The 61,510-nt window shown below is 44.3% G+C and overlaps 5 protein-coding genes and 1 long non-coding RNA gene across 9 annotated transcripts in view; 3 read left to right on the forward strand and 3 right to left on the reverse strand.

The window, feature by feature from the left end:
- Positions 1-637, reverse strand: part of LOC106604376 (uncharacterized) — a 7,883-nt gene extending 7,246 nt beyond the window's left edge. The window contains exon 1 of the mRNA XM_014198937.2: positions 1-637. This exon is cut by the window's left edge and continues 281 nt beyond it. Within this exon, the coding sequence (XP_014054412.2) occupies positions 1-21 (21 nt within the window). The 5' untranslated portion in view covers positions 22-637.
- An 11,689-nt stretch (positions 638-12,326) lies between these two features.
- On the forward strand, positions 12,327-19,406 carry LOC123743083 (uncharacterized). Its single transcript, XR_006769834.1, has 2 exons — positions 12,327-15,922; positions 16,188-19,406. It is a non-coding gene; the product is annotated as an uncharacterized lncRNA (long non-coding RNA).
- A 1,529-nt stretch (positions 19,407-20,935) lies between these two features.
- On the forward strand, positions 20,936-40,101 carry LOC106604377 (N-terminal kinase-like protein). 4 transcript variants are annotated; one of them, XM_045717956.1, is made up of 19 exons: positions 20,936-21,351; positions 22,705-22,845; positions 22,988-22,993; positions 23,169-23,291; positions 23,876-24,096; positions 24,481-24,571; positions 24,732-24,887; positions 25,052-25,210; positions 29,318-29,425; positions 29,543-29,656; positions 29,811-29,966; positions 31,939-32,127; positions 33,463-33,538; positions 34,627-34,833; positions 35,043-35,188; positions 37,004-37,099; positions 37,432-37,731; positions 37,948-38,026; positions 38,169-40,101. In XM_045717956.1, the coding sequence occupies exons 1-19, from the start codon at positions 21,244-21,246 to the stop codon at positions 38,291-38,293; spliced, it is 2,601 nt and encodes an 866-aa protein (XP_045573912.1). In that variant the 5' UTR covers positions 20,936-21,243; the 3' UTR covers positions 38,294-40,101. The 4 variants fall into 4 exon arrangements, with proteins under 4 accessions (XP_045573912.1, XP_014054415.2, XP_014054417.2 ...); XM_014198940.2 differs by having other exon boundaries at positions 20,937-21,351; positions 38,166-40,101; XM_014198942.2 differs by lacking the exon at positions 22,988-22,993 and having other exon boundaries at positions 20,937-21,351.
- A 266-nt stretch (positions 40,102-40,367) lies between these two features.
- On the reverse strand, positions 40,368-44,609 carry LOC106604378 (phospholipase A and acyltransferase 4). The gene is made up of 6 exons (XM_014198943.2): positions 44,471-44,609; positions 44,062-44,136; positions 43,682-43,790; positions 43,405-43,541; positions 42,990-43,121; positions 40,368-42,777 (listed from the first exon to the last, which is right to left on the reverse strand). Exons 2-6 carry the CDS (start codon positions 44,074-44,076, stop codon positions 42,646-42,648), a joined length of 525 nt encoding a protein of 174 aa, XP_014054418.1. The 5' UTR covers positions 44,077-44,136; positions 44,471-44,609; the 3' UTR covers positions 40,368-42,645.
- A 6,543-nt stretch (positions 44,610-51,152) lies between these two features.
- Positions 51,153-55,411, reverse strand: LOC106604379 (phospholipase A and acyltransferase 3). Its single transcript, XM_014198944.2, has 6 exons — positions 55,267-55,411; positions 54,710-54,784; positions 54,330-54,438; positions 54,053-54,189; positions 53,638-53,769; positions 51,153-53,412 (listed from the first exon to the last, which is right to left on the reverse strand). Exons 2-6 carry the CDS (start codon positions 54,722-54,724, stop codon positions 53,287-53,289), a joined length of 519 nt encoding a protein of 172 aa, XP_014054419.2. The 5' UTR covers positions 54,725-54,784; positions 55,267-55,411; the 3' UTR covers positions 51,153-53,286.
- An 87-nt stretch (positions 55,412-55,498) lies between these two features.
- ints5 (integrator complex subunit 5) lies at positions 55,499-59,213 on the forward strand. The gene is made up of 2 exons (XM_014198945.2): positions 55,499-55,718; positions 55,962-59,213. Exons 1-2 carry the CDS (start codon positions 55,678-55,680, stop codon positions 58,927-58,929), a joined length of 3,009 nt encoding a protein of 1,002 aa, XP_014054420.1. The 5' UTR covers positions 55,499-55,677; the 3' UTR covers positions 58,930-59,213.
- Positions 59,214-61,510: the final 2,297 nt, after the last annotated feature.

Below are 61,510 nucleotides of genomic sequence, written 5' to 3' on the forward strand. Positions count from 1 at the left end.
TCTGTCAGCCTCAGAGATCATAGCTCCAGAAGATGAACAACCATCACTCTGTCAGCTGGTTACCGGTGTTAATTATGTTCTGTATGAATGACAAATTAATACGAAATCCTTCAAGATATGTGCACCACAAATGCCTATATGTCCAAAAAGGGTCTGGTTTAAAAGAAAATCTGAAATGTTTCCAATTAACTAACCCAACGCTGTTTCTGCTGAAAGGGGAAAGTAATTATCTCAATGAAGTATCCAGCTGTTAAGTTATTCTGGACAGTTTATCAGCCTCTCATCTTGTTGCTATCCCACTGTCTCCCTCACCCTCCAACTCTAGAATAGCTGCGTGACAGTGGAAGAAATATGCCACATCCCTGACCATACATCAGTCAAGCTGCATCGAATCCTGATGTAATGGTGTTTCATCGAACCAATTGAAAGCGCGAGACAGACAATTGTCCTTGTGAATGCAGAACAGGATCGAACCGACACAGCTGGAACAAGAACATTAGTGCAGTTCATTTAGCCTATTGCTCTGGATTATTGATAGAAATTTGGGGTTACCCTTGGCCTCTAGCGGCGCACTTACAGGCCTATTATCATTGATGATTATGGATTATATGTAGGCCTTGTCCCCCAGTTTCACTACAGTCAGTCTGAGAGTAAGGTAGGGCTTGTCAACCATGAAACACATGCAGCCTAGGGGCAATTTTGTAGCCTGCCATCTGGTTGAATGTGGGCCCAGACTTGTACTCCCAACTCCAGCTGCCTAATAGAAGTGAATTCACATGTAATGCTGTTGAGGCCGACCCTATACTGTGACAATAGGCTACTGTAAATAGAGGAATGTAAATCAACTTTTTGTTTGCCAATGTGTGGCCCTACAGACCATTATGGTTACAAAATGGCCCCTGAAATTACTTTGACACCCTTGATGTCAGACCTATCAATTTAAAACTCACGCATCATCAATGACCATTCAATGCAAATTTGCGGTAACAATTGTTTGTTTGTGTGACTCAGGGACTAGTCATTATCATGCCTAACAGGGACTAGTCATTATCATGCCTAACAGGGACTAGTCATTATCATGCCTAACAGGGACTAGTCATTATCTATATGCAAATAAGGTGGAAACTGAAACAGCTTATTTACCACATTTTACATTTACATTTTAGTCATTTAGCAGACGCTCTTATCCAGAGCGACTTACAGTAATGAATGCATACATTTCATTTCATTTGTTAACAAAGCCTAAACAAAAGCTTTAAAAGTAAAAAATATATCCTGTTTAAACCCCCACCAGACAAGACATGATTACATTGAATCGTTTGAGTTCATGATGAGATGCTTAAACTACCAACATCCAGAGGACAGAACTCCACTCCCTACTCTCACCGATCAATAGATTAGTTGCCTAAGAGAGCAGGCTGCCCAGTCCTCTAAAAATGAAAACACAATGACTGATAGTGTTTTTCGCCTGGAGCGACTGATAGATTGGTTCAGACACAACCCAGTCTGTTGTATTGTATTTGTATGTGTGTGTGTGTGTGTGTGTGTGTGTGTGTGTGTGTGTGTGTGTGTGTGTGTGTGTGTGTGTGTGTGTGTGTGTGTGTGTTGTGTGTATGTGCGAGCGTGCATGTGTGAAGAACTCTTTTTGTATTTGAGTGTACTAGATGGTGTGATGTATGTCTTGTTCGACATGTGCTATTATAGGCTAGGTCGTTGTTCTTTTCAATGTAGGCTACACTCTTAGAAAAAAAGGTTCCCAAAAGGATTCTTCGGCTATCCCCATAGGAGAAGAGAAGCCTTTTTGGTTCCATGCACAGTGCTTTCAGGAAGTATTCATACCCCTTGACCTACTCCACATATTTTTTACATTTTACATTTTAGTCATTTAGCAGACGCTCTTATCCAGAGCGACTTACAGTACTGAATGCATACATTTCATACATATTGTTGTGTTACAGCCTGAATTCAAAATTGATTAAATAGATTTTTCAATACCCCATAATGACAAAGTGAACACTTGTTTTTAGAAATGTTTGCAAATGTATTGAAAATTAAATACAGAAATACAGTTACATAAGTATTCACACCCATGAGTCAATACATGTTAGAATCACCTTTGGCAGCGATCACAGCTGTGAGTCTTTCTGGGTAAATCTCCAAGAGCTTTGCACATCTGGATTGTACAATATTTGCACAATACAATTTTTAAAATTCTTTAAGCTCTGTCAAGTTGTTTGTTGATCAGTGCTAGACAACCATTTAAGCTGATTTAAGTCAAAACTGTAACTAGGCCACTCAGGAACATTCAATGTTGTCTTGGTAAGCAACTCCAGTGTATATTTGGCCTTGTGTTTTAGGTTATTGTCCTGCTGAAAGGTGAATTTGTCTCCCAGTGTCTGTTGGTAAGCAGACTAACCTGATTTTCCTCTAGGATTTTGCCTGTGTTTAGTTCTATTCCATTTCTTCTTATCTCCCAAAAAACTCCCTAGTCCTTGCCGATGACAAGCATACCCATAACATGATGCAGCCACCACAATGCTTGAAAATATGAAGAGTGGTACTCAGTGATGTGTTGTGTTGGATTTGCTCCGAACATAATGCTTTGTATTCCGGACATAAAGTTAATTTCTTGCCACATTTTTTGCAGTTTTACTTTAGTGCCTTATTGCAAACAGGATACATGTTTTTGAATATTTTATTCTGTACAGGCTTCCTTCTTTTCACTCTGTCATTTAGGTTAGTATTGTGGAGTAACTACAATGTTGTTGAGCCATCCTCAATTTTCTTCTATCACTGCCATTAAACTCTGTAACTGTAACTGGCCTCATGGTGAAATCCCTGAGTGGTTTCCTACCTCTCTGGCAATTGAGTTAGGAAGGACGCTGTAGCGTGTGCGTAACTGGCTGCAGGGAAGTCAGGCGCAGGAGAGCAGAATTGGGTAGCAAACGGAGCAGTTTATTTCGGTGAACAAAACACACGGCAGGAACCGAGTTCGGTAGAAGTCGTGACAGTACCCCCCCCCCCCCCCGACACGCGGCTCCAGCAGCGCGCCAACACCGGCCTTGGGGACGACCCGGAGGGTGAGGACGGAGACGGTGGAACTCCCGCAGCATTGAATGGTCCAACACGTCCTCCACCGGAACCTAGCATCTCTCCTCCGGACCGTACCCCTCCCACTCCACGAGGTACTGATGGCCCCTCGCCCAACGCCTCGAATCCAGTATGGAGCGAATGGCGTACGCCGGGGCCCCCTCGATGTCCAGAGGGGTCGGAGGAACCTCCCACACCTCAGACTCCTGGAGCGGACCAGCCACCACCAGCCTGAGGAGAGACACATGGAACGAGGGGTTAATACGGTAATCGGGGGAAGCTGTAACCTGTAACACAGGACTTTAAACGGCCCCACAAACCGCGGACCCAGCTTCCGGCAGGGCAGGCAGAGGGGCAGGTATCGTGTCGAGAGCCAGACCCGCCTCACTGCGGTGATGGTCTGCGCTGGCTTTCTGGCGCAGCATGGCACGCTGAAGGTGAAAATGGGCGGCATCCCATGTCTCCTCCACGCGGCGGAACCAGTCGTCCACTGCAAGAGCCTTGGTCTGACTCTGATGCCAAGGCGCCAGAACCGGCTGATACCCCAGTACGCATTGGAAAGGGGAAAGGTTAGTGGAGGAGTGGCGAAGCAAGTTCTGGGCCATCTCTGCCCAGGGCACGAACGCCGCCCACTTCCCCGACCGGTCCTGGCAATAAGACCGCAGAAACCTACCCACATCCTAGTTAACTCTCTCCACCTGCCCGTTACTCTCGGGGTGAAAACCCGAGGTAAGGCTGATCGAGACCCCCAGACGCTCCATGAACGCTTTCCAGACCCTCGACGTGAACTGGGGATCCCGATCAGACACTATATCCTCAGGCACCCCGTAGTGCCAGAAGACGTATGTAAACAAGGCCTCCGCAGTCTGTAGGGCCGTAGGGAGACTGGGCAGAGGGAGGTGACTGCAGGACTTAGAAGAACGGTCCACAACGACCAGGATCGTGGTGTTACCTTGTGAGGGAGGAAGATCGGTAAGGAAATCCACCGACAGGAGCGACCAAGGCCGTTGGGTAAGGGGTGTAGCTTCCCTCTGGGCAGGTGCCTAGGAGCCTTACACTGGGCGCACACCGAGCATGAGGAAACATAAACCCTCACGTCCTTAGCCAAAGTGGGCCACCAGTACTTACCACTCAGACAGCACACCGTCCGACCAATGCCTGGATGACCAGAGGAGGGTGACGTGTGGGCCCAATAGATCAGCCGGTCACGGACAACAGACGGAACTTATAGATGCCCAGCAGGACACTTGAGGGGAGTGGGCTCTGCACGTAGCGCCTGCTCAATGTCCGCGTCCAGCTCCCACACTACCAGCGCCACCAGGCAGGAGGCCGGGAGTATGGGGGTGGGATCCATATGGGGGTGGGCTCCTCTGTGTCATACAGCCGGGACAGTGCGTCTGCCTTCACGTTCTGGGAACCTGGTCTGTAAGAAAGGGTGAAAACAACACGGGTGAAAAACATGGCCCACCTTGCCTGGCGAGGATTCAGTCTCCTCGCTGCCCGGATGTACTCCAGATTGCGGTGGTCAGTCCACATGAGAAAAGGGTGTTTAGCCCCCTCGAGCCAATGTCTCCACGCCTTCAAAGCCTTGATGACAGCCAACAGCTCCCGGTCCCCCACGTCATAGTTTCGCTCTGCCGGGCTGAGCTTCCTCGAGAAGAAGGCACAGGGCCGGAGCTTCGGTGGCGTACCCGAGCGCTGAGAGAGCACGGCTCCTAACCCAGCCTCGGACCCACCTCCACTATGAATGCCAAAGAAGGATCCGGATGGGCCAGCACCGGAGCAGAGGTAAACAGAGCCCTCAGGTTACCAAAAGCCCTGTCCCCCTCAGCCGACCACTGCAAACGTACCGGTTCCCCCTTTAGCAGTGAGGTAATGGGAGCCGCTACCTGACCAAAACCCCGGATAGACCTCTGGTAGTAATGGGCAAACCCTAGAAACCGCTGCACCTCCTTTACCGTGGTGGGAGTCGGCCAATTACGCACGGCTGAAATGAGGTCACTCTCCATCTCCACCCCTGAGATGGAAATGCGGTACCCTAGGAAGGAGACGGACTGTTGGAAGAACAGGCATTTCTCAGCCTTGATGTACAGGTCATGCTCCAACAGTCGACCAAGCACCCTGCGCACCAGGGACACATGCTCGGCGCGTGTAGCGGAGTATATCAGAATGTCATCAATATACACCACTACATCCTGCCCGTGCAGGTCCCTGAAAATCTTGTCTACAAAGGCTTGGAAGACTGATGGAGCATTCATCAACCCGTACGGCATGACGAGGTACTCATAATGCCCTGAGGTAGTACTGAACGCCGTCTTCCACTCGTCTCCCTCCCGGATACGCACCAGCTTGTAAGCGCTCCTGAGATCTAGTTTGGTGAAGAAGCGCGCCCCATGCATTGACTCAATCGCTGTGGCTATGAGAGGTAGCGGGTAACTGTACCTCACAGTGATCTGGTTTAGGCCTCGATAGTCAATACACGGGTGCAGACATCCCTCCTTCTTCTTCCCAAAAAAGAAACTTGAGGAGGCGGGTGAAGTGGAGGACCGAATGTACCCCTGACGCAGGGATTCGGAGACATATGTTTCCATAGCTGCCGTCTCTGCCTGTGACAGGGGATACACGTGACTCCTGGGAAGTGTGGCGTCTACCAGGAGATTTATCGCACAATCCCCCCGTCGATGGGGTGGTAATTGAGTCGCCTTCTTTTTGGAGAAGGCGAGAGCCAAATCGGCATATTCGGGGGGAATACGCACGGTGGAGACCTGGTCTGGACTTTCCACCGTAGTAGCGCCAACGGAAACCCCTAAACACCTCCCTGAGCACTCTCGCGACCACCCCGTGAGAGCCCTCCGTTGCCATGAAACAGTGGGGTCATGACAAGCTAACCAGGGTAGGCCTAGCACCACGGGAAACGCAGGAGAGTCAATGAGGAAGAGACTGATTCTCTCCTTGTGACCCCCCTGCGTCACCATGCCCAGGGGAGTGGTGGCCTCCCTAATCAACCCTGACCCTAATGGTTGACTGTCTAAGGCGTGAAATGGGAAGGGCTTAGCCACTGGAACAATGGGGATCCCTAAACTATGGGCGAATGACCTGTCTATAAAATTCTCAGCCGCACCTGAATCGACGAGAGCCTTATGCTGGGAATGCGGGGAAAACTCAGGAAAAGTAACATACAAAAACATGTGTGCAACAGAGGGCTCTGTGTGAGAATGGTGCCGGCTCACCTGGGTTGATGCCAGAGTGCCCTGCCTGCTGCCTCGACCCCCAGAGGAACCAACCCGGCACCAACCGGCAGTGTGACATGGTGCACGGGAAGGAACCTCCTCCGGTCTCCCTGATCGCAGCACCTCCCAGCTCCATGGGCATCGGAGCGGTGGTGCTGGGGGATGGAACCGACAGACCCCGCTCTGGACGTCCGCGGATAGCCAGCAGGTTATCCAGCCAAATGGACAGGTCCACCAGCTGGTCAAAGGTGAGGGTGGTGTCCCTGCAGGCCAACTCCCAACGGACGTCCTCGCGCAAACTGCAGCGATAGTGGTCGATCAGGGCCCTGTCGTTCCATCCCGCGCCGGCGGCCAGGGTTCGAAAGTCCATTGCAAAGTCCTGGGCGCTCCTCGTCCCCTGCCTCAGATGGAAGAGACATGAAATCCTCAAAATGGTCCAGCGCCGCATCTCCTTCTCACCACACGGTGTTGGCCCACTCCAGGGCTTTCCCCGAGAGGCACGAGATGAGGGCGGACACCCTCTCACGGCCCGAGGGAGCCGGGTGGACGGTCGCCAGATATAAATCCAGCTGCAGCAGGAAACCCTGGAAGCGTGCGGCGGTCACATCGTACTCCCTGGGAAGTGCGAGACGAATCCCACTGGAACCGGGTGTGGAGGGGGTGAGTAGTGGAGACCCCTGTGGTGCTGGTGGGGGCGCTGGAGGGACTCTCTGTCTCTCCCAGTGGTCCATCGTCTGGACGACGTGGTCCATGGCGGCGACGAGACAGTGAATAATTGCCGTGTGCTCCTGGACGCGCTCCTCGACTCCGCTAACATAGGTACCTGCTACTGCTGACTCCATACTTGGTTGTGGAATTCTGTAGCGTGTGCATAACTGGCTGCAAGGAAGTCAGGCGCAGGAGAGCAGAATTGGGTAGCAAACGGAGCAGTTTATTTCGGTGAACAAAACACACGGCACTTAGAACACTAAACAACTAAGGGTAGACATACCCCGGCGCAAACCAGTCAGACGTGCACATACACGAAACAACAAACAATTCCACACACAGACATGGGGGGAACAGAGGGTTATATACACGACAAGTAATGAGGGAAAGGTGTGTGGGAAAACAAGACAAAACAAATGCAAAATGAAAGGTGGATCGGCGATGGCTAGAAGACCGGTGACGTCGACCGCCAAACGCCGCCCGAACAAGGAGAGGAACCGACTTCAGCGGAAGTCGTGACAGATGCCTGTATCTTTGTAGTGACTGGGTGTATTGATACACCAAAGTGTACTTACACTGAACACAAATATATAAAATAAGCACAAAAAGGATATTTCTCTCACATTTTGTGCACAACTTTGTTTACATCCCTGTTAGTTAGCATTTCTCATTTGCCAAGATAATCCATCTACCTGACAGAATGATTACACAGATTAAACAGAATAATCATTACACAGGTGCACCTTGTGCTAGAGACAATTAATGGCCACTCTGAAGTTCAGTTTTGGCACACAACACAATGCCACAGATGTCTCAAGTTTTGAGGGAGCGTGCAATTGGCATGCTAACTGCAGGAATGTCCACCAGAACTGTTGCCAGACAATTTAATGCTCATTTCTCTACCATAAGCGTTGTTTTAGAGAATTTGGCAGTACATCCAACCGGCCTCACAACCGCAGACAACGTGTATGGCGTTGTGTGGGCAGCTTAACTAGGTCTTTCCTTGCAGCACTCGACCACACCACTGGACAATAATCAAGATAAGACAAAACTAGAGCCTTCAGGACTTGCTTTTTGGATCTGTTGGGTCAAAAAAGCAGAGCATCTTTTTATTACGGAGAGACCTCTCCCCATCTTTACAACCATTGAATCTATATGTTCTCGACCATGACAGTTTACAATCTAAGGTAACACCAAGTAATTTAGTCTCCTCAACTTGTTCAACAGCCACACCATTAATTACCAGATTCAGCTGAGGTCTAGAACTTAGGGAATGAGTGTTACCAAATAGAATGCTCTCATTTTTAGAGATGTTCAGGACCAGTTTATAACTGGCCACCCATTCCAAAACAGACTGCAACTCTTTGTTAATGGTTTCAGTAACCTCATTGGCTGTGGTTGCTGATGCGTATATGGTTGAATCATCAGCATACATGGACACACATGCTTTGTTTAATACCAGTGGCAGGTCATTGGTAGAAATAGAAAAGAATAAAGGACCTAGAGAGCTGCCCTGCGGTACACAATGCTTTACATTTGACATTAGAAAATCTTCCATTAAAGAAAACCCTCTGCGTTCTATTAGATAGATAGCTCTGAATCAACGATTTGGCAGAGGTTGAAAAGCCATAACACATACAGTACGTTTTATCAACAACAAGTTATGGTCAATAATGTCAAACAGCTGCACTGAAATGTAATAGTACAGCTCCCACAATCTTCTTATTATCAATTTCTTTCAACCAATCATCAGACATTCGTGTCAATGCAGTAGATGTTGAGTGCCCTTCTCTATAAGCATGCTGAAAATATGTTGTTAATTTGTTTACAGAGAAATAACATTGTATTTGGTCAAACACCATTTTTTCCAACAGTTTGCTAAGAGCTGGCAGCAAACTGATCGGTCTGCTGTTAGAACCAGTAAACGCTGCATTACCACTCTTGGGTAGCGGAATGACTTTGACTTCCCTTCAGGCCTGAGGACAAAGACTTTTCTCTAGGATCAGATTAAAGATATGACAGATAGGAGTGGCTATAGAGTTAGCTACCATCCTTAGTAGCTTTCCATCTAAGTTGTCAATGCCAGGAGGTTTGTCATTATTGATTGATAACAATATTTTTTCCACCTCTCCCACACAAACTTTACAAAATTCAAACTTGCAATACTTTTCTTTTTTATGCATGAGTACAATGGCTCACTGTTTGTTGTTGGCATTTCCTGCGTAAGTTTGCCCACTTTGCCAATGAAGTAATCATTAAAATAATTGGCAACATCAAATGATTTTGTGATTACTACGGCATCTGATTTGATGAAAGATGGAGTTGAATTTAATTTCTGCCCATAACTTAATTTAAAGTATTCCAACGTTTTTTTTCTCCATCATTCTTTATATCATTGATCTCGGCTTCATACTACTGTTTCTTCTTCTTTTTGTTGAGTTTAGTCACATCAGTTCTCAATTTGCAGTAGGTCAGCCAGTCAGATGAGCAGACAGATTTATTGCCACTCCTTTTGCCCCATCTCTTTCAACCATACAGTTTTTCAATTCCTCATCAATCCATGGAGCCTTAACAGTTCTAACAGTCAGTTTCTTAACAGGTGCATGTTTATCAATAATTGGAAGAAGCAATTTCATAAATTCATCAAGTTCAGCGCCTGGATGCTCCTTATTAATCACATCAGTTCCAACAAATATTTTTAACATAATCCACATAAGAGTCACAGCAAAATATTTTGTATGATCTCTTATACACTATTTTAGGCCCAGTTTTCGAAAATTAGGCTTTTCTGGATATAGCCACCATATTGAGATCACTGCATCCAGTGGGTACGGTTACAGCTTTAGAACAAAGTTCTACAGTATTAGTAAAAATGTGATCAATACATGTGGATGATCTTGTTCCTGTAGTGTTTGTAAACACCTTGGTAGGTTGATTAATAATTTGAACCAGATTACAGGCACTGGTTACAGTGAGATGCTTCCTCTTGAGTGGACAGCCTGATGAAAACCAGTCAATATTCAGATACCCAATAACTTCATCATGCTCAAAGGGATATTCAATGTCTGTTTGTTTTTTGGTTTTTTACTCATCTACCAATATCTGCCCTTCTTTGCGAGGCATTGGAAAATCTCCCTGATCTTTGTGGTTGAATCTGTGTTTGAAATTCACTGCTCGACTGAGGGACCTTACAAATAATCGTATGTGTGGGGAACAGAGATGAGGTAGTCATTCAAAAATCATGTTAAACACTATTATTATACACAGAGTGAGTCCATGCCCCTTATTATGTGACTTGTTAAGCACATTTTTACTGCTGAATTTATTTAGGCTTGCCATAACAAAGGGGTTGAATACTTATTGACTCAAGACATTTCAGCTTTTCATTTTTAATGAATTTGTAAAAATGTATAAGAAACAATTCCACTTTGACGTTGTGGGGTATTGTGTGTAGACCAGTAACACACAATCTCTATTTAATCAATTTTAAATTCACACTGTAACATAACAAAATGTGGAAAAAGTCAAGGGCTGTGAATACTTTCTGAAGGCACTGTAGAAACATATTTTGGAAAGGGTTCTACATGGAACTCAAAAAGGTTCTACCTGGAACCAAAAATGGTTATCCTATGGGGACAGCCGAAAAACCCTTTCAGGTTCTAGATAGCACCTTTTATTCTAAGACTGTACTCTCCTTCATCAACCTGCTAGACTAGTCTGGGCTTGTCCCTTATGATTTCATTGTGAAATAAAACAAATTATTTAACCTTTATTTAACTAGGCAAGCCAGTTAAGAACAAATTCTTATTTACAATGACTGCCTACACAGGCCAAACCCAGACGACCATGGGCCAATTGTGTGCCACCCTATGGGACTCCCAATCACAGCCGGTTGTGATACAACCTGGAATCGAACCAGAGTATCTGTAATGACACCTCAAGCACTGAGATGCAGTGCCTTAGACCTTTGCGCCACTCGGAAGCCCCATGTCAGTGTGATGGAGACTAAATAGCCTACTCAGATCCAATAATAGGCTCTGGGGCCTCCTGCATTGCTTTTAGAGACGATTAATTCCTAGTTTGATCGCCATCATGACATCTAACTAGCAGTAATGCAGGAATTCTGTGAAGTAGCTTTGTGCCATCTGGTGGTGAAGGCAAACTCATTCCTCTGCCCTCCAGAGTCCAGTCTGTACTTTTCCACACAGATTCACAATCACATACTGAGACTTTGTTAGATTCTCAAGATTCTTTTGTAGAATCTTCTAGATTTGAGAGGCTAAAAATGTCCTTGGTGAGCTGATATTGACAATTGGGTGTCTAAAAAGACAGATTGACCGATTTAATTCAAACATTTCCCCCCCTATTATTCCATCATCTTGTTGTGCCAAGATATGTAATGGAAAAGCTAATTATGAAACACAAACAAACCTGCTGATGAATAGATAGTGGTTTGGTTGCTGATGTAGGCTACATTAATTATCATCACTTTTCTTTTACAGCATATAGACCGTACAGGTTTGTTATGGGCTACTGTAGCCATCTTGAGTTTTTTTCTGATGTTATATTTGGAATGCCCATGATGAGTCATTTCACAGCTCCTCCGCTTATTTTTTTTAAGTAAAAGGAAACTGGTTTGCTCTCCCATAGTTAACAACTAGCTCTTCTACAAATGTCTAGTTGTTACAATGTTTAAAAACCGAGTGAGAATTATTGGTTGGTAGGCTACATAATGTTCGACATTAAGCAAATTCAAATTCAGCAATGCAGTATAAGGGAAGTAGACCCGGTAGAAAGAACCAGTGAATTCCAGTTTAATCCGGTTTGTATGGACTGTTCACATCTTGCACTGTATTTATCCGAGCACCAAATGCGTTGACGTCAGCTGTTGTTATTCGAAAAGTATGTCGAATGACTGACTCCCTCTTACAACAGCAGCCTTTGTAACTCGAGAAATGAGAACACGTCATAATACATAATGGCAATATTTACAGTACTGTATTATGATTGGCAAGTTTGATGCTGTTGTTAACAAATGTACATAGGTAGGTTGGTTCATGGTTGAGATGAAAGCAATGCAAGTAAGTACATTTTGATAGACTCCCACATTTACCAAAACCCTTTTTTCATGACCATACATTAAAATAAGTAGGTTTGTACGCTTGTGTTTCACGGTGAAGTAAAACAAAGTGTAAGTAAAAGTTCGCAGCCATTTCATAAATGCGCGACGAATGTGGCCCTATTTCGTGAATCACTAGGTCGGAGGTATTCTCATGGTGACGTTAGCCGCATCACAACTCGTGTATAACTACCACCCGCAACCCCCTTCCAACTCCAAACTCTTTATTGATGCCGTTTTACTGTGCTGCGTTGGTTAACGGTTCGGTTTCGTCAAAATTTATTTTTCCTGAATCTCTTATTAGGTTACTTTAATTTTAGAACTGACGAATGATAGCTAAGACTAATATGTAACAGGTCTCGTGTGACGAATGTAGTATGGAAGTAGTTTAAATTGATCAGATAAAGTAGCTATCTTACGTTACCTGCTAGCTTGTCTTTCGACGCCTACATGATTTGTTGCCTCAGCTTTTTTTTTTGCGATTGTTGCTTTTACTCGAGTACTGAATTGCTTACGATTCGTATGCAATAAGATTAACATTATAGCTATAAGAAACGATCAAGCTGACGTGTCCATTATGAAAGCCACAACAAGGTTATCGTTAGGTGGCAGGGTATTGTTATTATCATCGTCAGTTACGTAGTTTAACACAAAAGAATGCTTATTTCAGCTGAGTTGGCATCTCTACGCTAAGTAACAGCGAAAATGTCACATTTGTTAATAACTACGGTACCTAGTCAAGAAGGCTTTACCAAACAAAATGCGCGTGTTGTGGCGCAGTTGTAGGCCTGATAAAAAAAATCGCGGCGTGTCACGATGTAGTGGAGAAATGGCTGCCCGGGTGATTCAGTACTGGTGCAGCTATCTGAAGTTAAAAAAAAAATGAAGATCATGAAAGAATCAGGTTGTATAAGTGTCATTGAAAGAACCAAGTTACAAGACCAGAACCTTATGAAAGGAGTGAAGCCGTTCGAATAGCCAGCTAAATATTTGAATAGAAGTTGAGCGTAGGTCCCACACATCCGAGGCAGTATAGCTACTTCGATGCGTATAGTATTTTGTTAACCTAAAATGAAGACTAGTTTACAAGAGGAGAATTTTGAATCCTTGGGAATGGGCAGTAAAATATACCACTTACAAGACGAGCATCATATGAAGAAATGAGAATGGCTAGCTAAATATTTGAAGATCAAGTTGAACGTATGTCCCTTAAACTGCCTCGGATATATCTACTTCAATGCGTTAGAAGTGTTTATTTTAGTTGGTTGCGCATCAGGAAATACAATTTATAGTGGGTAAGGAACCAAGGAAAAATGACTTTGGTTTTATGTAAACTGAATAAGTGCTGGTAGTTTGTCTCATCAGTGTAGGCAACATGTGAAATAACCAAGTTACTGATCTTGAACCATATGAGAAGTTGTGAAGCCTCTTGAATAGCCAACTGCATATTGGAAGTTGGGCTGCAGTTGCTTTTGAGTAATTTTTATATATTTTTGTAGCCTGAAGTGAAGTACAATATGTGCTTAAGTTGTGAGACCTTACTTCAATAGCAAACTAAATATTGGAAGATAATTTAGGCCAACAGTGGCTGTTTGTCAGTCATTTAAGCTGCTTCAAGAAGTAAAAATGTTTTGAGCCTAAAATGAACAAGATGTGCTGCGGATTTCATTTCCAAGTACAGCAGTTGCTTTGATAGCACTAGCGGTAGTTCAAGGAGTTGCAGGCTAGTGACGTTGCTTTGTCACGCTTCAGATCTGATAAACTTTTTCTAAACACAATTGGCTCTAGTTGGTGAAGAAAAGAAGATTTTTCTGTAGAAGAATGGACTGAGTTTGAGTTTTTTTTTAAAGTGCTGTGGGGGCACTTAGCTAGTAGGCAGTTTGTGATCAGACGAGGAAGGACGACTTCAGGATCAGGCAAGGACCAGGCAGAGGGAATCTGGGCGGACCAGGCAGAGGGAATCTGGGCGGACCAGGCAGAGGGAATCTGGGCGGACCAGGCAGAGGGAATCTGGGAGGACCAGCGGGGAGCCAGGCAGGATCCAGGTGGATCGCGGGAGGAGCAGATGGGAACCAGTTGAGCGAGCGGAATGCAGCAGAGTTTTCATCAAAGGGAGCGAGCCAGGTGGCAGGGTAGCGAGCATCCCAGAGTGAGCTGAGAGCGGAGCAGTCCCAGGTCGAGTGTTGCCCTAAAGCAGCCAGTGGGTCCCAGCAGCAATGAGGTGACGAGTAAAAGGGCCAACTAGCTTCGCAAGTGACAAGTGTTTGTATGATGGGTAGCGGTATACAGTAATGTTTAACTAGGCCAAAAATCTTTGAAATTAGTCAATGTTAAATCTGTCAACACATTTGCTCGCGAAGTTTTCTTCCTCTTTCAGGCAATGGTAAAGTGTTAATTTTCCTGGTTGCGGCCCTTTCCTGTGTGATGTCTGCTGTGATGAGTCCCCCTTGGCCTACTTGGTAGAGTGCACTGGCGAGAGGACTGTCTTAAAGGATTTCACCCTCCTGCAGCGCAGATGTAGTACCCCCCCTGGGCGGAGGCGTTTCTTCTTCATTGAGTTCAATAGGTCTACCCCCGAGAAGTGGTCTACATGGGAGTGTTGAGAGTCGAAATTCTTCTGTACGTTCGTACCACAACGCAGCTTTGGTGCTGAGCAGCTACATCTGCTGGTTAAAGTGAGCAGTGAGTTTAAATGCATGAGATGATCTTGTGGGGAGTAACTATTCCCCTCAATAAATATTGATATCAAATTTCTATTTGCCTTTGTAATGGTAACTGAAAGGGATTATCCCTGCATTTAATTTGTAGTATTGGTTAAACTGTGGTGCATTTGTGGATGGTGGGGGGGAGACTTTTTCCGAGTTCTTCTTTTCACAGGCTCGCACCTTAAAGCAAACCTGACCATCCAAGGGAGTCCCTCTTTAGTACTGCCCGCCACATTAATCAAAACGGTTGAGCACGTCCCGTAACAGATAATTCTAAGGATGGATCAAGGGAAACCTCTGGTGTTAAAATCATGTAGGAAGGTATTTTGTGCTGGTTTTCTGTAGTGAGTTGATCATTTGCATATACTGTTTTTCTTCCAATATGTTGTAGGGATACACACTTGAGTTCTGGGAGGGTTGTGGGGGTGTTAATCAAATATTTTCCTAGAATTTCTTTTCACACAGCTTCGTGTAAAGCAGCGTTTTAAAGATCCAAATGGCTAGCGTTGAGGTTTGAGGAGCAAGGAATCAACCCGGTGGTCCACATCTTTCAGGTTTCCTTTTGCCTTGTGGTGTGGATATTCCTTGGTGTCTACAATGGTGTAGCAGGAGGCGGGCCACATTTTGGGATGTGAACTTGCGGTGTTCTCCCAGGGAGTGTGGTAACCCTTAACTTTTAGGCTGATGCATTTTATATCCTGGAGTTGAAATTTGCATTTGGTTTCTGGGGTCAGGGGAGAGCTTAACTGTGACTCTTCCAGATTATGACCCACCCCTCAATGAAAGAAACTGGAGATCTACATCTCCCTCGTCTTAAGGAGAACAGCTGATGCCTTGAGGCCAGTGGTATTTAACTGTTTCTTGTGGAAAGTTATTGATTTGGTGTTAGTGAATTTGTGTTAATTGTATTTTAGCAACTGTTAATACAATTTTGATAGTGGGTTGGTTACTGTCTGGGTTTGTATGGGTGGGAATGGTGGAAGTCTTGTTTTCCCTTTTGCGTTTTCCAGTGTGCTGTGTCCTACTGCGCTTTCAATACTGAAGATCAACAGGAACGCCCCTAACGCATTGTATGTAAAGGTTTACTATTGCTTCAAAACACCACGTTGGGTCTCAATGTTTTCACATTTTATATTTCATTAATGACATTTTGCAACTTGCCTTAATTGCTCTCCTTTGCAAATTAGTTAAATGTTTTGTATTGATGCAACTGAACTCTGTCAAGGAATGATAATTGGTAATAAATACATAGCTTGTTGTGATTGAAGACAGTTTTGGTATGCATTTGTTATTCTGGGGGACTCTTGTGTGGGGGCTTTTCTTGTGCTTTTTCAGGTATGACTTAGCTTGGTGCTTTTAGATCACGGAAGTGACCTGGGCCTGATGGCAGCTCTTACAAGGTGGAAAGTGAAGGTTTCAGATAAGTTCAATCCAGCTTGTATCATGTCCAAAAGTGGGAAAATTCATGACATGCCGCCTGGTTGTCTGAATGGGCCCCATTGCTGCCTCAGTTGATTGGTCTTCAATAGAGACGCATCTACTTAGCAATACGACTCTGCCACTACTTGTGGTATGTAGAAGTTGCACTGCTGTGCTTTCACTGAGTGCAAATCTCTTCTGGTGGAGACTTTTCAACTCAAAATGTTATGCTAATTATAAAGCATATTTTGTCTACGGGTAACAAATGTCAGTGCTGTGAGGGTGGGTATAGGGCTGTTTGTTTTTGATCTTTCAGAATTACAAAAGCCCAAATGAAGACTGCCTTCTACCCGTGACATGACCACAGGAATCGCCCCTCCTTTGAACTCCTCTACACAGGCAGGACAGTTTGAACACCTTCATTACATTAGACCATTTCTAGTTTGCTTTTGGCTCTCAGCTACCTGCACTTGTGCAACTGTGCAAGCAGTCTTGTATCGTAGTAGCCTTTCATTCCTCTTCAACTGTATAGCATATTTGGTTTTCCTTTGTAGCTGTCGTGCAACTGTGACAGCGTTCCCAAATTAAGGTAGCTGAGGAACACTGCGCAACTGTGCAGCTGTAATTTGGACTGCAATTGTTTTGCTTTTGGATTGGTAGATGAGGGTTGGGAGGAGAATTCTGCACTTTTTCTCTACAGAAATCTGAGTGCGTCTTGGTGAAGCACGAATGAAGTCTTCTAACCTGCCGCACGTAGTAAGGTGTTGGTGTACCTTTTCAGTCTTCATTTCATATCAAACTCCAGACCCCTGCCATGTTTTAGTTTGGTTCAATGGACATCTTCAACTGGCTTCCTGTTAACCTCCTATCGTTAATAACCATCATCAAGCCATGCTTTTACCAGCATATGCCCCTTTCTTTGGCTCAGAGCCCTACTGCTTTGCATCTTTAAAGTAAGTTGAGTAAAATGTATGTTGTGAGTACTGTGGTGGTTTGTGTAGAAACCTTTGTTTCAGATCATTATCTTGTATCACTGTCCGCTGACTGCGCCTCCATCTGAATGTAACGCCGTCGCAGGAAACTCGACAAATGAATGTGGCCCCTGAATGAAGTATCTACCCTCTGCGCTTGAGCTTAGTCAAACCTCTCCACTCGACGGTCTTCAGTCTCTTCTCTCTCTGTGCTGTCTGTGCTCCTTTCCTTTCCCCCTTTTGGTTTCTCAGGTGACAATTTCTCATCCGACGTAAAATTGTCATGAATTGGCATTCGTTATCTGCCTCTAACTGCGTGATGGAACACTGAGAACCCAGTCACTTTCAGATCAAGAGCCACAAGCTTGTCTTGCTGAAAATTGAGCATCACTTCAGTTTCTTGGTTACTAAGTTAAGTCATTTTGGTTCCCTTTTGCTTTTGAACACACCATGGCTATGTTTTAACACAACCTTTTGACTCTGCATGCATATCAGCTCTGCATAACATTTTGAATTTCAAAATGCGCAACATAACTTTCATATAGTTAATGTGTAAAATAGGCACATACCAGTAGGTGTTGGGAGGGTGGGGGCAACACTTTCTTCCTTCCTTTCAGGTATCTCTTGAGTGAACTTGTCGTTACTGGGTGCTTGCAGCTGCAGGGAGTCACGGGAAGTGTCTTGGTTTGATCCAGTTCTAGGAAGTTGAGAGCATCAGTGTAGAGAAACTGGTTGGTTGTGGTTTGTACTGTTTCTGTCAGTCACAGTAAATTACATCTTAAAATATTTTCTATTTCAGGGATATGTTTTGGGGGGGGGGTGTAATTGTTCCTCTTTTGTCTTTACAGCTTCAAATCTAAGAGCTCAATCCTTGCAAGTTTGACTGACCTCTGGACCAATGTCAGTGATAAGATCTACACTTACGTTGTGAATTTGTCTTACTGTTATCATGGATGAAATGTAGTAATGTGGAATTGCTCTAATGGCATTAAGTGTCTTCCTGGGGTTTGCTGGGGATGGGGGGAAACAAGTTGTCTTTTCCTCTAGTTTCAGGCTTGCGACGATGCTAAAGTCCTCAGGTTCGTGTAGAGCAGCAGGTGCTAAGGGTTTTTCTTTTCCTGGGGGAACAAACCCTCTGGTTTTTGTTCTTCCAGGTTTTGCTTTTTGTCCTTGCGCAAAAAAAGCAAAAGACTCCGGTGGTGGCACTCCTGATAGTCCTCAGGACGGGGTTCAATTCCCTGCGGCGTCTTTGCTTTTCTCAACCTGCTGCTTAGTTGGGTAAGCTAGTTAAAACAGGAACCTAGGTAGTTAAAATAATTTATAGGGTCATATTGCGATTTTTAAATGACGCGAGCAGAGCTCAGCTTCTTATTAGCTAGCTAACATTAGCTTTATTATATCTATATAGTGTTAGGTGTACTGTTTTGAAATAACATTCTTTATATTGATTTGATTGTATACATAGTCTTAGCAAGCTCTTTGGCAGCAAGCTAAGCATTTTTAGCTATAATATTTAGCTAGCTTGCTTTGCAAATGTTAGCCTAGTTAGCTAGCTAGCATCAAGTGTTGGTGATAGAAAAATGGCCGTAGAAGCAACTCGAGCTTAGTTTAGAAGACTTGACTTTTCAATTCATTTTGAGGCACCTGTAGAACAAGGAGCTAGTTAGCAAAGATTTTTTCTGTGCCCTTGGTGTACAACAAACTCCCTCACGACGCCAGGACAGCGGAGTCAATCATCACCTTCCAGAGACACCTGAAACCCCACCTCTTTAAGGAATACCTGGGATAGGTATATAGATGTACTATTGTAAAGTGGTTGTTCCACTGGATATCATAAGGTGAATGCACCAATTTGTAAGTCGCTCTGGATAAGAGCGTCTGCTAAATGACGTAAATGTACATCATTGAAGTGTATCGTCTTAAATTGACAGTTGCCATAGTTATTGAGGCTTTTTAGTATGCGCCCCTTGTGGGAACACAACCAAATATTAACTGTTCCAAAAATGTTTCTACTTAGGCTTGCTTGCCAACCCATAAATGTTAGTTAGAAGAAACTGGTTTCTAATGGAATTTATTTTGTTTAGTCTATTGGTTGAGACATGACTTGTAGTTCAGGAGATGAGTTTAATTTACTTTAAGTTATGAATAAAATCTATGAACTGTACAAAATTGTGTGCTGACTGTCATACCTCATTACAATGTTTTAAATGACTTAATTCCAAGGATTTATTTAGGTTATACGTTACAATTTTACTTGACATGTTTTAATGTGCTTTTCATATTTGACAAAGCCAATTTTAGTGACCTGAAGTATATTTTCATTACTGAGTAGAGTAAGCCTACATAACCAAGGAATGGGGGTGTATTTAATTATTTCACCTTTATTTAACCAGGTAGGCCAGTTGAGAACAAGTTCTCATTTACAACTGCGACTTGGCCAAGATGAAGCAAAGCAGTGCGACAGTTACAAATGTACAGTCACAATATATATATATATATATATACACAGTGTGCAAATGTAGGGAGGTGAGGCAAAATAATTACAATTATGCATTAACACTGGTGTGATAGATGTGCAAGTAGTGCTACTGGGGTGCAAGAGGATAAGTAACAATATGGGGCGAGGTAGTTGGGTGTGCTATTTACAGATTGGCTGTGTGCAGTGATCGGTAAGCTGCTCTGACAGGATTGATCAGCAAGTACCAGAAGCAATGGTGCATGTCAAGTACAATCACACTGCATTCAGTATGTCTCATTTACTGATTCCCCAATGTTTTACTAAATATACAAACCGGTTCTGTCTGGCTCAGTTGGTAGAGCATGGGGCTTGCAATGTCAGGTTTGTGGGTACAATTTCCATGGAGAACCAGTAAAATGTTAGCTTTGTACTCTACTGTATTCAGTGGCTACACTGACAAGTCAATCCAACAGTTGTACACAAAGTGGCATGGGGGGTTTGTCTAGCTCAGGGGTTTCTAAACTTTTTCACTGGGGGCCCCCCTTCCAGCGTTGGAACATCCTGCATGCATGGGCACAAGCACTGTTCATGATGGAAAGAATATTGCAGGTTTAAAGCTTATTTCCTGCAATACATGTTTTGTCATGTAAAGAACCTGTTTTAAAGCAAATTCTCTTAGAAATCTATACACTTTGCTATGTGTGTACTCTTGATATGAGTGACAACCAAGGGCCAGTTGATCTGGACTGATCTGAAAGTTATACATAGCTCTCGACGGTACACCATGACTAACATGACAAGAACTGATGCACTACCCAATTTTGAAATTGCACCTTGTGCATTCTATTACAACTTTCAAGAGTTTTTTTAGTTTTGGGGGGCCCACCCCACAATTTGGGAGCTAGTATACTTTCGTTGTATTGGTGCATACATATTGTAATTATTTTAATATTCTATGAATATTCAATAGGTTGCAGCGATGCTATGCTACCAGCCCATTTGATGAATATCCATAGCCATCTCGAGACAACTGATATAAAGTGTTTTTTTTCTCATAGTTGACGGAATGTCTCGTGTCCTACATATCGTTACACTCGTAACAACTTAACCATTACGAAACTTATATTCGATCAAATAAACCTCACGTAGCAAATAAGCCATTCATGTTTTGAGGTTAACCAAATTCGACACTGGCCTCCATACAAAAACCGTTGCCTGGTAGTCGAAACAACGCAACCTACTGGTTGGATACATATTTCCCACGAGTTGGGCCTCTCTTCCTCGCTGCTGTAAATCGCTCTAGAATGTAAAACGACAGGGTCAAAGGTCCCATGACCACAGAGGCAAATATAATTTATTTATCGGTATTAAAATATTAATTCTGGAAGAAAGAAGTCAACATTTGAGTCACCCACCGCTCACTCTGCTTTCCCCAAGGTGTGGAACGTAAGGGAAGGATCTGATTTCTCTAGAGTGGCCAGCTTGCAGGCTGTGGTTCGCCATAGTTGTTGTTTACATTGATGTGTACTGGAAGAAATCAGAGATGTGGTCCTTTTTCGCTAGGGATCCAGTCAAAGACTTTAATTATGACATTTTACCGGAAACTCAAGAAACGTCCGGAATATGGACACTACATCGGGGCAAACGAAAGGTAAATCAAATTGTGGGGGCAGAAATATATTTTAACAGAATGTCTTGTTGGCTAGGTAGCGGTTAGCTGATACAAGGCAAGGTCTCGCTAGCTAGTTATTTTTGGGATGAAATTGAATGTCATTTCCATACATGATTATCACGAGATATATATATATATATATATATATATATATATAACATTGTCAGGATATTTATCGCCTACAGAAGCTAAAACAGCACTGTTAGCTAACGTTACTGCTAGTATAGATAGCTACCTAACTAGTAGGTTTTGTTTATGCAGGGCCACGTATTCTCGCCACGTCAATCTCCGCTAACTATCTAACGTTGGCTAGCAAGTCACTGTTGTGAGCTAAGAACGTCAACTAGTTAACGTTAGTTACATGCGAAATGTATTTCGACCAACTCATTTCATGGAGTGGTGTAAAAAATCATTTCAAGTACTAGCATTACTTAAGTAGTTTTTTGTTTTTATATTTTTTACAACTTTAACATTTACTTCTACATTCCTAAAGAAAATATACTTTTTACTCCATACATTTTCCCTGACAGCCAAAGGTACTCGTTACATTTTGAATGCTTTAGCAGGACAGGAAAATGGTCCATTCACGTACATATCAAGAGAACATTCCTACTGCAACGGATCTGGAGGATTCATTAATTTAAACACGCTTCGTTTGTAAATTATGTCTGAGTGTGCCCCTGACTATCCATAAATAAATACAAAAACAAGAAAAGGGTGACGTCTGGTTTGCTTAATATAAGGAATTTGACATTATTTTTTCTTTTGATATTTACGTATATTTTAAAACCAAATACTTTTAGACTTTTACTCAAGTAATATTTTACTGGGTGATTTTCACTTTTACTTGAGTCATTTTCTATTAAATTATCTTTACTTTTACTCAAGTATGACAGTAGGGTACTCTTTCCACCACTGATATCATGACGAATAATTATGTTGTTCGCAGTGTCAGTCTTGTTTTGACTGGTAGCTAACTAACTAGATGCTAACGTTATCTAGTTCATTCGTCATCAAAGGTTGCATTGTTTCCTTTACTTATTGTTCAAAGCTATGGGAATGCAATGGTAGAACCTTTGATGACAGACTTGGCTAGCTGTCTTTCTGTGTTTCACCTGAAATAGCTACTAGACTGAGACAAATTGTGTGGTGACATGACAACAACACTTATTGCAAGGTACAGAACCGAACAACACCTGTCCTGTGAGTGTGGTTGAGGCATCTGGCCTCACCATGGAGACTGTAACTTCATCTCTCCTAACCACAATAACATCTCTCCTCATACCAATGATGAAACATGACATTGTCACATTTTGACATCTCTCTCTTCAGATAGGTGGGGAGCCAGTATCAGTGTTTGTGTACGAGGTGTCAACGGGGACAGAGGAACAGACCCAGCTAGCAAAGGCAGCGTTCAAACGCATGAAGACCCTTCGACATCCCAACATCCTGGCCTACGTAGATGGATTGGAGGTGTGTGTCTGTGTCGGGGTGTTTCACCCCAAATGCATATAGTGTAACATCACAATATAGTTGATATTTAAAAGGCAAACAACAGGATTCAGTATTTTATAACTCTTTTTCTGCATTCTTTTGTATCTGTTTTTATTTTCAGACTGTGGTGAGTATCGACTGAATCAGTTAGTTCCCCTGTCTACCAGTTCTATAGAGAAACAGTAGCTATTGTGCTAGTCGTTGATGTACTCACCATATAATAGAAAAATACTTAAGACTGTAATGCACATTTTTACCAAGTCATGAATGCATTAATGTTGTCTCTTTCTGGTGCCTTGCAGACAGAGAAGAGCCTGTACCTGGTCACAGAGCAGGTCACCCCCCTGGCAGCCCACCTGAAGGCCCAGTCAGACCGGGGGGGCTCTGGGGAGCTGGAGATATCCTGGGGCCTTCATCAGATTGTGGTCAGTAGACTGAAGGAGAGATGAGTGCTCTCATTTCCTCATGTTTTTCTGTATGTTGAGTTCTGCTTGTCCTTTATCAATCCTCTTCCACCTCTACTCCATTATCCTTCTCCCTTCCTTTGTGTCTCTCTTTCTCTCTATCGATCTCTTAATCAATGGAAAGGTGACTCTCCATCTTCTCTGAGAAGGCCCTTTTCTATGTTAATCAAACGGTACTGAATGTTCTCTAAACACCAGCCCGAAGGGCTCATAGGAAGTCACAACATTAGCTGCTACAGAATAACACAGTCTCACAGATACATTATCAGTGTGTCCCAGGCCCAGAATGGAGCCAAAATGTAACCATAACATTCAACACTGGCAGACAGTTGATACTGGCAGTTAAACAGGTCAAAGGTAGAAACATCAGTACTCCGTGACAACAGATGATTGTAGACTAACTTCCCCCAAGGGAATACATCTGTCTATGTCTTCCCATACCTAAAATCATGTTTATTACATAGCAATCCATATCAACAGTAAATCAAATACAGGAAAGTAATTAATCAAATAATTGCTCACACACGCTATTTCCCCCCTTGTAGAAAGCCCTTAGTTTCCTGGTGAATGACTGCCACCTCCTTCACAACAACCTGGGTATCTGGTCTGTGTTTGTGGACCGAGCCGGAGAATGGAAGCTTGGCGGTCTGGACCACATGACCCCAGAGAATGAGGACGCCTCCACATCACTACCCTCCGCTAAAGCTGTTCACCCAGACATGGACAAATACGACCCCCCTGAATCACTAAACGGTGGAGAGAAATGGTGAGACGGACAGACAATCAGTTAAGAATGAGGGTGTAAAATACTGATTTCATTGCAAATTGTATTGCTGGTATCTCACATACAAAGGTTTTAGTTCAATGCTTGATGTAGTCTGAAGATACTTAATATTTGTAGTATGAAGTATATCTCTTGGGCTCCCGAGTTGCGCAGCGGTCTAAGGCACTGCATCTCAGTGCAAGAGTGACACTACAGTCCTTGGTTCGAATCCAGGCTGAATCACATCCGGCCGTGATTGGGAGTCCCATATGGTGGCTCACAATTGGCCCAGTGTTGTCTGGGTTTGGCCGGGGTAGGCCGTCATTGTAAATAAGAATTTGTTCTTAACTGACTTGCCTAGTTAAATAAAATATCTCTGTGTTCCAGGGCTGGGGATGTGTGGCGGCTGGGCTGTCTGATCTGGGAAGTGTTCAATGGTCCACTGCCCCGAACCTCCTCCCTACGCTCCCTCGGAAAGGTACCCTCCTCCCCCACCCTTTACCTTCTAACATTTTACCAGAGCATCACACATTTTAAGGAAATCCTAAAGTGATTCTAATATCATCCTGTCAAAAATATCAAAGGTCATGAATTAATTGGAAGTGATTTGAAATGTATTATGGTATGTTGTCCCTCAGATCCCTAAAGCATTGGTGCCACACTACTGTGAGTTGGTAGGGGCCAATGCCAGGGCCCGGCCGAACCCAGCTCGCTTCCTCCAGAACTGCCGAGCTCGCAGAGGATTCCTTAGCAACAACTTTGTGGAGAGCAACCTTTTCCTTGAGGAGATCCAGGTGTGATTCCTGACCCCTATCCCCGCTATAGAAAAAGCTTGACACGATAGAGATGACACAGCTCTCATTGAAATGTGTTGGCTTATCGATAAAATGTTTTATTCTGTGAAGTGTGAAATATCTATGTATCTTATGTCTGTCTAACATATATCTATGTGATCCAGATCAAAGACCCAGCAGAGAAGCATCAGTTTTTTCAGGACCTGAGTGAGAACCTGGACTCATTCCCAGAGGATTTCTGTAAGCACAAGGTGCTGCCACAGCTACTCACCGCCTTTGAGTTTGGCAACGCTGGTGCTGTCGTCCTCACACCTCTGTTTAAGGTATGTGTGCTGTGGAGGCAGTGAGGAGGGATTCAGATAGGAGAAGGAATCACCGGCCTGGCATTGAATTGCTCCTCTGTTTTATGCAGAAGTGGGAAAACTATGTAATATCTATGTAAAGCATAATCATTGGAAGTGGTTTGAGTTAAAGCCATTTCTTCAGGGGGAAACATGCTTTTGGCAACTAATCATTTCCCACCCTTCCTCAATCAGTCAAATGTATTTTATTAAGCCCTTTTTACAAATCAAATCAAATGTAATTGGTCGCATACACATATTTAGTAGATGTTATTGTGGGTGTAGCGAAATGCTTGTGTTCCTAGCTCAAAGAGTGCAGTAATATCTAATAATTCACACGTCTAAAAAGTAAAAGAATGGAACTAAGAAATATTAGGACGAGCAATGTCAGAGTCCGTGTGTCTGTGTGTGTTGATAGATAGATATAGTACCGGTCAAAAGTTTGGACACACCTACAAATTGAAGGATTTTTCTTTATTTTTACATTGTAGAATAAAAGTGAAGACATCAAAACTATGAATTAACACACATGGAATCATGTGGTAACCAAAAACGTGTTAAACAAATCAAAATATTCTTTTGATTCTTCAAAGTAGCCACCCTCTACCTTGATGACAGCTTTGCACACCCTTGTCATTCTCACGATCAGCTTCAAAAATATATATGCAACATGCAACAATTTCCACGATTTACAGTTCATATTAGGAAGTCAGTCAATTGAAATAAATTCATTAGGCCCTAATCTATGGATTTCACATGACTGGGCAGGAGCGCAGCCATGGTTGGGCCTCGGAGGGCATGGGCCCACCCACTGGGGAGCCAGTCCCAGCCAATCAGAATGGGCTTTATTACAGACAGAAATACTCCTCAGTTTCATCAGCTGTCCAGGTGGCTGGTCTCAGAAGATCCCGCAGGTGAAGAAACGGAATGTGGAGGTCCTGGGCTGGCGTGGTTACACGTGGTTGTGAGGCCAGTTGGACGTACTGTCAAATTCTCTAAAACGATGGAGTTGGCTTATGGAAGATAAATGAACATTCAATCTCTGGCAACAGCTCTGGTGGACATACCTGCAGTCAGCATGCCAATTGCACACGCCCTCAAAACTTGACATCTGTGGCATTGTTTTGTGTGACAAAACTGCACATTTTAGAGTGGCCTTTTATTGTCCCCAGCACAAGGTGCAACTTTGTAATGTTCATGATGTTTAATCAGCTTCGTGGAAATGCCACACCTGTTAGGTGGATGGATTTTCTTGGGATAAATGTTCTCTAACAGGGATGTAAACAAATTTGTGCACCAAATTTGAGAGAAATAAGCTTTTTGTGCATATAGAAAGATATTGGGATCTTTTATTTCAGCTCATGAAACATGGGACCAACACTTTACATGTTGCATTTATATTTTTGTGCACATGATGGGATGTATAGACATGAACAGTAGATGGATAGAATATGTAGTATGTCTGAAGAACACATTGTGTGTATACATACATACATACATACATACATACAGTTGAAGTCGGAAGTTTACATACACCTTAGCCAAATACATTTAAACTGACATTTAATCCAAGTAAAAATTCCCTGTCTTAGGTCAGTTAGGATCACCACTTTATTTTAAGAATGTGAAATGTCAGAATAATAGTAGAGAGAGTGATTTATTTAAGCTTTTATTTCTTTCATCACATTTCCAGTGGGTCAGAAGTTTACATACACTCAATTAGTATTTGGTAGCATTGCCTTTAAATTGTTTAACTTGGGTCAAACGTTTCAGCTAGCCTTCCACAAGCTTCCCGCAATAAGTTGGGTGAATTTTGGGCCATTCCTCCTGACAGAGCTGGTGTAACTGAGTCAGGTTTGTAGGCCTCCTTGCTCGCACACGCATTTTCAGTTCTGCCCACAAATTTTCCATGAGATTGAGGTCAGGGCTTTGTGATGGCCAACCCAATACCTTGACTTTGTTGTCCTTAAGCCATTTTGACACAACTTTGGAAGTATGCTTGGGGCCATTGTCCATTGGAAGACCCATTTGCAACCAAGCTTTAACTTCCTGACTGATGTCTTGAGATGTTGCTTCAATATATCCACACAATTTTCCAGCCTCATGATGCCATCTATTTTGTGAAGTGCACCAGTCCCCCCTGCAGCAAAGCACCCCCACAACATGATGCTGCCACCACCGCGCTTTACGGTTGGGGTGGTGTTCTTCGGCTTGCAAGCCTCCCCCTTCTTCCTCCAAACATAACAATGGCCAAACAGTTCTATTTTTGTTTCATCAGACCAGAGGACATTTCTACAAAAAGTACGATCTTTGTCCCCATGTGCAGTTGCAAACCGTAGTCTGGCTTTTTTAATGACGGTTTTGGAGCAGTGGCTTCTTCCTTGCCGAGTGGCCTTTCAGGTTATGTCGATATAGGACTCATTTTACTGTGGATATAGATACTTTTGTACCTGTTTCCTCCAGCATCTTCACAAGGTCCTTTTGCTGTTGTTCTGGGATTGATTTGCACTTTTCGCACCAAAGTACGTTAATCTCTAGGAGACAGAACGCGTCTCCTTCCTGAGTGTTATGACGGCTGCATGGTCCTATGGTGATTATACTTGCATACTATTGTTTGTACAGATGAACGTGGTACCTTCAGGTGTTTGGAAATTGCTCCCAAGGATGAACCAGACTTGTGGAGGTCTACAATTGTTTTTCTGAGGTCTTGGCGGATTTCTTTTGATTTTCCCATGGTGTCAAGCAAAGAGGAACTGAGTTTTAAGGTAGGCCTTGAAATACATCCACAGGTACACCTCCAATTGACTCAATGATGTAAATTAGCCTTTCAGAAGCTTCTAAAGCCATGACATAATTTTCTGGAATTTTCGAAGCTGTTTAAAGGCAGAGTCAACTTAGTGTATGTAAACTTCTGACCCACTGGAATTGTGATACAGTCAATTATAAGTGAAATAATCTGTCTGTAAACAATTGTTGGAAAAATGACTTGTGTCATGCACAAAGTAGATGTCCTAACCGACTTGCCAAAACTATAGTTTGTTAACAAGACATTTGTGGAGTGGTTGAAACGAGTTTTATTGACTCCAACCTAAGTGTATGTAAACTTCCGACTTCAACTGTATACACACACACACACACACACTACCGTTCAAAAGTTTGGGGTCACTTTGGAATTTCCTTGTTTTTGAAAGAAAAGCACATTTTTTGTGCCATTAAAATAACATCAAATTGGTCAGAAATACAGTGTAGACATTAATGTTGTAATGCCTATTGTAGCTGGAAACGATTGATTTTGAATGGAATATCTACCTACATATGTGTACAGAGGCCCATTATCAGCCACCATCACTCCTGTGTTCCAGTGGCATGTTGTGTTCGCTAATCCAAGTTTATAATTTAAAGGCTAATTGATCATTAGAAACCCCTTTTGCAATTATGTTAGCACAGCTGAAAACTGTATTAAAAGCAATAAAACTGGCCTTCTTTAGACTAGTTGAGTATCTGGAGCATCAGCATTTGTGGGTTCGATTACAGGCTCAAAATGGCCAGAAACAAAGAACTTTCTTCTGAAACTCGTCAGTCTATTCTTGTTCTGAGAAATGAAGGCTATTCCATGCGAGAAATTGCCAAGAAACGGAAGATCTCATTCAACGCTGTGTACTACTCCCTTTGCAGGACAGCGCAAACTGGCTCTAACCAGAATAGAAAGAGGAGTGGGAGGCCCCGGTGCACAACTGAGCAAGAGGACAAGTACATTAGAGTATCTAGTTTGAGAAACAGATGCCTCACAGGTCCTCAACTGGCAGCTTCATTAAATAGTACCCGCAAAACACCAGTCTCAACGTCAACAGTGAAGAGGCGACTCCGGGATGCTGGCCTTCTAGGCAGAGTTGCAAAGAAAAAGCCATATCTCAGACTGGCCAATAAAATGAAAAGAATCAGATGGGCAAAAGAACACAGACACTGGACAGAGGAAGTCTGCATAGAAGGCCAGCATCCCGGAATCGCCTCTTCACTGTTGAAGTTCAGACTGGTGTTTAGCAGAAGGTTCCTTCTTCCATCTCTCCTTGTTCTTTCTGTTTCTGTCAGGTGGGTAAGTTCCTGTCTGCGGAGGAGTACCAGCAGAAGATCATTCCTGTCATTGTAAAGATGTTCTCCTCTACAGACCGGGCCATGAGGATACGACTGCTTCAACAGGTACAGTGTACCACACGTCAGAGTACAGAGGCGGCCATTACACCAGAATGAGTGTTTGCTGTAGATCTCTTGTTTTATTCCTCTTTCCAACCCCGTCCTCATCTCTCTTTCCTTCAGATGGAGCAGTTTATTCAGTATCTAAATGATGCAGCGGTGAACTCGCAGATCTTCCCTCATGTCGTTCACGGTTTCACAGACACAAACCCAGCCATCAGAGAGCAGACTGTCAAGGTATAACTGCCTCACCCAGTCTGTCAGACTGTGATTAACATACTCACACTCACTTCTTCATTCAAGTGGAACTGACAGGGTTCCTTCCCTGTGGTTAATGGTGTTCCCAACGCTCTGTTCTTGTTTTTTTTATGCCTTTCTCTCCATCTCCCAGTCCATGCTGCTGCTGGCCCCCAAGCTGAATGAGAGTAATGTGAATCAGGAGCTGATGAGGCACTTTGCACGACTGCAGGCGAGAGACGAGCAGGGACCGATCCGCTGCAACACCACCGTGTGCCTGGGAAAGATCGCCCCCTACCTCAATGCTGGGGTAACTCACTCTCTCTCTTTACCCATCTCCCCTTTTCTCTCCCTCTGCCTGCCCCTCTCTCCCTCCCTCTGCCTGCCCCTCTCTTCTCTCCCTCTCCCTGCCCCTTTCTTCTCTCCCTCTGCCTGCCCCTTTCTTCTCTCCCTCTGCCTGCCCCTCTCTTCTCTCCCTCTCCCTGCCCCTTTCTTCTCTCCCTCTCCCTGCCCCTTTCTTCTCTCCCCTCTGCCTGCCCCTTTCTTCTCTCCCTCTGCCTGCCCCTTTCTTCTCTCCCTCTGCCTGCCCCTTTCTTCTCTCCCTCTGCCTGCCCCTCTCTTCTCTCCCTCTGCCTGCCCCTTTCTTCTCTCCCTCTGCCTGCCCCTTTCTTCTCTCCCTCTGCCTGCCCCTTTCTTCTCTCCCTCTCCCTGCCCCTTTCTTCTCTCCCCTCTGCCTGCCCCTTTCTTCTCTCCCTCTGCCTGCCCCTTTCTTCTCTCCCTCTGCCTGCCCCTTTCTTCTCTCCCTCTGCCTGCCCCTTTCTTCTCTCCCTCTGCCTGCCCCTTTCTTCTCTCCCTCTGCCTGCCCCTTTCTTCTCTCCCTCTGCCTGCCCCTTTCTTCTCTCCCTCTGCCTGCCCCTTTCTTCTCTCCCTCTGCCTGCCCCTTTCTTCTCTCCCTCTGCCTGCCCCTTTCTTCTCTCCCTCTGCCTGCCCCTTTCTTCTCTCCCTCTGCCTGCCCCTTTCTTCTCTCCCTCTGCCTGCCCCTTTCTTCTCTCCCTCTGCCTGCCCCTCTCTTCTCTCCCTCTGCCTGCCCCTCTCTTCTCTCCCTCTGCCTGCCCCTTTCTTCTCTCCCTCTGCCTGCCCCTTCTCTCCCTCTGCCTGCCCCCTCTCTCCCTCTGCCTGCCCCTCTTCTCTCCCTCTGCCTGCCCCTTTCTTCTCTCCCTCTGCCTGCCCCTTTCTTCTCTCCCTCTGCCTGCCCCTTTCTTCTCTCCCTCTGCCTGCCCCTCTCTTCTCTCCCTCTGCCTGCCCCTTTCTTCTCTCCCACTGCCTGCCCCTTTCTTCTCTTCCCACTGCCTGCCCCTTTCTTCTCTTCCCACTGCCTGCCCCTTTCTTCTCTTCCCTCTGCCTGCCCCTTTCTTCTCTTCCCTCTGCCTGCCCCTTTCTTCTCTTCCCTCTGCCTGCCCCTTTCTTCTCTTCCCTCTGTCTGCCCCTTTCTTCTCTTCCCTCTGCCTGCCCCTTTCTTCTCTTCCCACTGCCTGCCCCTTTCTTCTCTTCCCACTGCCTGCCCCTTTCTTCTCTTCCCACTGTCTGCCCCTTTCTTCTCTTCCCTCTGTCTGCCCCTTTCTTCTCTTCCCTCTGTCTGCCCCTTTCTTCTCTTCCCACTGTCTGCCCCTTTCTTCTCTTCCCACTGCCTGCCCCTTTCTTCTCTTCCCACTGCCTGCCCCTTTCTTCTCTTCCCACTGTCTGCCCCTTTCTTCTCTTCCCTCTGTCTGCCCCTTTCTTCTCTTCCCACTGTCTGCCCCTTTCTTCTCTTCCCTCTGCCTGCCCCTTTCTTCTCTTCCCTCTGCCTGCCCCTTTCTTCTCTTCCCACTGTCTGCCCCTTTCTTCTCTTCCCTCTGCCTGCCCCTTTCTTCTCTTCCTGCCCCTTTCTTCTCTTCCTGCCCCTTTCTTCTCTCCCTCTGCCTGCCCCTTTCTTCTCTTCCCACTGCCTGCCCCTTTCTTCTCTTCCCTCTGCCTGCCCCTTTCTTCTCTCCCTCTGCCTGCCCCTTTCTTCTCTTCCCTCTGCCTGCCCCTTTCTTCTCTTCCCTCTGCCTGCCCCTTTCTTCTCTTCCCTCTGCCTGCCCCTTTCTTCTCTTCCCTCTGCCTGCCCCTTTCTTCTCTTCCCTCTGCCTGCCCCTTTCTTCTCTTCCCTCTGCCTGCCCCTTTCTTCTCTTCCCTCTTCCTGCCCCTTTCTTCTCTCCCTCTGCCTGCCCCTCTTATTCATGCCCCTCTCCTTTCCTCCACAGACGCGGCAGCGAGTGTTGATCTCTGCGTTCTCTCGGGCCACTAAGGACCCATTTCCCGCATCTCGGGCGGCTGGGGTTCTGGGCTTCGCAGCAACGCACAACTACTACAATGTGACGGAGAGCGCAGCACGGGTACTGCCAACGCTCTGTACCCTCACTGTTGACCCTGACAAGAACGTTAGAGATCAGGTGAGAAGCACTAAAAACACCTTACACCCCTCACACATTGAACCACAGGACTGGGACATTTAACATTCTGTTTAGAAATATTTCACTAAAGACAGGCTAAAGCTGCTTCTCCAATAGAAATCCCCGATCACACTTGTAGGCGATGTCATGGTGATGATGACGAGCTAACCTCATGCGTAGAAACACAGCATCAGCTCTAACAGTTGTCTTGCGCCTGTACAGGTCGTCAAATCAAAAGCACTCCTTTGGTATTGTTGTTTTTGACGAAAATGAAAACGTGTCACTCACGAGGTTAGAGTTGGGCCTTTAGATTTCGAGAAAATTAACAAAATTGACTTCCCAAACCTTGGCCTGATCTTTTTCACAAGCATTCCCGGAAGTCTCACAATGTTGCACCTCTGGATTTAGAAACTCTGTGATTTCACCCTGCAACATTCCATCTGCAATTGTGGGACAATCTATTTTTCCCTACACTCTCATTTCACATCGCAACATTCAATCTGTAATCAGGTTTCCATCCAACCTTTTTATGCGAGTAAAGTATGTCGGATAAAAGAAAACGGTTACGATAGGCCTGATGGAAACTGCAAATTTGGCGGCGAACTTTCCAAATGTCGACAAAAAAAGATATACTGGATACAGTGGGAGGTTTTTGTGTCTGTAAGATGTAATTATGCTAGAAATGTCAGTGGATGCGCTTTTATGTGCAAATATTGAAATAATAACCATCATATGGAAGTAAAGTTGGAGTCACGAGATGACATGTTGTATGCTCCTCCCACTACGACTCGGGAAAGCATGAAGTTTATTAGGTTACAGATGAAATAAGTTCTGATGAACTTCACAGGGTGGTGAAAGTGCACAGTGATGAGCTTGATGCTCCTTTCTGATAAATATCGTGGGTTGTATTCTGGTGACATGATCATCTATGCTTGGCTGCTGTTTGACAAATAAAAATAATCTCGTTCTGTAGTCCATAAGACTGTCATCATGTAGGCTATACCCGCACTGGATCTGCCAGCTGTTCGTTAGCGCACATACCAATACCAGAGTGGGTACATTCACTATATAATGCAACATTTCTGGTGACAAAACCATCAGTCGAGTTGAAAATGCGATGGAAACCCATTTAACTTGTATTTTTTATTCGGTACATGGTCATTTTTATGTGCACTACGTCATCACACACATACTTTTATCCACAAGTTAATTTGATGGAAACACATCTCTGGTGGGAAAATCTGCGTATTTTATTTATGCATATTTTAGAATATTTGCACGAAAATCTGTTGCCAATTGGATGAAACTTATTTTTTTCTGTTCTTCCTCCCTCAGGCATTTAAAGCCATCAAGAGTTTCCTGACAAAGCTGGAGACTGTTTCTGAAGATCCAACCAAGCTGGCTGAAATAGGTCTGTAAACAAGCACTGTTCTCACATTAAAGGGATACTGCGGGATTTTGGCAATGAAGTCCTTTATCTGCATCTGCATTTTTAGTAATTTTTTTGTGTTCAGTATTTTATTTTTATTTTATTTCACCTTTATTTAACCAGGTAAGCTAGTTGAGAACAAGTTCTCATTTACAACTGCGACCTGGCCAAGATAAAGCAAAGCAGTGCGACACAAACAACAACACAGAGTTACACATGGAATAAACAAACGTACAGTCAATAACACAATAGAAAAAGTCTATATACTGTGTGTGCAAATGAGGTAAGATTAGGGAGGTAAGGCAATAAATAGGCCGTGGTGGCAAAGTAATTACAATATAGCAAATAAACACTGGAGTGATAGATGTGCAGAAGATGAGTGTGCATGTAGAGATACTGGGGTGCAAAGGAGCAAAATAAATAACAGTATGGGGATGAGGTAGTTGGATGGGGTATTTACAGATGGGCTATGTACAGTGATCTGTGAGCTGCTCTGACAGCTGGTGCTTAAAGCTAGTGAGGGAGATATGAGTCTACAGCTTCAGTAATTTTTTTGCAGTTTGTTCCAGTCATTGGCAGCAGAGAACTGGAAGGAAAGGCGGCCGAAGGTGAAATATACCTGCTGGTGCGCGTGCTACGGGTGGGTGCTGCTATGGTGACCAGTGAGCTGAGATAAGGCGGGGCTTTACCTAGCAAAGACTTATAGATGACCTGGAGCCAGTGGGTTTGGCGACGAATATGAAGCGAGGGCCAGCCAACAAGAGCATATAGGTCGCAGTGGTGGGTGGTATATGGGGGCTTTGGTGACAAAACGGATGGCACTGTGATAGAATGCATCCAATTTGCTGAGTAGAGTGCTGGAGGCTATTTTGTAAATGACATCGCCAAAGTCAAGGATCGGTAGGATAGTCAGAATGGTAGGATAGTCAGTATGAAGGAAGTTAGATAGCATTCACTCATGAAACTAACTAGCGCTAGCTGTACCTGAAGACTTCCAGTCATTGCGCTATGCTCGTTAGGAATCTGAGTACAGCCTTTGAGTGTCTAATATTATCTCCCTTTCATCCTAGAAAAGGATGTGATGTCATCAGCCCAGCCGGCGGGGGCAGCAGCCAGTTGGGCAGGCTGGGCAGTGACGGGGGTGTCCTCTCTGACCTCCAAGCTCATCCGGACCGGCCCGGGGGCAGAGGTGGGCAGCCCGGCCAAAAACACCCCTGTTGCTGCTGGGACTGCCTCTCCTCGCACCGGGAACCCTGTGACAGATGGGGTACCCGTGGGTAAGGAACTGAGTTATGAACATGATACCTCTTAATCACTCAGATCTTAGATATGTTTCTGTTTAGGTCATTGTGTACATTAGGGTGGCATCCCCCACAGAAACATAGAAAGTGCTGGCAAAGCTGTACCCATCAGTCCACAACTTACATTCACCTTTCACCTCACCGTTCTCTTCATCCCTCCATCTCTCCATCTCTCCTTCCTCCAGGCTCTGAAGTTAAACCACCACCGGCCTCCATGAGTCTACCCTTTGCTTCTGGCCTTGCTATCCAATCAGATTCCCCTAAGGTCACAGAGAAGGACGAGGAGCCAATTGGAGACCGTTGGGATGACGAGGACTGGGGAAGTTTAGAGGTACAGTTGAAGTTGGAAGTTTACATACACTTAGGTTGGAGTCATTAAAACTCGTTTTTCAACCACTCCACACATTTTTTGTTAACAAACTATAGTTTGGCAAGTCGGTTAGGACATCTACTTTCTGCATGACACAAGTCATTTTTCCAACATTTGTTTACAGACAGATTATTTCACTTATAATTCACTGTATCACAATTCCAGTGGGTCAGAAGTTTACATACACTAAGCTGACTGTGCCTTTAAACAGCTTCGAAAATTCCAGAAAATGATGTCATGGCTTTAGAAGCTTCTGAAAGGCTAATTGACAACATTTGAGTCAATTGGAGGTGTACCTGTGGATGTATTTCAAGGCCTACCTTCAAACTCAGTGCCTCTTTGCTTGACATCATGGGAAAATCTAAAGAAATCAGCCAAAACCTCAGAGAAACAATTGTAGACCTCCACAAGTCTGGTTCATCCTTGGGAGCAATTTCCAAACGCCTGAAGGTACCACGTTCATCTGTACAAACAATAGTATGCAAGTATAAACACTATGGGACCATGCAGCCGCCATACCGCTCAGCCGCCATACCATGCAGCAGCCATACCGTCTCCTAGAGATTAACGTACTTTGGTGCAAAAAGTGCAAATCATTCCCAGAACAACAGCAAAGGACCTTGTGAAGATGCTGGAGGAAACAGGTGCAAAAGTATCTATATCCACAGTAAAACGAGTCCTATATCGACATAACCTGAAAGGCCGCTCAGCAAGGAAGAAGCCACTGCTCCAAAACCGTCATTAAAAAAGCCAGACTATGGTTTGCAACTGCACATGGGGACAAAGATCGTACTTTTTGTAGAAATGTCCTCTGGTCTGATGAAACAAAAATAGAACTGTTTGGTCATAATGACCATCGTTATGTTTGGAGGAAAAAGGGGGAGGCTTGCAAGCCGAAGAACACCATCCCAACCGTGAAGCACGGGTGTGGCAGCATCATGCTGTGGGGGTGCTTTGCTGCAGGAGGGTCTGGTGCACTTCACAAAATAGATGGCATCATGAGGAAGGGAAATGATGTAGATATATTGAAGCAACATCTCAAGACATCAGTCAGGAAGTTAAAGCTTGGTTGCAAACGGGTCTTCCAAATGGACAATGACCCCAAGCATACTTCCAAAGTTGTGGCAAAATGGCTTAAGGACAACAAAGTCAAAGGTATTGGAGTGGCCATCACAAATCCCTGACCTCAATCTCATGGAAAATTTGTGGGCAGAACTGAAAATGCGTGTGCGAGCAAGGCAGCCTACAAACCTGACTCAGTTACACCAGCTCTGTCAGGAGGAATGGGCCAAAATTCACCCAACTTATTGTGGGAAGCTTGTGGAAGGCTAGCTGAAAAGTTTGACCCAAGTTAAACAATTTAAAGGCAATGCTACCAACTACTAATTGAGAGTATGTAAACTTCTGACCCACTGGGAATGTGACGAAAGAAATAAAAGCTGAAATAAATCATTCTCTCTATTATTATTCTGACATTTCACATTCTTACAATAAAGTGGTGATCCTAACTGACCTAAGACAGGGAATTTTTACTTGGATTAAATGTCAGGAATTGTGAAACTGAGTTTAAATGTATTTGGCTAAGGTGTATGTAAACTCCCCACTTCAACTGTAATTGACATGGATGGGATTTGGGGTGGGATTTGACAGTTGGGACCGTGGGACATCAACTGTCACGGAACATGGGAAATACAGAAATAGTGTTCTGTTTGCTCAATTAAGTTATTAATCTCTGTCCTTCTCTCACTCTCTCGCTTTCTTTCTCCCCCCCTCCAGGACCCAGAGAAGGTACAGGCAGCAGACCCAGATGACTGGAACTCCTCTGATTGGTCCGGAATGTCATCAGTCAAAAAGAAGGCCAGTATAAGAGGAGTACGTATCTGGTTTTATTTAGACCTGAGGGTTATTCAGGGAGGCAGAGTGTTTGAAAAAGAGTCAAAGATAATGGCACTGTAAAGTAACTACCACTCACACTTTTTGAGGAAAATTTACTTACTGTGATGTGTGGTTGTCTCACCTAGCTATCTTAAGATGATTGCACAAACTGTATTCTCTCTTGCTAAGAGCGTCTGCTAAATGACAGGAATGTATTTACATATTCATCTGCAAAGTGCTGAAAGTTCCAACCTACTGAACAGAGGTCCATGATCTAAAACCGTTTGAGTGCTGAAACCTCATTCATTGCTGTCTCCGTCTCCATCCAGGTGTTTCTAGCCTCCTCTGAGGCAGTAAAAAAGCAGAGCTCTGATTGGAGCAGCTCGGGCTGGGATGCCGACGACAGCTGGTCCAATGAGAAGGAGGCTGACAGCCAGGGTCAGAGTTCACCGGGAGAGGATGGGTGGGGCAATGACTGGGAGGAGGAGGGTAGGACTGCGCCAGCCACTAAGAGTGCTGCTTTGCCGGAGGGGGTTCGGTTAGCCAGCGAGTATGACTGGGACATTAAGGGAGACGCGCAGACTGACTTTCTCGCCAATGTGTCTCAGAGAGCAACCCCCACTGCTACGGTGAGGAGAGGAGAGGAGGGGGGGCTTTATAAATAAAAGACTTTGACAGGAGTAGGCTTTGTGTTTTGAAGAACTGACAAGCAGGTTTGTCAAAATGTAGGTAAAAGTTTGGTGTTGATGCTAAGTGGGGAATGGTTTTGATGTGGAAATGGAGGGACATCACGGTGTGTGTTTTAATGCGTGTGCATTCTGTATGTGTTTTCTGGTTCATGCTAGGCTGGTGATGGCTGGAGTGCAGAGCCTGCTGGAGACTGGGGTGCCGAGGAGAGCTGGGAGTCTGTGGACGGAAGTCCAGGTGAGTCTCAACCTGCTCTAACGTCTCTACTCCATTATTTCTCTCAATCATCTGAAACCAGGGAGTCATTTAACAAGATGCTATTCATGTTATAAGCTTCAAGACAGACGATAACAGATGTCTGTCTCTATTTCCTAAGCAGGCCTAAGCAAGGCAGAGCTGGCCAAGAAGAAACGTGAGGAGAGGAGGAAAGAACTGGAGGCCAAACGGGCAGAGCGCAAGGCAGCTAAGGGTCCTCTCAAACTGGGCGCTCGGAAACTGGACTGACTGGAAGGAAAAGGAGGGCTGGCGGAAGACGGGAAGCAAAGCAGACCGTGTGCTGTGATAACTTTTCCCTGACTCCCACAGAGAGGGTGGAATGTATGGAAGGATCAACATTCCATTATCAAAAGAACAAGAGACTCTGTGAACTTGACGACAGTGCAAGCTGCTCATTGTTTAAGAAAGGGGTGAGAGGCTGAGACAGGACTCATCCAGATTATTCTGGGGTTTAAACATTACATCACATATTTACGTTGTAAAGAAGTGTATTTGTCTGAAAAGGACTGTGACAAAAAAATCTGAACATGTTTTTATAAATAAATGATATCAATGTTGTTAGGTTGTAATTTGTGGTACAATAATCCAGACATACTCTGAGAAAAACTCAAGTTAGATTTATTCCCCACAGTGGGTGTTGCAGCTGCACAGCACATCTAGAGGTCACACAAGGACATACTGTATATTTATACCTTCCAACTAGGCAAAGTCACTTTCTAGTATTTCTATGATAAATAATCAGTCTCTGTTGCTGGACAGGAACTGAGTCTGTTCCTCCTCTTGGTGTTCTCGTGTCCCAGCCTGAGTCCGGAACCTTCCTGCTCCTCCGTGCCTTAGTTATTGGGAGTACACACTCCTACAGTCGACTGCAGTCCACTAAATAATTACACTTCTCATGCACAAAGAGCTGAAACTTAACACTACTTTCATTCTCTAAGAATATCAAAGATGTATATATTCATACTAAGAGTATATAATGATATAAAACTAAGGATATTAGACAGTGCTCTAGAACAGTAATTAGGCTCCATCAGCTGTAACCCCAGACACATGGCTCCTATTCAACCCTCATGGAATCATTCTGCTACTCAGCCTTTGTACTTTACCTGTGCCCAAATACAATGCATATCGATCATTCCAACTGACCCATAACAGGATAATTACTACTGTTAGGCTAATTATACAATTCTAAACAGATTCAAACAGGCTCAAGTCAAATAGTCTCTTAAAAAATATATAAAGTGTGTGTATATGCTGAATGTTTATTTGACATATACGCATAAATGGGTTATGAATGTTTTATATGAGCTGTCACATTGCAGAAATAAGACTGATAGTCTTCATGCATGGGTCTGTATATGTGACTTACCTACCAAACAACATATGGTACTTCCCTGAAGGGTAATGCTGGGACACGTTCAGCGACGCACAACGTTGTGGAACAGATAGAAATATGTTATGTAGAACAAACATGCCTCTTGCATAGAATAAGGAATCATGTCAGGTCTATTCATGATATTTCTATCTTCAACGTTTGCCTACTGAACGTGGCCCTGGTCTCTGTTGATGAACTGCACTTCACTGTTTTCAGATGAATAATATAGACCCGGCTACATCCCCTCGGAGCCAATCAGTTCTTATTATTAGTGGTGGTGGGTTGACTGACTTGAAGCCAAACTATTGAACATGGACAGTGTTATCATGCAATTTTGCCTGTAGATTCCTCCAATATATTTATGGAGTCACTTAGCTATTTAATATCAAATCATAAAGTGCAAAATAATTCTGCCCATCAACTATCTTGTTAGAGTTGGGTGGGTCAAGGGAAGGTTCTGTTTGTGCCTTTGTTTGATGGCAGCACTATTTACTGGTGTTATATGGTCAGACGAGCTGTGCTGTGATTTTTAAATATGTTGTGGGTGTGAGGGAGGGAAGTCCATATGGGAGAGGAAGACAGTCAAATCAGATGCATTGTTTTATAAAGGCGGATTCTTGTGCACCATGTGAACAATTCCTAAATAAACCATGACAAAATACACCGTGTGTGTTTTATGTGAAAGGGTGTGCACTGTTTTACAAAGATATTCAGAACAATTTCTACTTTCTGCCAAGAGTCAACATCCAAATCCACTGAAGTTCCTTGTGGGACTTACAGTGGGCCAACAGAGGTGTTTCTTTTGTTTCCTAAGACAAGTATAAGTTAAGTAGACCCCAAACCTATTAGAGACCAAACAATGTTTATAAAAACATGTACAAACTGTTAGCTTCTAATTTTCAGAGTACAAACTCACTGGACACTATGAAAGCTTTAAACCAAGTTTATTCTTCCCAGAGGGTCAGTACAGCTGCATTAAACAAAAACATGGTTTCACCCTTGGTAGTATACATACCCCACTTTGGGTGGAGTCTCCTCGTTATCGCCAAACATTGCATCATTATTTCTAGGCAAGGAGCTGAGTGATCTGGGCCTTAAACGGTTCCTCCCCTTATCAGTACTGCCACGTGACTGTTCCCTGCACTCAGCCCCTCCCAGGCTTCATTACGGCACCCCTCATGTCTCTTTCATAACTAATAATTAATAATAGTTCAAGCTCAAAAACCAAACCTATCAAAACATATCAAAGAGGATGTCAAGACTTAATCGACTTAGCTAAAATGCTAATAAGGTTCAGTTTATCAATATATTTAATAAACAAACTCTTCAAACTGAAGTTTTTAAAGATCAAACACAGTTAAGATTTCAAATCTTTTCAATCCAACAAATTTTTTTTTTTAAAAGTATGATTTTGTTCAAATCAAATCAAATTTTATTGGTCACATACTCATGTTTAGCAGATGTTATTGCAAGTGTAGCAAAATGCTTTTGTTTCTAGCTCCAACAGTGCAGTAATATCTAACAAGTAATATCTTAACAATTTCACAACAATACACACAATGGACACAAATCCAAAGTAAAGTAATGGAATTAAGAATATATAAATAGGGAGTAGTTCTATGGGTCCTTTTATTTTTTTTATTTAACGAGGCAAGTCAGTTAAGAACAAATTCTTATTTGGCCAAACCCTAACCCTGACGACGCTGGTCCAATTGTGCGCCGGTTGTAATACAGCCTGGAATCGAACCAGGGTTTGTAGTGATGTCTCTAGCACTGAGATGCAGTGCCTTGGACGGCTGTGCCACTCGAGAGCCCTGGGTCCTATAGACAATTTTCTTCATGATAGAAATATTAGAACTTCAGTGGAATACCATTTTATCCCATTATAAAGAGATCTAAGTCTACATAAATATGTTAAATCTTTAATATGGAAACTTCATAGGTACTTTACACCAAATCAAATTTATTTATATAGCCCTTCTTACATCAGCTGATATCTCAAAGTGCTGTACAGAAACCCAGCCTAAAACCCCAAACAGCAAGCAATGCACGGTGGCTAGGAAAAACTCCCTAGAAAGGCCAAAACCTAGGAAGAAACAGAGAGGAACCAGGCTATGAGGGGTGGCCAGTCCTCTTCTGGCTGTGCAGGGTGGAGATTATAACAGAACATGGCCAAGATGTTCAAATGTTCATAAATGACCAGCATGGTCAAATAATAATAATCACAGTAGTTGTCGAGGGTGCAACAAGTCAGCACCTCAAGAGTAAATGTCAGTTGGCTTTTCATAGCCGATCATTGAGAGTATCTCTACCGCTCCTGCTGTCTCTAGAGAGTTGAAAACATATAAGCTAAGTAAAAATACTTCAAAGTACTTCTTAAGTCATTTTTTAGGATATCTGTCCTTCACTATTTATGTACAACAACTTTTACTTCATTACATTCCTAAAGAAATTGATGTACTTTTTACTCCATACAGTTTCCCTGACACCCAAAAGCACTCATTACATTTTGAATGCTTAGCAGGACAAGAAAATTGTCTAATTCACACACTTATCAAGAGAACATCCCTACTGCCTCTGATCTGGTTGACTCACTAAACACATGCTTCGTTTGTAAATTATGTCTGAGTATTGGAGCATGCCCCTAGCTATCCGTAAATTTAAAAAACCAGAAAATTATGCCATCTGGTTTCCTTAATATAAGGAATTTGAAATAATTTATACTTTTACTTTTGATACTTAAGTACATTTTAGCCATGACATTTACTTTTTATACTTCAGTATATTTAAAAGCCAAATACTTTTAAACTTTTACTAAAGTAGTATTTTACTGGGTGACTTTCACTTGAGTAATTTTCTATTAAGTTATCTTTACTTTTACTCAAGTATGACAACTGGGTACTTTTCCCACCACTGCTTATAAGTAACTGACATTTTTTTTTAAAAACAGCTAGCATAGTCTAGCAGCCTGCAAGGTTATGGCACCTCCAAGGCTGTATACCTTGGAATTATAACCAGACAACTTTCCTCCTTTCCATTCATGTCTGTGTAACTGTAAAAAAAAAAGATATTATGGAAATACTCAACCCTTCCTTCTGAAAAACCCAGAATTATACAAAGTGACGATGGCAGTACTGTAGTTAAATAATTAATCTCTATTAGGCTTATTGGTGACTGGCTGCTCAGGAAGCTATTATACAGTTAGTCATTTATATTCTTCTTCTTCATTCTTCTTTTTGCTTCCACCTCCAAAGATGGCCGCTGCGATACCTGCAACAGCAAGGACTCCGAAGCCCACCATTGCAGCCATTCCCACAGTTTCCACAGCCTGACGAACCTGGGTAGAAAAAGACTAACATTACTTTGAATGAATGACTGATTCAGAAACAGTATCACAGCATAGATGCTTTGAATGTATAACAACAAGTACACCAGTTACTCTACACTCACGTGTGTCTTGACTAAGTTCAGAATGTTATTAAGACTCACAAAATGACTCTACGCTGAGCACAGTACAACTAGCGTTGAGCACCAGTCCACAGTTCCTACCTGTCGAGACTCAGCCTTCCCATATCTCAGATCTGTGACAAAGTGCTCACAGTTCCCCCTGAAGACACAGTAGGGCATCTCCTGGTCCACATAGCTCTGGGCTTCCTTCAGTATCTCACGTATGGGTCTGACCTATAATGATAATATAATAATAATAATACTACTACATGCCATTTAGCAGATGCATTTATCCTAAGCGAACTTGCATGCATAGATTTTTATAAGGGTGGCCCCAGTGGGAATGGAAAACACTATCCTGGCATTGCAAGCACCATGCTCTATTAACTGAGCCACACAGGATCACTCAGGCTGTGTCCTACATGGCACCTTATTCTCTACATAGTTCATTACTTTTGACCAGAGCCCCATGGGGTGCCATTTGGGACACAGCCCTACTGTACTTACTGCTACTGACCTGGTACTTCTCATCCAGCTGGTTGTTTACACACCACTGATCATGCCCCACCACATCCCAGATCTCTTCCTTCTTCACCTTAGCCTTGTCACTGAGCACAGACATCATGCTGTTGGCCCTGGTCCCAGGTCCCTCGGCTGGGGAGCAAAGAGACATGGGTGAGGGAAAGTTCCAAGGGAGGGGTGCACAGACAAGACATCATCAGTGTGGAGTTGCATGTACTCTATATCTACAGTATATCAATTGTTGAGTACACTATATCAAGAGTATTACTCACAGGGTGGGGCCAGGTGAACAACAAAACCATCACCAACGTACAAAGCCCAGTGCTGGTAGTTCCCTCTGAATATCTCTATCAGATCCCCTGGCTCCGGCTTCTTATCATACTGTCAAAAATGTTTGTTTTTTAAATGATGAAACCATTCAAAATGATTTAGCAATCTGTGTATTGGCAAATACAGGGATGTTGCTAGGCAGCATCTTGTTAAAGTGCCAAGTATGCAGTTCTGAAAGGGAAAGTTCTCTGATCAGGGAACTATAAAAAGTTCTTCAGTCATGACTCATGCATTGTACAAACAAAATGTAAATATGTTCTAAACAAACAGGTAAGACTACATAGAGACAGAGGACACAACATAAGGACTGGACTTTACTTACCAATGTTGGAGCCATGGTTACTGTAATTTCCTTTACACAGCTTTAATTTCCCTTTACTGAGCTTCGATCTCAACCCTTTAAGTCAAAACGAAACCAATGGGTTATATTTAAAAGGGGCCTGTTTTCATAACACATAAACTCACAAATTATTAATCAAACAATTGGCAAATAAATTCAACACTGATCTCATTTCACTGTGTTTTGGTGTCTATAAAAATATGAATTATGCAACGAAATAGATTGCTAGCTAACTGACCACAGACAGCAACAACAGAGACAGTGTTTGCGTGCTGTCAAGAGTCATGGTATGACTTTCGACTCCAGTTAGCTAACCAGCTATTTGTAATCTTCCTCACAAGTATTTCTGTAAAGATAATAATTGAAATACATATAAATTCTTATAACTTACAGTAAGTTCGGTGTCGTGGCCTCGATGTTTCTTACTTTCACTTCGAACACAGAACTAAAAATCAGACGTCAACTTCTTTTTCTTCCTGGATGAGGTTTAACTTCTTCTTCGATGAGGTTTAACGGCGGTTGGCATCCAATAAATGTTTCATTACCGCCACCTACTACACTGGAGTACAACTCACTTATACTTTGCTTGAAAAAATAAATAAACAATTATCCTACCATCTAACACTACACTCACAAAAAAATACAAAAATAACATAATAATAAAAAATAACACCACCCTACTCCACTATTTAAATCTATTTAGTCCTTCCTCAGGTCAACAACTTGAAAGGATGGGACACCACCACTTAACCCACCCTGTAACTCCTCTGATTTTTAAAAATGTATTTTTAATTTAACAGTTATTTTACCAGGTAAGCTGACTGAGAACACATTGTCATTTACAGCAACAACTTGGGGCATAGTTACAGGGGAGTTGAATGAACCAATTGTAAACTGGGGCTGATTAGTTGACCGTGATGGTATGAGTGCCAGATGGGTATTTAGCCAGGACACTAGGGTTAACACCCCTACTCTTACAATAAGTGCCATAGGATATTTTGTGACCCCAGAGAGTCAGGACACCCGTTTAACGTCCCAGCCGAAAGACGGCACCCTTCACAGGGCAATCACCATCCTGGGGCATTGAGATATTTTTTTAGACCAGAGGAAAGAGTGCCTCCTACTGGCCCTCCTACACCACTTCCAGCAGCATCTAGTCTCCCATCTAGGGACTGACGAACACCAACCCTGTTTAGCTTCAGAAGCAAGCCAGCAGTGGGATGCAAGGTGGTATGCTGATGTCAAGTCTTGCACACCCAAATACCTCTCTGCAGCTGCCACCACAACTGACATTTTTTGTGACTTTACGTTCCATCCCTGCAGTACAGTTGATAACCATTGTTATAAATTCTAAAGATCCAATCTTACTGAAACATAAAATCAGCAAAAAAATAAACGGCCCTTTTTCAAGACCCTGTCTTTCAAAGATAATTGGTAAAAATCCAAATAACTTCACAGATCTTCATTGTAAAGGGTTTAAACACTGTTTCCCATGCTTGTTCAATGAACCATAAACAATTAATGAACATGCACCTGTGGAACGGTCATTAAGACACTAACAGCTTACAGACGGTAGGCAATTAAAGTCACAGTTATGAAAACGTAGGACACAAAAGAGGCCTTTCTACCGACTCTGAAAAACACCAAAAGAAAGATGCCCAGGTGCCTTAGGCATGCTGCAAGGAGGCATGAGGGCTTGCAATGTCCGTACTGTGAGACGCCTAAGACAGCGCTACAGGGAGGCAGGACGGACAGCTGATTGTCCTCGCAGTGGGAGACCACGTGTAATAACACCTGCACAGGATCGGTACATCCGAACATCACACCTGCGGGAACAGGTACAGGATGGCAACAACAACTGCCCGAGTTACACCAGGAACGCACAATCCCTCCATCAGTGCTCAGACTGTCCGCAATAGTCTGAGAGAGGCTGGACTGAGGGCTTGTAGACCTGTTGTAAGGCAGGTCCTCACTAGACATCACCGGCAACAATTTCGCCTGTGGGCACAAACCCACCGTCGCTGGACCAGACAGGACTGGCAAAAAATGCTCTTCACTGACGAGTCGTGGTTTTGCCTCACCAGGGGTGATGGTCGGATTCGCGTTTATCGTCGAAGGAATGAGCGTTACACCGAGGCTTGTACTCTGGAGCGGGATCAATTTGGAGGTGGAGGGCCCGTCATGGTCTGGGGCGGTGTGTCACAGCATCAACGGACTGAGCTTGTTGTCATTGCAGGCAATCTCAACGCTGTGCGTTACAGGGAAGACATCCTCCTCCCTCATGTGGTACCCTTCCTGCAGGCAAATCCTGACATGAGCCTCCAGCAAGACAATGCCACCAGCCATACTGCTCGTTCTGTGCGTGATTATCTGCAAGACAGGTATGTCAGTGTTCTGCCATGGCCAGTGAAGAGCCCGGATCTCAATCCCATTGAGCACGTCTGGGACCTGTTGGATCGGAGGGTGAGGGATGGGGCCATTCCCCCCAGAAATGTCTGGGAACTTGCAGGTGCCTTGGTGGAAGAGTGGGGTAACATCTCAAGGCAAGAACTGGCAAATCTGGTGCAGTCCATGAGGAGGAGATGCACTGCAGAGATGCACTTTGTTCAGGGACACATTATTCCATTTCTGTTAGTCACATGTCTGTGGAACTTGTTCATTTTATGTCTTAGTTGTTGAATCTTGTTATGTTCACACAAATATTTACACATGTTAAATTTGCTGAAAATAAACGCACTTGACAGTGAGAGGACGTTTCTTTTTTTGCTGAGTTTATATAATTTGTTGGCTTATCCCTCTGTACTGGTACAGACCTACTACTCACACCACTCCTATCAGGATCTCTCCTCCTTGACCCATCTTCCTCTACTTTCTTCACGGCCTCAGCATATGACAACTTCCTCACTACTCTAACCCTGAAAACCTCAACCTGCTTCTCTCGCACGGGACATTTTTGATCCCCAGCCCCATGGGCACCCCTAAAATTAACACATACCACTACTTTCCCAAAAGCTCGACACCTGTAACAACGTAATGTATTTGGCACAAAAGCTTGTATGCGATAACTTATATATCCTAACATCACTTTGTCGGGAAAAGACTCAACATCAACATTTAAAAAAACAGACAACGACTTTTCTGTTTCAGCACTCACGACACCCTGTTTGCGACGTACCAAACGACGAGTATCACAAATACCGGGAATCTTCCCTTTCAGTTGGTCAACTTTTACATTTATCGCTACCCCAGTAACCACTACTTTCAATGGCGCCTTTTTCTTGAGAGCAAAACAATTCACATCTCTTGCCCCCATTCGTTTAACGCGGAGCGCCTACTCCCTCTGACCAGCAGAAACACAAACAATTATCACAAGACCACTTCTGGTTACCCTCACCGATTCCACAGCACCCAACTCTGTTTTCACCCTGAAACCACAAATGGATCAGCCAAAAAGCATCAGACGTCAACGATCAGCTGACTCTGGAAAAAAAGCAAACAAATCCGAGGGGCGTCTCTGTTGGGAACGTGCTCAATGACGTGCGTTTCAAAGTACTCTGTCAGGCCAGTAGATGACAGTAAATATATTGTTCTGCATTACCCCTCAAAGACACAGTAGAAGAAGAAAATAAAGCCTGCTTTTGGAGTGTCCTTTTGATATTTTTCCTGAACGTTACTTAAAAAATATCATAATATTTCAGGTCTTGAGTTGATTATTCGTAGCTTGTTGCTAGGGGAGAGTTGTTCATGTTCTATTTTCAGTTTGGGAAGTTGAACGATGTCTGCCTTGTTTGATGGAACTCTTGGGGTATCTGTACTTTACTACTGTCACGTGTGCACCTCTCCAGCCTCTAGGTCATCAGGCTGCTTGTTATTCTCTCTCCATACATTTTCCCTGACACCCAAAAGTACCTGTTACATTTTGACACGAAAACGGTCCAATTCACACACTTATCAAGAGAACGTCCCTGGTCATTCCTACTGCCTCTGATCTGGCGGACTCACTAAACACAAATGCTTTGTTTGTTGGAGTGTGCCCCCGGCTATCTGTCGACAAAAAAACAAAACAAGGAAATTGCTTAATATGAAGAATTTTAAATGATTTATGCTTTTACTTTTGATACTTTAGTACATTTGAGCAATTCCATTTACATTTGATACTTAAGTATATTTAAAACCAAATACTTTTAGACTTTTACTCAAGTACTATTTTACTGGGTGACTTTCACTTTAGTCATTTTCTATTAAGGTATCTTTACAATGACAATTGAGTACTTTTTCCACCACTGGACATACATACAGTGCATTCGGAAAGTATTCAGACCCCTTGACCTTTTCAAAATATTGTTACATTACAGCCTTATTCTAAAATGGTTTAAATAAAAACTATTCCTTATCAATCTACAAACAATACCTCATAATGACAAAACGAAAAAAGGTTTTTAGAATTTTTTGCAAAAAAATTATAAATAAATAACAGAAATACCTTGTTACAGTTATCATTCAGATCCTTTGCTATGAGACTCGAAATTGAGCTCAGGTGCATCCTGTTCCCATTGATCATCCTTGAGATGTTTCTACAACATGATTGGAGTCCACCTGTGGTAAATTAAATTGTTTGGACATGATTTGGAAAAGAACACATCTGTCAATATAAGGTCCCACAGTTGAAAGTCCATGTCAGAGCAAAAACCAAACAAGATTCTCTGGTCTGATGAAACCAAGATTGAACTCTTTGGCCTGAATGCCAAGCGGCACGTCTGGAGGAAACCTGGCACCATCCCTACGGTGAAGCATGGTGGTGGCAGCATCATGCTGTGGGGATGTTTTTCAATGGCAGGGACTGGGAGACTAGTCAGGATCGAGGCAAAGATGAACAGAGCAAATTACAGAGCGATCCTTGATGAAAACCTGCTACAGAGCGCTCAGGACCACAGACTGGGACAAAGGTTCACCTTACAACAGGACAACGACCCTAAGCACACAGCCAAGACAACACAGGAGTCAAGTCTCTGAATGTCCTTGAGTTGCCCAGCCAGAGCCCGGACTTGAACCCGATCGAACATCTCTAGAGAGACCTGAATATAGCTGTGCAGAGACACTCCCCATCCAACCTGACAGAGCTTGAGAGGATCTGCAGAGAAGAATGGGAGAAACTCCCCAAATCCAGGTGTGCCAAGCTTGTAGCGTCATACCCAAGAAGACTCGATGTTGTAAACGCTGCCAAAGGTGCTTCAACAAAGTACTGAGTAAAGGGTCTGAATACTTGTAAACGTGATATTTCCGTAGTTTATTTTAAATACATTTGCAAAAATGTCTAAAAACCTGTTTTTGCTTTGTCATTATGGGACAGTGTGTGTAGATTGAGGGGGGAAAAAACTATTTGTTAAATTTTTGAATAAGGCTGTAATGTCCTTTTTTTTTTTAAGTCAAGGGGTCTGAAAACTTTTTGAATGCACTGTAAACCTTCCGACTAGGCGGAGTCACCTCCTTGTATTTCTATGATAAATAATCAGTCTCTGTTGCTGGACAGGAACTGAGTCTGTTCCTCCTCTTGGTGTTCTCGTGTCCCAGCCTGAGTCCGGAACCTTCCTGCTCCTCCGTGCCTTAGTTATTGGGAGTACACACTCCTACAGTCGACTGCAGTCCACTAAATAATTACACTTCTCATGCACAAAGAGCTGAAACTTAACACTACTTTCATTCTCCAAGAATATCAAAGATGTATATATTCATACTAAGAGTATATAATGATATAAAACTAAGGATATTAGACAGTGCTCTAGAACAGTAATTAGGCTCCATCAGCTGTAACCCCAGACACATGGCTCCTATTCAACCCTCATGGAATCATTCTGCTACTCAGCCTTTGTACTTTACCTGTGCCCAAATACAATGCATATCGATCATTCCAACTGACCCATAACAGGATAATTACTACTGTTAGGCTAATTATACAATTATAAACAGATTCAAACAGGCTCAAGTCAAATAGTCTCTTAAAAAATATATAAAGTGTGTGTATATGCTGAATGTTTATTTGACATATACGCATAAATGGGTTATGAATGTTTTATATGAGCTGTCACACTGCAGAAATAAGACTGATAGTCTTCATGCATGGGTCTGTATATGTGACTTACCTACCAAACAACATATGGTACTTCCCTGAAGGGTAATGCTGGGACACGTTCAGCGACGCACAACGTTGTGGAACAGATAGAAATATGTTATGTAGAACAAACATGCCTCTTGCATAGAATAAGGAATCATGTCAGGTCTATTCATGATATTTCTATCTTCAACGTTTGCCTACTGAACGTGGCCCTGGTCTCTGTTGATGAACTGCACTTCACTGTTTTCAGATGAATAATATAGACCCGGCTACATCCCCTCGGAGCCAATCAGTTCTTATTATTAGTGGTGGTGGGTTGACTGACTTGAAGCCAAACTATTGAACATGGACAGTGTTATCATGCAATTTTACCTGTAGATTCCTCCAATATATTTATGGAGTCACTTAGCTATTTAATATCAAATCATAAAGTGCAAAATAATTCTGCCCATCAACTATCTTGTTAGAGTTGGGTGGGTCAAGGGAAGGTTCTGTTTGTGCCTTTGTTTGATGGCAGCACTATTTACTGGTGTTATATGGTCAGACGAGCTGTGCTGTGATTTTTAAATATGTTGTGGGTGTGAGGGAGGGAAGTCCATATGGGAGAGGAAGACAGTCAAATCAGATGCATTGTTTTATAAAGGCGGATTCTTGTGCACCATGTGAACAATTCCTAAATAAACCATGACAAAATACACCGTGTGTGTTTTATGTGAAAGGGTGTGCACTGTTTTACAAAGATATTCAGAACAATTTCTACTTTCTGCCAAGAGTCAACATCCAAATCCACTGAAGTTCCTTGTGGGACTTACAGTGGGCCAACAGAGGTGTTTCTTTTGTTTCCTAAGACAAGTATAAGTTAAGTAGACCCCAAACCTATTAGAGACCAAACAATGTTTATAAAAACATGTACAAACTGTTAGCTTCTAATTTTCAGAGTACAAACTCACTGGACACTATGAAAGCTTTAAACCAAGTTTATTCTTCCCAGAGGGTCAGTACAGCTGCATTAAACAAAAAACATGGTTTCACCCTTGGTAGTATACATACCCCACTTTGGGTGGAGTCTCCTCGTTATCGCCAAACATTGCATCATTATTTCTAGGCAAGGAGCTGAGTGATCTGGGCCTTAAACGGTTCCTCCCCTTATCAGTACTGCCACGTGACTGTTCCCTGCACTCAGCCCCTCCCAGGCTTCATTACGGCACCCCTCATGTCTCTTTCATAACTAATAATTAATAATAGTTCAAGCTCAAAAACCAAACCTATCAAAACATATCAAAGAGGATGTCAAGACTTAATCGACTTAGCTAAAATGCTAATAAGGTTCAGTTTATCAATATATTTAATAAACAAACTCTTCAAACTGAAGTTTTTAAAGATCAAACACAGTTAAGATTTCAAATCTTTTCAATCCAACATAAAAAATAAAAAATAAAGTATGATTTTGTTCAAATCAAATCAAATTTTATTGGTCACATACTCATGTTTAGCAGATGTTATTGCAAGTGTAGCAAAATGCTTTTGTTTCTAGCTCCAACAGTGCAGTAATATCTAACAAGTAATATCTTAACAATTTCACAACAATACACACAATGGACACAAATCCAAAGTAAAGTAATGGAATTAAGAATATATAAATATTTGGACGAGCAATGTCGGAGCGGAATACACTAAGATACAGTAGAATATACATATGAGATGAGTAATGAAAAATATGACAACATTATTAAAGTGACCAGTGTTCCATTATTAATGTTTCCAGTGATTTCAAGTGTATGTATTTTGGGCAGCAGTCTCTAAGGTGCTACTGATGGCTATTTAACAGTCTGATGGACTTGAGATAGAAGCTGCTTTTTAGTCTCTCGGTCCCAGCTTTGAGGCACCTGCACCTGTTCATAACGCTGTCAGTCATTACAAAGCGATATAAGCAGCATTAGATGTATCCACTTCAACCCTAACCAGGAGTAATTCTGTGGGTCCTTTTATTTTTTTATTTAACGAGGCAAGTCAATTAAGAAAAAATTCTCATTTGGCCAAAACCTAACCCTGACGACGCTGGTCCAATTGTGCGCCGGTTGTAATACAGCCTGGAATCGAACCAGGGTTTGTAGTGATGTCTCTAGCACTGAGATGCAGTGCCTTGGACGGCTGTGCCACTTGAGAGCCCTGGGTCCTATAGACAATTTGCTCATGATAGAAATATTAGAACTTCAGTGGAATACATTTACATTACATTACATTTAAGTCATTTAGCAGACGCTCTTATCCAGAGCGACTTACAAAATGGTGCATTCACCTTATGATATCCAGTGGAACAACCACTTTACAATAGTGCATCTAAATATTTGAAGGGGGGGGTTAGAAGGATTACTTTATCCTATCCTAGGTATTCCTTAAAGAGGTGGGGTTTCAGGTGTCTCCGGAAGGTGGTGATTGACTCCGCTGTCCTGGCGTCGTGAGGGAGCTTGTTCCACCATTGGGGTGCCAGAGCAGCGAACAGTTTTGACTGGGCTGAGCGGGAACTGTGCTTCCTCAGAGGTAGGGGGGCCAGCAGGCCAGTGGTGGATGAACGCAGTGCCCTTGTTTGGGTGTAGGGCCTGATCAGAGCCTGAAGGTATGGAGGTGCCGTTCCCTTCACAGCTCAGTAGGCAATCACCATGGTCTTGTAGCGGATGCGAGCTTCAACTGGAAGCCAGTGGAGAGAGCGGAGGAGCGGGGTGATGTGAGAATACCATTTTATCACATTATAAAGAGAGTCTACATAAATATGTTAAAACTTTAGTATGGTTAACTTCATAGCTTATAAGTAACTGACAACATTTTTTAAAACAGCCAGCTTATTTTAGCAGCCTGCAAGGTTATGGCCCCTCCAAGGCTGTATACCTTGGAATTATAACAAGACACTTTCCCTCCTTGTGCTTTCAATTCATGTCTGTGTAACTGTAAAAAATTTAAATATTATGGAAATACTCAAGCCTTCCTTCTGAAAAACCCAGAATTATACAAGTGACGATGGCAGTACTGTAGTTAAAAAATATATATATTTTAGGCTTATTGGTGACTGGCTGCTCAGGAAGCTATTATACAGTTGGTCACTCATATTCTTCTTCTTCTTCTTCATTCTTCTTCTTGCTTCCACCTCCAAAGATGGCTGCGATACCTGCAACAGCAAGGATTCCGAAGCCCACCATTGCAGCCATTCCCACAGCCTGACGAACCTGGGTAGAAAAAGACTAACATTACTTTGAATGAATTGAATGAATGAATGACTGATTCAGAAACAGTATGACAGCATAGATGCTTTGAATGTATAACAACAAGTACACCAGTTACTCTACACTCACGTGTGTCTTGACTAAGTTCAGAATGTTATTACGACTCACAAAATGACTCTACGCTGAGCACAGTACAACTAGCGTTGAGCACCAGTCCACAGTTCCTACCTGTCGAGACTCAGCCTTCCCATATCTCAGATCTGTGACAAAGTGCTCACAGTTCCCCCTGAAGACACAGTAGGGCATCTCCTGGTCCACATAGGTCTGGGCTTCCTTCAGTATCTCACGTATGGGTCTGACCTATAATGATAATATAATAATAATAATACTACTACATGCCATTTAGCAGATGCATTTATCCTAAGCGAACTTGCATGCATAGATTTTTATAAGGGTGGCCCCAGTGGGAATGGAAAACACTATCCTGGCATTGCAAGCACCATGCTCTATTAACTGAGCCACACAGGATCACTCAGGCTGTGTCCTACATGGCACCTTATTCTCTACATAGTTCATTACTTTTGACCAGAGCCCCATGGGGTGCCATTTGGGACACAGCCCTACTGTACTTACTGCTACTGACCTGGTACTTCTCATCCAGCTGGTTGTTTACACACCACTGATCATGCCCCACCACATCCCAGATCTCTTCCTTCTTCACCTTAGCCTTGTCACTGAGCACAGACATCATGCTGTTGGCCCTGGTCCCAGGTCCCTCGGCTGGGGAGCAAAGAGACATGGGTGAGGGAAAGTTCCAAGGGAGGGGTGCACAGACAAGACATCATCAGTGTTGAGTTGCATGTACTCTATATCTACAGTATATCAATTGTTGAGTACACTATATCAAGAGTATTACTCACAGGGTGGGGCCAGGTGAACAACAAAACCATCACCAACGTACAAAGCCCAGTGCTGGTAGTTCCCTCTGAATATCTCTATCAGATCCCCTGGCTCCGGCTTCTTATCATACTGTCAAAAATGTTTGTTTTTTAAATGATGAAACCATTCAAAATGATTTAGCAATCTGTGTATTGGCAAATACAGGGATGTTGCTAGGCAGCATCTTGTTAAAGTGCCAAGTATGCAGTTCTGAAAGGGAAAGTTCTCTGATCAGGGAACTATAAAAAGTTATTCAGTCATGACTCATGCATTGTACAAACAAAATGTAAATATGTTCTAAACAAACAGGTAAGACTACATAGAGACAGAGGACACAACATAAGGACTGGACTTTACTTACCAATGTTGGAGCCATGGTTACTGTAATTTCCTTTACACAGCTTTAATTTCCCTTTACTGAGCTTCGATCTCAACCCTTTAAGTCAAAACGAAACCAATGGGTTATATTTAGGGGGCCTGTTACCATAACACACGAGCTCACAGAATATTAGGCAATCTATTGACAAATAAATTAGAAACTGATTTCACTATGTTTTGGTGTCTATAATAAAACATTATGCAACGAAACAGATAGCTTGCGTTGTTAGATATTGTAATGAAACAGCAGGCAGGGAGCAGGTCTCGAACCCTCGACCTTCAAGCCCGAAGTCCGGCGCGCTATCGACTGTGCCGCTAAAGCATGCTCGAACGGCAGAGTCGATTTCCGAGCTTATAAACCCAGGGTCGTTACAATACGTTAACTGACCACAGACAGCAACAACAGAGACAGTGTTTGCGTGCTGTCAAGTGTCATGGTATGACTTTCGACTCCAGTTAGCTAACTAGTTATTTGTAATCTTCCTCACAAATATTTCTGTAAAGATAATAATTGAAATAGATTTAAATTCTTATACTTACAGTAAATTCGGTGTCGTGCCCTCGATGTTGCTTGCTTTCACCTCGAACACAGACTTCAAGAAGCTGACGTCAACGATCAGCTGACTCAGAAAAAGCAAACAAATCAGAGCGGCGTCTCTGTTGGAAACGTGCGCGCGGACGTAGATTTCGAAGTACTGTGTCAGGCCAGTAGATGGCAGTAAATATATTTTACCTGCATTACCCCTCGGTAAACATGATAGAATAATAAAATAAAGACTTCCGGTTTTGGAGCGCCCTTTTGATATATTTCCTGAACATTACTTAAAAAATATCATAATATTTCAGGTGTAGAGTTGGTTATTCGTAGCTTGTTACACGGGGAGAGTTAATGTTTTATTTTCAGTTTGGGAAGTTGAACGCTTTTTTGACGGAACTCTCCTGACAGTCACCATGCAGACCTCTCTCGCTCACTCACCGCAGAATGCATTTAGGTTTGTTGCTTAGCATAGCTAGTTAGCCAGCTAGCAGCTACAGTATGTGGCTGATTCCCTATTGTACCAAAAAGTTCTAAGGCTGTTATTATGCTAAGGGTATTGTGGTCAGCATTTTTCAAGCATATTTATGAAATATTCTAGTCAGAAAATAGAAAAATTATACCAATTAGAATCACATTTGTTAGTTTATAGATTTTTTTGCAACTGTGAACTTTTATTGTGTGTGTGTGTTTTGTGTAGTCCCCAGGAGCTGTCCCAGGAGATCAAATCCTTCATCAGTGGCGTGGACCAGGCCCAGGGTCGTAAACTCAGCGTCCGTGAGCATGCCCGCTGTGCTGTGCGTCTACTACGATCCGTGCCTGCCTGTCGCGGGGCGGTGCTTGAGCACTTAAGGGGCGTTTACAACGAGCACGTATCAGCCTTTCTACACAATCTGGAGGCGGACGGCGAGGGCGACGGGGACTCCGACCTGGAAGACGTCATCACAGAGGTCCATGGTGTCCTGGCGGAGTTCATCAGGCTCAACCCCCGAGCCTGGGCTCCCCTCGTCTCCACCTGGGCTGTAGACCTGCTGGGGCAGCTGAGCTCCAAGCATGCTGGTCGCAGGGCGGCTCCCCAATCCTCCAGCCTCAATGAGCTGCTGCAGCTGTGGATGTCCTGTGCAGCTACCCGCTCCCTCATGGAGGCCTATACCCAGTGCCTGGCGGCCATGATAGCCTGGTGTCCTGATCAATGTGTGGACGCTCTCCTGGACACCTCCGTGCAGCACTCCCCCCACTTTGACTGGGTGGTGGCCCACATCGGATCCTCTTTCCCGGGCACCATCATCAGCCGCGTCCTGGCCTGTGGCCTTAAAGACTTCTGCTCCCACGGAACGGCTGACAAGGGTCAGGGAGACAAGAGCAACCGAGTGCCTAAGATCGGCTCTGTGGTGGGGATCCTGGGCCATCTGGCGGCGCGGCACTCTGACAGCATCCGGCGGGAGTTGCTGAGGATGTTCCAGGAAAGCCTCAGCCTCCTGACTATACCCCCCAGCTCTGGGTCCACCTCCTGGGAGCACTCAGCCCAGCTCCGCCGAGGCGCAGTGCCCTTCCTCCTCCAGCTGGCGGCGCTGTCACCCTCTCTGCTGGGTGCCGTGTCTGCTGAGCTGGTGGAGTATCTACGGCCTCCAGTCTTGCTCCAGCTCCAGGCTGTTCTACAGGGGCTTCCCAGGGACGAGCTAGACAACATGATGGGGCTGGTTGTTCACCTCATCGCCCAGAGCCCTGCTGGTGGGGCACGCATCCTCCACTTCCTCGCTGACACGGCCACCCCCGCATCCGTCATTATCTCCGGCCCAACGCCTTCCCCTCACGAGGGGGTCCGGGAGGCCTGCGACCGCCTCCTCCAGATGCTCCTGCTGCACCTCCACAAACTGGTCTACACCTGCTCAGAGGGGGACGACGGCTACTACAGCCGCCCCCACTCTCCCTCCTCCCAGGCCCCCCGGGTAGTCCCCTTCCTGGAGGAGCTGCAGTCACACGTGGGAGAGCTGTGTGCCGAGACATTGAGGCTGGAGAGGAAGCGCCATCTCTGGCTGCACCAGCTGCTGTGTCTGCTGTCTGTGTATAGGGGCCCCAGTGTGGCCACAGAGGCCCTCTGTCAGCTGCTCACCCTGGCCCAGAACCCAGACCAGCTGGCCCTGGCCTGGCAGCTCCACACACCCCTGTCCACCTGCCTGCCAGGCCTCATCCCTGCCGCAGTGACCCGCTGCGTGGCCCAGATCCACACACACACCCTGGGGCCCAAGCAGCTCTGCCAGCTCCTCCACAACCTGGCCTCCGCCATGCAGAGTGTACAGGAGGAGGAGAGGAGGGGTCCTGGAGGCATGGGAGGAGAAGGAGGTGCGAGACCTCAGTCCTCCATGGCAGTGCAGGTTGGAGCAGCGGTCTCGGGACATCTCCATGATTTCTGCCCTCTGCTCCTCCACGGTGACCCGGTGGTATCCCACGCTGCCGTGCGGCTCCTGTCCCGCAGCCACCTCCCCCGTGCTGCCTTGCCTTCCCACCTGCTGCTCGTCTGTCGGGCTGCCGTCACACACTTCTTCCTGGCGCTGCGGAGGAGAGTACAGGCAGGGAAGTGGAGAGACGGAGGGCAGGGAGGAGAGGCGGTGAACTGTTCGGTCCTCCTCCTGTCCCGTCTGGCAGGTTACTCCTCTCTAACCCTCAAATGTGTCCTGCTGCAGCTGGTGGAGGGAGCTCTACATAAAGGAAACGCTGACCTGTTCGGAGGGCAGAGCGAGGACATTGGAGGGGACACCCCCATCTCCCCGTCCTTGGCCCCTGACCGGGGGGACTCCCTGCTGGACATCAACTGCAGGTTCGGCACCACGGTCAACTTCTCTGGCAGTGTGTGGTCTGTGTTCCATGCTGGGGTGATAGGGAAGGGTCTGAAGCAGCGCAGCGTTACGCCTCATCCCGACGCCGCCAGTGTCATACAGAACGTCCAGACTCTGCTGGCTGTCACCGTCCAGTGCTGCAGCGCGCCATCTGGGAATGGTGGCAACAGTGGCGGCGCCCGACACCAATCCTCCGTCGTTCCCGACGAGCCGCCGCCCATCAACGCTGAGGCGGCCAAAGTGATGGCGGTGACGCTGGTGGAGTATATCTGCCCTGACGTGGCCAACGGGGAGCTGTCATGGCCGCCAGAGGAACACGCCCGCACCACTGTAGAACGCGACATACACATCCGCCGCTGCTTTGAGGCCCACCCTGTCCTCTTCCCTTTACTCCATGTTGTGGCTTCTGGGCGTCCTGCTCTCTGTTACTGTTCTGCGGTGCTCCGGGGCCTGCTGGCCACTCTGCTAGCCCACTGGGAGGCTTCGAGAGAGCCTTTGGCAGTAGACTCCCCCTGGCACCTCCAGGCCTCCTGCATGCTGGTGTCATGTATGGGCGAGGGCCAGCTGCTGCCCCCCGTGCTGGGCAACGTCCACGAGGCCTTCCCCTACCTGACGCCCTTCGAGGTGAGGCTTCTCCTCCTGGCTGTGTGGGAGTATGTGAGGGGCAATGGCCCCATGCCACAGAAGTTTGTCTTTAGTGCCGAGAAGGGCCTGTTCTGCCGGGATTTCGCACGGGACGGGGACGTGGCAAGATACGTAGCGCCCATCCACAGTGTCCTGCATAAGAATATTGACCGGCTGGGGCATCTATGCTGGCGTTTCCAGCTCTGAACAAGGGAAGGAGAGAACTGAAGGCGGGATAGATGAATGGAGAGGAAGAGGGTGCAAGAAGGGGGATGCTTGGATTGATTGTGAAAGATGAGGAAGGTGTGGATATAGGTCATTGTGGAGATGTTGCTTTACCGTTTTCTAAGTTTGGTTTTTGCTCTATAACTCATCTAGTTCTGTATGCACTCTGAAGCATACAGAGCCTTCAGAAAGTATTCATACCCCTTGACTTTTTCCACATTTTGTTGTGTTACAATGTGAGATATTAAAATTGATGTAATTGTCAACGGTCTACACAAAATACTCTTTAATGTCAGTGGTGGAAAAAGTACTCAATTGTCATACTTGAGTAAAAGTAAAGATACCTTAATAGAAAATGACTCAAGTGAAAGTCACCAAGTAAAATACTACTTGAGTAAAAGTCTAAATGTATTTGGTTTTAAATATACTTAAGTATCAACAGTAAATGGAATTGCTAAAATGTACTTAAGTATCAAAAGTAAAAGTTTAAACCATTTAAAATTCCTTATACACTGCTCACAAAAATAAAGGGAACACTTAAACAACACATCCTAGATCTGAATGAAAGAAATAATCTTATTAAATACTTTTTTCTTTACATAGTTGAATGTGCTGACAACAAAATCACACAAAAATAATCAATGGAAATCCAATTTATCAACCCATGGAGGTCTGGATTTGGAGTCACACTCAAAATTAAAGTGGAAAACCACACTACAGGCTGATCCAACTTTGATGTAATGACCTTAAAACAAGTCAAAATAAGGCTCAGTAGTGTGTGTGGCCTCCACGTGCCTGTATGACCTCCCTACAATGCCTGGGCATGCTCCTGATGAGGTGGCGGATGGTCTCCTGAGGGATCTCCTCCCAGACCTGGACTAAAGCATCCTCCAACTCCTGGACAGTCTGTGGTGCAACGTGGCGTTGGTGGATGGAGCGAGACATGATGTCCCAGATGTGCTCAATTGGATTCAGGTCTGGGGAACGGGCGGGCCAGTCCATAGCATCAATGCCTTCCTCTTGCAGGAACTGCTGACACACTCCAGCCACAAGAGGTCTAGCATTGTCTTGCATTAGGAGGAACCCAGGGCCAACCGCACCAGCATATGGTCTCACAAGGGGTCTGAGGATCTCATCTCGGTACCTAATGGCAGTCAGGCTACCTCTGGCGAGCACATGGAGGGCTGTGCGGCCCCCCAAAGAAATGCCACCCCACACCATGACTGACCCACCGCCAAACCGGTTATGCTGGAGGATGTTGCAGGCAGCAGAACGTTCTCCACGTTGTCTCCAGACTCTGTCACGTCTGTCACATGCTCAGTGTGAACCTGCTTTCATCTGTGAAGAGCACAGGGCGCCAGTGGCGAATTTGCCAATCTTGGTGTTCTCTGGCAAATGCCAAACGTCCTGCACGGTGTTGGGCTGTAAGCACAACCCCCACCTGTGGACGTCGGGCCCTCATACCACCCTCATGGAGTCTGTTTCTGACCGTTTGAGCAGACACATGCACATTTGTGGCCTGCTGGAGGTCATTTTGCAGGGCTCTGGCAGTGCTCCTCCTGTTCCTCCTTGCACAAAGGCGGAGGTAGCGGTCCTGCTGCTGGGTTGTTGCCCTCCTACGGCCTCCTCCACGTCTCCTGATGTACTGGCCTGTCTCCTGGTAGCGCCTCCATGCTCTGGACACTACGCTGACAGACACAGCAAACCTTCTTGCCACAGCTCACATTGATGTGCCATCCTGGATGAGCTGCACTACCTGAGCCACTTGTGTGGGTTGTGGACTCCGTCTCATGCTACCACTAGAGTGAAAGCACCGCCAGCATTCAAAAGTGACCAAAACATCAGCCAGGAAGCATAGGAACTGAGAAGTGGTCTGTGGTCTCCACCTGCAGAACCACTCCTTTATTGGGGGTGTCTTGCTTATTGCCTATAATTTCCACCTGTTGACTATTCCATTTTCACAACAGCATGTGAAATGTATTGTCAATCAGTGTTGCTTCCTAAGTGGACAGTTTGATTTCACAGAAGTGTGATTGACTTGGAGTTACATTGTGTTGTTTAAGTGTTCCCTTTATTTTTTTGAGCAGTATATAAGGAAACCAGACTTCACAATTATTGAAAAAAAATTGACATATAGCCAGGGGGCACACTCCAACACTCAGACATAATTTACAAACAAATAATTTGTGTTTAGTGAGTCTGCCAGATCAGAGGCAGTAGGGATGACCAGGGACGTTCTCTTGATAAGTGTGTGAATTAGACAATTTTCGTGTCAAAATATAATGAGTACTTTTGGGTGTCAGGGAAAGTGTATGGAATAAAAAGTACATTATTTTCTTTAGCAATGTAGTGAAGTAAAAGTTATATAAATATAAATAGTAAAGTACAGATACCCACAAAAGCTACCTAAGTAGTACTTTAAAGTATTTTTTACTTAAGTACTTTATGCCCCTGTAATGTCAAAGTGGAAGAAAAATTATAATATTAATAAGAATTAAACACAAATATATCTTGATTGGATAAGTATTCAACCCCCTGAATCAATATGTGTTAGAATCAACTT

Source organism: Salmo salar, chromosome ssa05, assembly GCF_905237065.1.
Source record: "Salmo salar chromosome ssa05, Ssal_v3.1, whole genome shotgun sequence".
Taxonomy (NCBI): Eukaryota; Metazoa; Chordata; class Actinopteri; order Salmoniformes; family Salmonidae; genus Salmo; species Salmo salar.

Excerpts from the sequence above, each read along its gene's own strand:
- LOC106604379 (XM_014198944.2), bottom strand. Across the intron at positions 54,190-54,329 it reads TGTTCACCTGGCCCCACCCT|CCGAGGGACCTGGGACCAGG; the intron begins GTGAGTAATACT and ends TTTGCTCCCCAG. Across the intron at positions 53,770-54,052 it reads AGCTGGATGAGAAGTACCAG|GTCAGACCCATACGTGAGAT; the intron begins GTCAGTAGCAGT and ends TTATCATTATAG.
- LOC106604377 (XM_014198940.2), top strand. The coding sequence starts at position 21,244 with ATGTGGTCCTTTTTCGCTAGGGATCCAGTCAAAGACTTTAATTATGAC. Across the intron at positions 29,657-29,810 it reads TCAGAGAGCAGACTGTCAAG|TCCATGCTGCTGCTGGCCCC; the intron begins GTATAACTGCCT and ends TCCATCTCCCAG. Across the intron at positions 37,732-37,947 it reads GAGCAACCCCCACTGCTACG|GCTGGTGATGGCTGGAGTGC; the intron begins GTGAGGAGAGGA and ends GGTTCATGCTAG.
- LOC106604378 (XM_014198943.2), bottom strand. Across the intron at positions 43,122-43,404 it reads AGCTGGATGAGAAGTACCAG|GTCAGACCCATACGTGAGAT; the intron begins GTCAGTAGCAGT and ends TTATCATTATAG. Across the intron at positions 42,778-42,989 it reads GGAAGGCTGAGTCTCGACAG|GTTCGTCAGGCTGTGGAAAC; the intron begins GTAGGAACTGTG and ends TTTTCTACCCAG.
- ints5 (XM_014198945.2), top strand. The coding sequence starts at position 55,678 with ATGCAGACCTCTCTCGCTCACTCACCGCAGAATGCATTTAG. Across the intron at positions 55,719-55,961 it reads TCACCGCAGAATGCATTTAG|TCCCCAGGAGCTGTCCCAGG; the intron begins GTTTGTTGCTTA and ends TGTTTTGTGTAG.